Source organism: Primulina eburnea, chromosome 3, assembly GCF_022965805.1.
Source record: "Primulina eburnea isolate SZY01 chromosome 3, ASM2296580v1, whole genome shotgun sequence".
NCBI classification, from domain to species: domain Eukaryota; kingdom Viridiplantae; phylum Streptophyta; class Magnoliopsida; order Lamiales; family Gesneriaceae; genus Primulina; species Primulina eburnea.
Genome location: NC_133103.1, coordinates 25,389,968 through 25,462,056, shown reverse-complemented (window position 1 = coordinate 25,462,056; position 72,089 = coordinate 25,389,968). Strand labels below are relative to the sequence as shown.

General features: G+C 40.0%; 3 protein-coding genes across 3 annotated transcripts; all 3 read right to left on the bottom strand.

Moving 5' to 3' along the window:
• Positions 1-14,173: 14,173 nt before the first annotated feature.
• On the bottom strand, positions 14,174-15,194 carry LOC140827171 (uncharacterized). The gene is made up of 2 exons (XM_073189791.1): positions 14,886-15,194; positions 14,174-14,803 (listed from the first exon to the last, which is right to left on the bottom strand). Exons 1-2 carry the CDS (start codon positions 14,991-14,993, stop codon positions 14,174-14,176), a joined length of 738 nt encoding a protein of 245 aa, XP_073045892.1. The 5' UTR covers positions 14,994-15,194.
• An 8,472-nt stretch (positions 15,195-23,666) lies between these two features.
• LOC140828437 (uncharacterized) lies at positions 23,667-54,105 on the bottom strand. The gene is made up of 5 exons (XM_073191401.1): positions 54,003-54,105; positions 53,808-53,915; positions 24,296-24,580; positions 24,106-24,187; positions 23,667-24,019 (listed from the first exon to the last, which is right to left on the bottom strand). The coding sequence occupies exons 1-5, from the start codon at positions 54,039-54,041 to the stop codon at positions 23,979-23,981; spliced, it is 555 nt and encodes a 184-aa protein (XP_073047502.1). The 5' UTR covers positions 54,042-54,105; the 3' UTR covers positions 23,667-23,978.
• A 482-nt stretch (positions 54,106-54,587) lies between these two features.
• On the bottom strand, positions 54,588-55,688 carry LOC140828436 (uncharacterized). The gene is made up of 3 exons (XM_073191400.1): positions 55,271-55,688; positions 54,874-55,194; positions 54,588-54,791 (listed from the first exon to the last, which is right to left on the bottom strand). Exons 1-3 carry the CDS (start codon positions 55,319-55,321, stop codon positions 54,711-54,713), a joined length of 453 nt encoding a protein of 150 aa, XP_073047501.1. The 5' UTR covers positions 55,322-55,688; the 3' UTR covers positions 54,588-54,710.
• Between the last annotated feature and the right edge of the window lie 16,401 nt (positions 55,689-72,089).

Here is a 72,089-nt window from a genome sequence, read left to right as displayed (position 1 = left end):
AATATACCTTCCAAATCCATAACAATCTGATCAATCTGGATTTAATTCAAAATCAACGGCATAACGGTACAATTTCAATATCCCCGTCAATACAACATTACCAGATAATAGTTACAATCCATAACCCATATCCCATACATTCTATAATCAATCCATAATCCAAATCCGTCCCAAAATCAATCCAGATACTCCGAAAAATCATAACAATTCCATAATCAATCTGTTTCTTAATCTGACTTCGATTCTACGATGTCTAACATATCAAGAACATCATATATAAATCCTATTCAATTCTGACAATAGCATAATTTCAACACATGTCAAATCGTAGCAAAACTTACGTCAAGTTGTAGCCTACGTTGATAGGATTACAGTACTGAAGTCAGATTACAATTCGGACGGACGGATTGAAGTATAAAGGCGTAAGGATTTTCAACACATATACAGAAACCTTCCCTCGACTCTTTTCTTTTCTTTCTATTGAAGGAACCAACGTATATATGTATATATATATATCAAGTTGCTCGGTTAAAGAAACGTGGCTTGTTTTCATGTATTTCGGTCGGCGCTCGGGCGGTTATAATTTACCGCTCGGGCGTGACACTCTCTGTCCAAGCCCGTCGGATTACCCATTGGCTCTCGGGCGGTCACAAACTACCGCCCGGGCGCCACCTCTTCTGCCCGAAACATGTTCCAATCGAACATTGGCGCTCGGGCGGTCATTTTCTACCGCTCGGGCGCCACTAGTTCTGTCCAAAAATGCACCCTTCATATGATTTGGCTAATCTGGTCTTGAAGGAACCCGTCTATAATCATATCAATTCATACTCAATAAACTCCGATTAACATGATATAAAATCTTGGGTATTACAGAAAAGAGTCATAAAAGTGAATAAAAGAGGGCTGGAAATGGTCGGGAAGGGGCTGTGCATGTTGGAGAGTAGATCCAAGGTTTTCTGGGCTGGTGCATTAAGGCTCGGACAGGGCTGGTCAGGGGCTCGGTGAAGGCGGTAGGGATGTATTAGGGAGAGTCCTATGGTGGCTGGACACGGATGCATGCAGGAAGGAAGGAGACGCACGATCGGTTTGAGGGATCAAGCTCGTGTGCAGGGGGCAAGGCGAGGTTCAGAAAGGGCTATAGGGTGGTCTAGGGATGGCTAGGGCGTGCTGGACTCGGGGGCTGCCTATGTGGTAGAGTCATAGTAAGGCTAGGATACTAGGAATGCTTGAGAGAGTGGTGCACACAACTTGTTTTGATTGCAAGGCTTGCGGCATTGACTCGAAGGCTTGGGCTGGGTTTGAGTGACTCTGAGCAGGGTCCAAGGAATGGGAGGGTCTGAGGGGTTTGGTGGTTAAGTAGGAAGAGGGTCCTTACGTGGGATAGGAGTCCTAGTGAGCCAAGGAGACTCCAAGAGCTGCTCGGGTCTGGGGGCAGGAAGTTTCGTGCAAGAAACAAGGTTGGTTAATGGCTTGTGGTTGGTCAGTAGGGTACCTAGATGGGTTGGCTAGGGTCTGGCTCGAGGTAGGAGATGGCTCGGTGGTATTGATTAAGGGTCAAAATAAAAAATTAATGAACATAATTAGAACCATGGGGCCACGGGGTTGGTTAATGGCTCACAAGGGTAGTTTAGCTAATGAAAAGTCTATGTTTAAATTTTGGGAACAAAATATTAAAGTTTTCGGGGATTAAACTTCTCACGAGTTATTAATTAGAAAATTAAACGAAAAGCCTCAAATTAAGCTGAATAAAATTTTTGAAAATTAGATTTAAGCTTAAATAATTATTTCGGATGAGCCCATGTCATTTAAAGTAAGAAAAAATTAAAATCGAGAAATTTTACGTCTAGGGACAAAATGTTCATTTTAGACCTAGTTAATACGTATAATTTTGGCATCGTCCGAAGGATCATAACGCATGTTAAATGTTATTTTATGATGATTTATATGAAAATATGATATTTTATGATTTATGGTAAAGCTGTGTAAATTTTACTGCAAAATGATATTTTTGACAAGTCATGATATTGTATGATTTTTAGTATAAAAAAATGTTATTTTTCAAATGTGGAAAAAAAAAGATATTTTATGTTTTAAAAAGGAAAAATGAAAAATGGGTGTGGATTGACTGTGAAAAAGGGGATATGTGGGGGATCTGTTTTAAGAAGGAATGGTGAACTTACAATTTTATTTGTGAGGATGTCGTGAGGGAAAAGGCCCCAGAGGGAGCCCGTTTATTGGAAAATACCCCAGAGAGAGCTCGGCGATCATATTTCTACGGCGGAGCCTAGTGCCCGTCCCCATGGGCATGTGGAGCTGAAGACTGATCAGTCGACCAGAGGATAAAAGATAGTCACTTTCAAGGATCAAACTCCACCCAAAATGATAAGGGATTGAAAGCTTTACGATTTTACGATTTTATGTTATATGATTTATATAAGCCGAAAATTACTTTAAATGGTTTATTTATGTCAAAAATTATTTTCAATAAAAGTATGATTTTATTGCATGTGCTTGTATATGTATTACTTGTTATTCATGTTTAGAACATGTTGAATCATTAGACTCAAAAGATTTGAATGATGCAGGTGGTATTTATGAAGGCGCTGACGCTTGAGTGGATCGAGTCAAATAGTACAATCCCAAGGGACAATTACTTCCGCACTAGCTTGATAGTTAAAGGATTTTAATATTTTTTTTAGGTATTTTATGAGAGATTTTATGATTTATTTTGTTTATGTTAAAGGTAGAAGTTGAATATTGTTAGTTGATGAGTTACGGATTTTTACGCACTTGTAGTTTAAATTATTAAGTTATTTTGATCAATGAAAATGATAATTTAGTTTGAATGGTGATTTTCGAAGTTTATGTTTATAAAAAAAATAAAAAAATTAGTAGTGGACATTTCAGTTGGTATTAGAGCGAATGATCCCAAAGGGTTGTGTATTGTCACTCCGAGAAGCTCAAGAACTCACGCCTCAAGTATGTGAGTTTTTACTGCATTATATTTCATATGCTAAAATTCTTTAAAGTGTTTTTATGATAATGATATACGAGGTTAACTGCATGTTATATTTTTAAAATGTTAAATGCATGTTATTTTAAAATGTTAAATGCTTGTAGGTTACGTGGTTTGGACATTGTGTACAGTTATGCCCCCGAGAAGTGAGGAGAATGATGCGGTTATTTTTGAGAATTTACGAATAATCCGAGAACTTTTGGATTTAGGTTGCAATTTACTGAAAAATATATGGGTCTTTTTTAAGGTAGTCAGCAATTAAATTTAAAATCAAGGTTACATAAGGAATTGCGATTGAGGAAATTAGACATATATATAAGTATGAGGGTGTCCTAGGAGGAACGAGATATATGGATATCAATTTTGATGAGAAATTAATATTCGTCGAATTAATAATTTTTGGGTATCATAGTGGATTATAGAGAATTACAAATGTATTATAGGTGTTATAAGATTATGACGTGAGGAATAAAGGATATGAATATTAGAAATGAGATTTAATCGACAATATTATTATTTTTGATTTTATCGTAAAATACAAATACCGTTGGGTTCAACGACTATTATTGGATTGGAAAGTTAGTGGAGTTTGCACCTTGGGATTTAGAAATTGAATCATAACGTCAAGTAGTAACCCGATAGGATTGGATCGTAAAGTAATTGGAATGCTTGGGAATTAACAAGACGAATTGGTGATAGAGTGCAAAATTTAAGCTAAGAGGGTTAAGTATGAAGTGATTAGAAGAGTCAAGCTTTGCATTTATAGAGACAGTGAAAATTTCAAGGACGAAATTCTATTTAAGGGAGGGAGATTTGTAACGTACGAAAAACCAAACCTACGTAAACCACATGCAAGCAAATTACTTGAATTGCTTAATTGTATAATTTATTTGATTTTAAATACTTGCATGATATTTAGTAAATGATTAAAGGTATGATTGCATGATTAAATGATTATATGGCATGATTACATGAAATTGAAGGATTTTTACCCGAATATTCGATAATATGTTTAAAGGAAAACAGGGACGACCAAGACAACAATATTTATTTTACATTAAATATTTTCAAGGCTTCCTGATATGATTAAAAATGATTTGATTTTTCTAAAAATTTTGGAGTTCGAATTATTTTACGAGTCGATCTCGATTGTTCTCGGGAAGTCGGTTTTGGGCAAACGTAGAATTTTTAAAAGATTAAAAATATTATTTTTGGAAACTAAAATTTTATAAACATTTATGTTTTAATTAAATAATAGATTATTGGACCCAATTTAACCAAATTCAGTAGGCCCAATTGCTCCTATACTTTGAGCCCCAAAACCAAAGCCTATTAACATGGAAAAATTACAATCTATAAATATGTTACCTGTGCTTTTGCGAGCACCATATCAGACGAAAAATACACAAAATACACACACATAATTTCAAAAATCATCAAGGGAGAAAAGCTAGGAGTCTTCGTCGCTCGTTCATCTTTTTGCTCCGACGATCACGTATTCGAGCGTTTTAAACGCAAATGCACGTTTTCTAAACCCTTTGATGCATCATTGAAATCATAATATGCATGCTTTAATTGCTTTTGCATGAAAAATGTAGGTGTTTGATTATTTTTACGGTAGAACGATTATTTTCAAAAACATGATGATTTTACGCTTTTATGAAAAACTTTATGAATCCATCGGACACGCTGCCATTAATATATGTTTAAGGGACAGAAAAGAGTCATAAAAGTGAATAAAAGAGGGCTGGACATGGTTGGGAAGGGTTTGTGCATGTTGGAGAGTATAGCCAAGGGTTTGTGGGTTTTGCATCAATGTTAGGTGCTCGGATTTTTGGGCTGGTGCATTAGGGCTCAGCCAGGGTTGGTCAGGGACTCGGTGAAGGCGGTAGGGATGTATTAGGGAGAGTCCTAGGGCGGCTGGACACGGCTGCACGCAGGAAGGAAGGAGAGGCGCTGGACACGGGTGTTGAAAAGGAGACACACGGTTGGTTTCAGTGATCAGGCTGGTGCGCGGGGGGCCAGGTGAGGTTCATTAGGGGCTAGAGGGTTGTCTAGGGATTGCTAGGGTGTGCTGGACTCGGGGGCTGCCGATGTGGTAGAGTCCTAGTAAGGCTAAGACACTAGGAACGCTTGAGGGAGGGGTGCGCGCAGCTTGTTCTGATTCCAGGGCTCACGGCGTTCACTCGAAGGCTTAGGCTGGGTTCAGGTGACTCTAAGCAAGGTCCAAGGACGAAGAGAGTCTAAGGGCTTCGGTGGTTAAGTATCAAGAGGGTCCTTACGTGGGATAGGAGTCCAAGTGAGCCAAGGAGACTCCAAGCACAGCTCGGGACTAGGGGCAGGAACTTTTGTGCTAGAAAAAGGTCTGGTTAATGGCTTGTGGTTGGTCAAGGGGCAGGAAGTTTTGTACCAAGGTAGGTTGGCTAGGGTCTGTCTGGCTTGAGGTGGCTCGACCAAATTAGGAGATGACTTGGTGGTCTTGATTAAGGGTCAAAAATCAAAAATTAATGAACATAATTGGAACCATGGGTCCACGGGGGTGGTTCATGGCTCACAAGGGTAGTTTAGGTAATTAAAAGTCTATGTTTAAAGTTTGGGAAGAAAATATTAAAGTTTGAATTTATTCGGGAATTAAAAGACTCACGAGTTATTAATTAGGGAATAAAATTAAAGCCTCGAATTAAGTTGAATAAAATTTTTGAAAATTATATTTACGCTTAAATAATTATTTGGGATAAGCCCATGTCATTAAAAGTAAGAAAAAGTTAAAATCGAGAAATTTTACCTCTATGGACAAAACGGTCATTTTACACCTACGAATACGTATAAGCTTGGAAGCGTCCCGAAAGATCATAACGAATGTTAAATGATATTTTATGATGATTTTTATGAAAATCAGATATTTTTTTATTTAGGTAAAGTTGTACAATTTTTACTGCAAAATGATATTTTTGACAAGTAATGAAATGGAATGATTTTTAATATAAAAAAATGAGATTTTTCAAATGTGGAAAACAAATGATATTTTACGTTTCCCAAAGAAAAAGAGAAAAATATTTTGGAGGATGTGAGTTGACTGTAACAAAGAGGATATGTGGGGGATCCGTTTTAAGAAGTAACGGTGAACTTACAATTTTATTTGTGGGGAAGTCGTGAGGGAAAAGTCTCTGGAGGGAGCCCATTTACGATAAAAGGCCCTATAGGGAGCCCGACAATCGTATTTCTACAGCGGAGCCTAGTACCGATCCCCATGAGACATGTAGAGCTGAAGACTGATTAGTCGACCAAAGGATAAAAGCTATTCACTTTCAAAGATCAAACTTCACCCAAAATGATAAGGATTTAAATGTTTACTAATTTACGATTTTATGTTATATGATTTATATATGCCAAAAATTATTTTAAATGTTTTATTTATGTTCAAAAAATATTTTAAATAAAAGTATGATTTTATTGCATGTGCTTGTATACGTATTACTTATTATTCATATTTAGAACATGCTGAATCATTATACTCACTAGGTTTGAATGATGCAGGTGATATTTATGTAGGCGCTGACGTTTGAGTGGATCAAATCGAACAGTACAATCCAAAGGGACAGTTACTTCCGCACTAGCTTGATAGTTAAAGGATTTAAAGATTTTTGTTAGGTATTTTATTACAGATTTTATGATTTATTTTGTTTATGTTAAAGGTAGAAGTTGAATTTTGTTAGTTGATGAGTTACGGATTTTTACGCACTTGAAGTTTAAAATGTTAAGTTATTTTGATCAATGAAAATGATAATTTAGTTTGAATGGTTATTTTTGAAGTTTTGTTTATAAAAAATAAATAAATAAATTAGTAGTGGATGTTTAATGAAATGTTTCATCTTCTGGGCAGAATCTCTCGCAATAAAGGGCACAAAATGATAGCCCATGTCAATCTTTCTGATAAAATCGGCCACAAACGAGTCCTCTTTGCGGAGACTCGTGAACTCTCTCATCATGCGAACCTTACGTCTGCTGGGAAATATTTGTAGAGAAACTCATTTACCAGACTTCAGGTGAGAGTAGCCAAATCCACTCTATGAGCGGCTCCCTCCCACCTGAGCGATGCGTCATCTCTCAACATGTATGTGGCTTACCTAGCCTGATCTCTGTCCCCCATATCGAGGTCTGAAAGTGAAGCTCTAAGGATCAGATCCAACCCTCAGCCATATACGGATCTGTGGTACCACCGAATTCCTTAAGGTTGAGCCACCTAGACGGCTCATATATGTCTATTTGGGGTTGGGGAGCCTGCTGTGCCTGCTCGATAAGTCCAGCAATACACTCAAGTACACGAGTAGCTGTGTCTCCTAGCGATGGTTGTGGAGGTGGGTGGCCTCTATCGCCTCCAGTAGTATCATTCTAGCGATCAGTGCTAGGGGCGCGTCTGGGAGGCACGATATGTGAATATAGTCGAATTCTAAACGTAACCCATCAGGCAATTTGAATACATTCCAAATTCTAAACGTAACCTGATGCCCCCAAGGGAACCCGGGCCCGGGTAAAGCTCCTGACCCGGAGGGTTCTTGAACTCGGGCGAGTTGAGAGCAGGGAGGAGATCCCAAATTACGACTACATGCAGAGAGTCGGTATGAAGGAAGGATCCCGGATCTTCAGATACCAGGCGAGTTACGCACTCAAGTGTCAGAAGAATTCCCAATGAACTACTCGGCAAGCCATCACCCGGGAAATAACCCGTCAGTACTCGGGGTAAAAGCTTCCCGGTCCCAGAAACACCTCAGGGGCACCCGGGTGGAAAGCGCCCGGGAAAGAAGCTCAGTCTCTCCCTTATCGTCACGTCTTCCGAAAATCTCGGAACCCATCCTCCCACGTTCTATGACCAGGTCAACACTTAATACGTGGCCCACTATTTTACAACGTGGCCCACCATCCCGAATCGTGACCACCACCCGAACTTTGCGGGCAAGTCATCTACCTGATACCTCTATAAATACCCCCCGTAGGTATTCCAGGGAGGGATCTCTCTTCTTTTTCTTCTCACTAGCACTCAAAGCACATTTCTTATCTTTCTTTCCAAGTCTTTTCTTTGCGTGCATTTCTGACTTGAGCGTCGGAGTGGATACGCCGGAATAACTTCCGGCATCCCCTAACGTTCTGTGATTTCAGGATTATTGCCCAGATTATCCCGGGCGTTATCTCTCAGGGGATAGGGAACTCAATCGTCCCGGACTACTAGTAATTGGCAGTAAAAGGCACTCACCCGTGCTTATACCCGAATACCCGACTCGGCAAGTTGCCCACCCGGCTACTACCCAATTTGCCAGGTCGACATCATTGGCGCCGTCTGTGGGAAATTTCCAGATCTAATGCGTAGATATGGTTACCACCCGCAAAACTACAGGGAACCACTCTAGTCCTCCCAATCCTGAAGGAGGTAAAGAGAATCCATCGTCCAGTCACATCCCAGAAGGGTTGGCACAGTTGATTTCTGCTGCCGTCCAACAAGCCCTCGCTGAAAAGGCTCCACCTGAGACCAGCCAACCAAAGGAGAATGAGGCGATGGGAGAATCTCCTCCCGAAGAAGAGAAAGACAAGGAAGAAAGTTCCCAGGCGTTCTCCAAAGCTCTTACCCTCACTATGGCCCAGGAGTTGGAGGATTTGAAGAAGAAAGTGAAAGAGTTGGAGGCCAAGGCTGGGTCATCTCATATTGCAGCCCCGGTTGATTCCCAGGGATGCCCCTTCTCCCCGGAGATTGTAAGTGAGCCTCTCCATGCTCATTTCAAAGCCACCAAGATCCGGGAGTATGATGGAAACTCAGACCCCGACGAGCATCTCACCCGGTTTGAAAATATGGCAATGCTACATTGTTACCCTGACAAAATCAAGTGCAAGGTATTCCTTACCACCCTGGTGGACTCTGCCCAGAGGTGGTTCGAAAAGTTGGAGCCCCGGAGCATCCAATCTTTTAAAGATTTCAGGGACACCTTCTTGCACCACTTTAGCAGCAGCAAGAGATACAAGAAGACTGCCTTCAGCCTGTTCGAAGTAAAACAATCAGGCGATAAATCTCTCCGGGCGTACATTCGCCGGTTCAACAAATCCTCCCTGGAAGTGCCGGCTTGTGCCCCTGAGACCAAAACTACAGCGTTCACGCAGGGACTCAGGGAAGGAGATTTTTTCAGGTCCCTGGTGAAGAAGCAGCCCGGGAATTTTGAAGATCTGCTGTCCCGAGCAGAAAAGTACATAAACATGGAGGAAGCACAGCGACAGAAAAGGGAATCCACCCGCAGAGAAAGAAGTGACCAAGTTGGGAAAGTTGATGACAACGCCCGGGGAAATAATCTCGGGCGTTTCTCTCGATACAGCCCCCATGAAGCCGCACCGGGGGGAAGGAGTCCATCTTTGCGACGGTGATCGAGGAGCCAAACTATACCGGTCACCTCCAAGCCTGCCACACACTCCCAAGATGTGCTCCTATCATGGAGAGTGCGCTCACAGCACGAGTGAGTGCCGGAGATTGAAGCGGGCCCCTTCCCAGTCGGGCCTTGGTGAACAGGCACAGTCAGCGAAGAAGTCCCGGGGACCACTGTGGGTAAATAGAGAGGCGGGGCATAGGCCGGGGTATAAAGGCCCGGTCAGGAAAGAGAAGAAGGATAACACTGGTCAAACGTCTCAGAACCGGGAGAATAAAGATCGGGGAGGATCACTAACCGTTGGGGTGATGAAAATGATCTCGGGGGGATCAACAGATGGAGACTCCAACCGGGCTAGGAAAGCACATTCCCGGCATAAGAGTTTTGGAGTGGATGATGCAGTAAGGAGTGAAGGGCTGGTTATCAGCTTTGGCCCCCGTGATCTTCAGGGAGTCAGCCTCCCACACAATGATGCTTTGGTCATCCAGGCAAAAGTGGCGAATTACGATATTCGCCGGGTTTTCGTCGATTCTGGAAGCTCGGTGAACATTATTTTTCAGGAGGCCCTGGACCAGATGAATTTGGAGGACTATCAGTTGCAGCCAGTGGAAACAGCCTTATTCGGATTTGCTGGCCACACTGTCCATCTTTGCGACGGTGATGACGGTTTTCACTGTGGTAAATGCCCCTACCTCTTATAATATCATTTTGGGCAGGCCGGCTATGAACGCCCTTTGGGCCGTGGCCTCGGCTTACCACCAGAAGCTAAAGTTCCCGGTGGGGAACAGAATTGGAGAAGTAAGGGGGGACCAGCCATCCTCCCGCAAGTGCTATGCAGAAACTGTCAAGATCGAAAATAAAAGAGCCCGACGAGATGGAGAAAGCAAGAGGCCAGGGAAGGAGGAGGTGCATTCTATCCAACAGGTGCACATGGTGGAAGGTGATGAGCAGGAGGAAGTAGGCGTCTTACCCGGACAGCCCATGAAGACAACGAAAATAGCCCGGGATCTTGAGCCAGCCACCCGGGCCCAACTGCTACAATGCCTAGAGAAGAATGCGGACATCTTCGCATGGTCTTCATCAGAGTTGGTAGGGGTCTCCCCTCACGTGGCGGAACACCGGTTAAACATCATCCCGGGCTCCCGGGTAGTAAAGCAGAGAAAGAGACACTTTGGTCCCGAAAAGGACAAGGTGATTGCTGACCACGTGGAAGAACTATTGAAAGCCGGACAGATCAGAGAGGTACAGTTTCCCACCTGGTTATCCAACGTAGTCTTGGTTCCCAAGTCAGCCGGCAAGTGGCGGATGTGTGTTGACTTCAGGGATCTGAATAAAGCTTGCCCAAAGGACTGCTACCCCCTGCCCCGGATTGATCAGCTGGTGGACTCGACATCAGGGTATGAGCTGTTATGTTTCATGGATGCATACCAGGGGTATCATCAAATCCCCCTGGCCCGGGAGGACCAGGAGAAAGTTAGCTTCATTACCTCGGGGGGGGGGGGGGGACCTTCTGCTATGTGGTCATGCCCTTTGGTTTAAAGAATGCCGGGGCCACATACCAGAGGTTGATGGACCGGATATTCGCCAAGCAGGCTGGGCGGAATATCGAAGTCTACGTAGATTATATCTTGGTGAAATCCCGGGCGCACCCTGAGTTCATCCCAGACCTCGAAGAGACCTTCTCTACTCTTAGGGAGTATGGGGTGAAGCTAAACCCAGCCAAATGCACATTTGGGGTTAAGAGTGGAAAGTTCCTCGGGTTCATGGTCACCGAGAGAGGAATTGAAGTCAACCTGAAGAAAGTCAGGTCTATCACTGAAATGACATCCCCAAAGTCAATCAAGGATGTGCAGAGACTCACGGGAAAAATCGCAGCCTTGTCACGTTTCATTTCCCGATCTGCACACCGAAGCTACCCTTTCTTTCAGGCTCTGAGGAGGGCCCAAAAATTTGGCTGGGATGAAAAATGTGAAAGGGCTTTCGAGGAATTGAAGAATCATCTAGACGGGCTCCCTGTCCTTGAGAAGCCCGGACCCGGGGAGAAGCTTTGGGTATACCTTTCTGCCACCGAGTACGCTGTCAGCTCTGTACTGATTCGAGAAGAAGGTACTGATCAAAGGCCGGTCTATTATGTGAGTCATGCGTTCAAAGGGCCCGAGATCAGATATACAGAGGTAGAGAAGGTGGCCCTTGCCCTGGTGATTACAGCACGAAAACTTCGCCCATACTTCTTGTCCCATCCCATCACTGTGCTGACCAACACCCCTCTCGGGAGGATCATGACTCAGCCAGAGATCTCGGGAAGGTTGGTAAAGTGGACTGTGGAGTTGGGAGAGTATGACATTGAGTACCAGCCCCGGCGGGCCATTAAGGCCCAGGCCTTGTCAGATTTTGTCACCGAGATGGTTGTCCCCGATACCGGGGGGATTTGGAGGATATTTGCAGACGGGGCTTCCTGCAAAGATGGCAGTGGTGTGGGAGTATGGCTGATATCACCCACCGAGGAAAAAATACGGCTGGCAGTTAGGTTGGACTTCCGGGCTTCCAACAATGAAGCCGAGTATGAGGCAGTTATCATCGGGATAAAAGCAACCCGTAATGCTGGAGCTAACCAGGTCATTATTTATACGGATTCACAGCTGGTAGCCCAACAGGTAAAAGGAGTGTACGAGGTTCGGGAGGAGAAGTTTGTGAAATATCTAGCTATCATCAAAGAGTTATCCACACATTTCGTAAGTTGGAGCATAGAGCAAATTCCCCGAGAGAAAAATACTGAAGCAGATGCCCTGGCGAAGATGGCAGCTTCGCTTTCCGATTACCAGGATCCGGGCATATCTTATCACACTAACCTGGTATCTTCGGTGGATACCGGGCCTCCTCGCGCCCGGGAAGATAACTGGACCACCCCCATTCTCGACTACATCTCCCAATCCTATCTGCCCGAGGATATCAAGGCGGCCAGTCAGATCAGGAGGAGGGCAGCGCGGTTTGTTGTGATCGATGACCGTCTTTACCGGCGATCTTTCCAGGGCCCCCTTCTCAAGTGCATCGCCGGTGATGAATCCATTTATGTTCTAAGGGAGATCCATGAGGGTTGTTGCGGAGATCATATTGGAGCAACTTCCCTGGCTAGGAAGGCTTTGCTGGCCGGTTTCTGGTGGCCTACCATGCATCAAGACGCTGCCCGGGTAGTCCGTTCTTACGAGGGATGCCAAAGGCATAGCAACATTAACCACCACCCGGTTGCCCTGATGTAGCCTATCTGGGCATCTTGCCCTTTTGACCAGTGGGGCCTGGATATTGTGGGATCTTTCCCTATGGCCCGAGCTCAAAAAAAATTCCTGCTAGTAGGGATTGACTACTTCTCTAAGTGGGTAGAAGTCGAGCCCCTGGACAAGATTACAGAGGAAGAAGTTCTTAAATTTCTATGGAAAAATATTGTCTGCAGGTTTGGGATTCCCAGAAAGCTTATATCTGACAATGGCAGACAATTTCAGGGAGGTAAGGTCAGAGCTTGGTGCAGAGAGATGAAGATTACTCAGGCTTTTACTTCAGTTGCCTACCCGCAAGCCAATGGGCAGACTGAGGTGACCAACCGCACTATTTTCCAGGCTCTCAGAGCCCGGTTATTTGGGGTGGGAAAGGACTGGGTAGAGGAGCTGCCCAGTGTTCTTTGGGCATATCGAACTACACCTCGAACAGCTACCGGGGAAACACCATTCAGCCTGGTTTATGGCTCGGAAGCAGTTCTCCCCGCCGAAATCGGGCAAACTTCAGCCCGAGTGAGCACCTATCCGAAAGACAATGATAATTCCCGTGCCAGTGAACTTGATCACATCGAAGAAAGGAGAGAGAGAGCGGCCAACAGAATGGAGGCTTATCGGCGCCGGGTGATGAAAGCTTATAACCGGAGGGTTCAACACCGAGAGTTCCAGAATGGAGATATGGTCCTCAAGAAAGTAAACCCAGCCGGAGATGTTGGCAAGCTTGATGCCCGATGGGAAGGACCTTACAAAGTGGTGCGCAGAGTCAGCTCGGGCACCTATTATCTTGAAGATGGGCAAGGCCGTCCTCTCAAAAGACCCTGGAACGCTTTTCACCTCAAGAAATATTTTCCTTAGAAGCTCTTGTAAATCTTTTTACTATTATTTGGCAATAAAGATCAAGTTCCTGGGAAGATTATTCTTAAAGCCCGGTAGGTTCGAACCCCGGCACATATTAAGGGCCCGGGTGGTGTCATGCCCCGGCTTCCCTTCAAATTATTATTAAGGGCCCGGGTGGTATCATGCCCCGGCTTCCCTTCAAATTATTGTTAAGGGCCCGGGTGATATCATGCCCCGACTTCCCTTCAAATTATTGTTAAGTGCCCGGGTGGTATCATGCCCCGGCTTCCCTTCAAATTATTGTTAAGAGCCCAGGTGGTACCATGCCCCGGCTTCCCTTCGAATTATTGTTAGGGACCGGGTGGTACCATGCCCCGGTCTCCCTTCCATTTATTATTAAGTTGAAGGGTCCGAAGTCTCGGTTGCCTATAAACCCGGGTTGATTGACCCTCGGTACTTAACATTACTAAGTGATATTGTTTGGGGTTATTAAAGCCCGATTATCTTCCAACACTTAGCAAATTTCCCTCATTCACAAGTTAACACGAAGGCACAGGAATGGATAGAAAAAGTTTCTTTACATCAAGAAAAATTATTACAACTACGGCAAAAAAAAAAAAAAAAAATGGGAGTGAGGAAATGCAAGAGATCTAAGCGGCAGGCTCCGGCTCTGAGTCCTCGTCTACCTCGGACTCTTCTTCCTCTGGGATCTCAGCACCATTATCCGGCAAGGAGCTGACGGCCCGGGCCAAGTCCAGCAGGCTTTTCTTCTCCGGAGGTAGAAGGCCGGCTTTTTTCACCTTCCCTTTGCATTTGTTAAAACCCGCCTTGAAATAAGGAAAGGCTTTATTTGTCAGTATCTGCTGGAATTCTGCAGAAGCAAGGAAAGAAGCCCGCCACCCCTCCTCCAGGGTGACCTGAGCTGCAAGATCCGCCTCCCGGGCCACGTGAATAGCCTCCAGCTCGCCTGCTCTCTCGGTGGCCAGCCGAAAATCATCCAGGGCAGCCCGGGCATCTAAATCTAGCTTCTCGGCCCGGGTTTCTGTCTTCTCCAGTTGAGCCTTCAACGAAATGATCTCTGCCCGGGCCTCCTCGAGTTGGGCCTGCAAGCAATTTATTGTGGTTCCCTGGCCAAGGATGGCCTCCGCATGGAGATCTTTAATATGAGCCAGGTGTGACAGGGCATCGTCATGGAGAGCTTTGGCGGAGGCGGCCCAGGCCTCTGTGCTCTTTTGCAAGGCACCCATCTTCTCGAAGGCAGCTCTAGCCATCTGCCCGCCCTGCAAATAAACAAAAAATATATAAGGAAGAAAGTATACCGATGGAACAAAGAAACAGAAGTGGAGGAAGGAAAGTACTTACAGCCAGTAGGAGATTGAAACTCTCCATCAGGAGATCTCCTGCTTTCGAAGCCTGAAGGATGGTCTCCTCGGCAGGAGTTGCCATCCGCTTCAACATTTGGAAGCCCATCGTCGAGCTTCCGGCCGAGAATATGGTCTCAGGCACTGCAGGGGGGTGGAAGTAGTTGTAGCAGGGACCTGAGGGGATCCAGCAGGAGACGTTGGTGGGATAAGCCCGGACCCCTGAGCCACCTGGGTAACCACCCGGGGCTCAAGACGGACCAGCTCTTTTATAGCTTTCCTTTTTCTGGGGATCTTGAGGGACCGGTCCGAGGACTCGTCCTCCTCTTCAATTAGAATAACCCCGTGCTCCTTGGGCCCGGTGGCCTCAGTAGTCCGAACGCTCGGAGGGGTAGGGGCCTGCCTGGCCTCAGCAGTAGCCAGGGTCTTTTTATCAGCAGGCACTTGGGATGCCAGCTCCTCCTCAACCTGGCCTTCAGTGGCCACCCGGGATGAAGACCCCTGGTGCTCCCGGGCCTTTCTTTCAGCAGCCGCGGCCTTCCGGGCAACCTTCTTAGTTGCCCGTTCCTCAGCCAACTTTTGGGCAAAGGCTTCTTTCATCTCGGCATCTGCAGGAAATAAAACAACCCATTAGAAACAGATAAAGCAGAAAGTAAATAAAGGAGGTGCAACAGTGGCTAGCAGAGGAAACCTACCGGGGCGGGAGGCATCAAACTCCTCAATGAAGCGATCGGTAGGGTCCTCCACCCCGGGGCTCAGCCCATAGGCCACCAGTAGCTTTTCACCGAGGGGGGCAGAGGAGTTATATACTTTACCACCTACCACCTCCTCACTTTGGGTGTAAGAGCTAAGTGTGCGGTAATTTTCGGGAAGACCCGGCTGAGCAGGAAGGGCAGAAATAAACCCAACCGGGCATTCAAGGAGAGTGGCAGGGCGGATGTAAAAGAACCGGCGTTTCCAGTCCTTGACAGAGGAGGGAATATCTCCGAAAAGTTTCTGGTGAAACCGGGTTTTGAAGGAAAAGGCGTAATCGCCAATATAGCAAATAAAGAAAAAATTAAAGAGGGAAGGCTCGAGGGGGATCTCGGGATGCATGGACATTAGCGTGAAAAAGCAAGTCACATCCTAATAGCATTAGGATGAAACTGATTGAGAGGAATACCCAGAAGGGAAGATATCCCAATGAAGAAGGGGTGGAGGGGAAACCTGAGGCCATTGGCCACCTGGTCCCGGAAAAAGGTCAGGTACCCTTCTGGCGGCTGGTCCGCCCAGTTACTAGGGCCCGGGATGACAATATCGAAAGCGGTGGGGATGGAGCCAAGGAGATGGATCTCCTCGGCTGATTTGGCTCGAAGGGAGCTTGCCATGGTAGAAAACCATGGCAAGGGGCTAGGATCAGCAGCCCGGGCGGGAGAAGGAACAGCCCGGGCTGGGGGTTTTGAAGAAGTTGCCTTCTTCTTTTTCTTGTGGGTGCTTGAAGGCCCAGTCGCATGAGAAATTTTGAGTTTTTTGAGGGGAGGAGGAGAAGAAGTTGGATTTTGAGGGCGAAAAGCGGAAATGGGGGAGGCAGAAATCGGCGGACTATCGCGCAGGGCATCTAACTCGAATTCCGAGGAGCCCTGGTAGATCCTACCCGAGGTAGAGGAAGTGCGGGAGGAAGACATAATTTTGAAAAGAAGAACTTACACAAGTTTGGAAGAAAAATGGTGGTGTGAACGCCGGGGACTGATCGGAAGTATGGCAGAGTTGCAGACGCGGAGGCTTAGTGAAAATGGGCGAAAGTGGTGATGGGTTGAGGAAGGAGATATATATAGGAGTAGGAAAACGATCTAGGCCGTAGATCTAGCCGTGATCCGAAGGTCCACATTGGTTCGGAAAAATGCACCCGGATCGTGGATCTCCACCGTTGATCTGGATCAATATGAACGAGCGGGATGTACCTTGTAAGTTGTGCAGGGCACAGGAAAGGACATGTAATCATGAAGGTGTCAGACTGATCGGATCCTCGGAAGACGGAACGTTACCGACCGTTGGATCGAAAAAGAGGGGCACATGTCGTCATGGCATCGTGCGCACTATTCAAAAAGGACCCGACGTGTTATGTTAAGCCCGGGAGGTTTAAGGCCCCGACATGTTTTATTAAGTCCAGGAGGGTTTAAGGCCCCGGCATGTTTTATTAAGTCCGGGAGGTTTAGGGACCCGGCATGTAATGTTAAGCCCATGAGGTTTAAGGCTCCGGCATGTTTTATTAAGTCCGGAAGGTTTAGGGACCCGGCATGTTATGTTGTGCCCGGGAGGTTTAAGGCCCCGGCATGTTTTATTAAATCCGGGAGGTTGAAGGACCCGGCGTGTTATTTTAAACCTGGGAGGTTTTTGACCCCGGTATTTTATCTCAAACCAATAAACTCGAGAAAAGCAAAGAAGCAAAATACGCAAAATAAAGTATTATTAATGAAATCGGTGCCATATTACAGCTGCCATCCTAGAGCCTACACGATCTTGCCACTCTGACATCCAGTTATGCAGTTCAGGGAGTGGGAGATTGGCCAAGGACTCGGTAGCAGCGAGCTTGTTCAGCTGATTCCACTCCTTCTGCAGCATTGCCTGCAGCAGAACTTGATTAGTGGCCAGCTCTGCCACGTGCGTCACGTGAAATTCCCGCTTGTATCGCCTCACCAGTGCTCTCTGTGGCCTGGTGAAAGCCAGGCCCTCCTGGTGGGAGCGCATAAGATCATTAATCTTACGCCAAGTGGACAGGACCTTCAGATGAATAAATTCCTCGATGGTCCTCTTCAACGACTCTAGACGAGCACGCGTTGAGGGAGGCAAATGGCCATATGGGCTTCTGCAGACAGTGGATTCACTTGAACTCGGCATATTGAAGTGTTGTTTTCACTTCACCTTCATCTGCTTATTTATAGGCAAGTGGTACTGGATACGGAGGAAGCCGAAGAGTTCCCGACCATACAAAACGACTGCACATTTATGCAGTAAAAAATTTAATCGCAGCCATTGGTTTAAGCATACGTGTATGATCAGGAACCACCTGGTAAATTGTTCCGGGTAATCAAAGGGACCTGAACAACTATCAATGCCACAGTGTCATCATTGCCTCGTGAAATGAAACGGCCCCCGGTGGGATTTTAGTGTCGAAAGTCAAGGTTGTGTGTGGTTGCGATACTATAACATAAGTCGGGAAATCGGCATTTTGTGAAGCCCGGGCAGCAGGAAGCCCCGGCATTTCGTAAAGCCAGGGAAGCTCGGGCCCCGGCGTGTCGTTCACAGCCCGGGAAGCTGGAGACCCTGGCATTTTGTGTTAATTTCCAGGGAGGTATTAAGCTCAGGAGTTCTAGTAAATTATTTCATCAGATAATTCTACGCAATCCGTGATATGTGTGTCAATTAATGGACCTAAAGTGTTATATCCGAGCAGTGACAGAAAAGGGGAACCGAGATAAATTTTTATTCAACCATATACATTGGCCCGTACTACATCGTTGTATTTCTCTCCTATGACAATTATTCGTATCTTCAACCAGGCAGACAGAGGGGCGGTGGAACCTTGCATGAAGCTGGGAGAACCGACAATACGCTTCAGGAGCTTCAGTTCCTTTCGGAGCATCAGCTGATAGACATGGCCATCTGTGAAGATGTCCACCCACTCAGCTATGTGTAGTTGTTTGCGCACTTTCTTCAGTTTGGATACCAGGGTAGGGGTGGTGGCTTCCCCAGAATCGTAAATAAGTTTCAGCCCTTGGAGCTCTTCCCAGTAGCCGAGAACTTTATTAAGCACTTCATCTTCTATAATGGATTTTTGAACTTCCAGATTGGGCTCCGTAAGGGCTTCGGTCATGCCTGGAGTTCTTGAACTACTTGCACCGGCCATGATAGCTGTTGAACTAATCGGCGAGGGATAATGGAAAGGTCGGGAGAATACCATATATATATAAAGGAGGAGTGTATAACGATCATTGATTCTCGAATATCTAAACGGTTGGGATAAATATTGGAAGTTGTACAAAACAGGCAAAAAGACAGGCGTAAATATCGAGATGCCATAACAGTCCTCGAAACGCAAAACCTTGCGGATAAGTTGGAATTCTAGGGCTTACGTCAGTGTTGACAATGGTGTCCACATCTTTAAAAAATTCTAGAAGGCTCCGCTGTCATTGGAAGTGGACTATTTTTTACTAATCGGGACAGCGAGATAGACTCTAGCCCGACTTTTTTAGGAGGGAGTGGTGATGCCCCCAAGGGAACCCGGGCCCAGGTAAAGCTCCTGACCCGGAGGGTTCTTGAACTCGGGCGAGTTGAGAGCAGGGAGGAGATCCCAAATTACGACTACATGCAGAGAGCCGGTATGAAGGAAGAATCCCGGATCTTCAGATACCAGGCGAGTTACGCACTCAAGTGTCAGAAGAATTCCCAATGAACTACTCGGCAAGCCATCACCCGGGAAATAACCCGTCAGTACCCGGGGTAAAAGCTTCCCGGTCCCAGAAACACCTCAGGGGCACCCAGGTGGAAAGCGTCCGGGAAAGAAGCTCAGTCTCTCCCTTATCATCACGTCTTCCGAAAATCTCGGCACCCATCCTCCCACGTTCTATGACCAGGTCAACACTTAATACGTGGCCCACTATTTTACAACGTGGCCCACCATCCCGAATCGTGACCACCACCCGAACTTTGCGGGCAAGTCATCTACCTGATACCTCTATAAATACCCCCCGTAGGTATTCCAGGGAGGGATCTCTCTTCTTTTTCTTCTCACTAGCACTCAAAGCACATTTCTTATCTTTCTTTCCAAGTCTTTCCTTTGCGTGCATTTCTGACTTGAGCGTCGGAGTGGATACGCCGGAATAACTTCCGGCGTCCCCTAACGTTCTGTGATTTCAGGATTATTGCCCAGATCATCCCGGACGTTATCTCTCAGGGGACAGGGAACTCAATCGTCCTGGACTACTAGTAACTGCCAGTAAAAGGCACTCACCCGTGCTTATACCCGAATACCCGACTCGGCAAGTTGCCCACCCGGCTACTACCCAATTTGCCCGGTCGACATCATAACCCATCATGCACTTTAATCTAGTTTTCCAAAACATTTAACATGCACTGTAAATCGCTATAAAACATGTATCGTGTAATCATGCAGGTGATAGCATTGAAAAATTTAAACGTTTAAATCATACAAAACATAAAGACTTTAGGCTTGAAGACTGAGTTGCAGAAGCTTGCGGTGACACAACCCTACACAGGACCCTTGCTATTATACAAACTGAAACATTTACTACTTAAAATGCCACAATAAAAAAAATTTTAAGCTAAATTTCGACAATTCATAACTTATGCATGCATGCAATATTGCTGAACATTTTCCTTTTAATATTAAATCTAATCCAATGACCGATAAAAATACTGCAGTTTAAAATATTCACCGACAACACTAGACTTACGTTAAAAATAAAATACCAGGAAGCAAGTAAAAATCATTACGACTGTCAACATGTCAAAACAAAAGCGTATAAAATAATCATGTCCACTCCTATATCAAATCATGATGTGCAGAAAATATATGGTCCTCGAGTTCACGTGCGCACATCCAGCCCCGCCTACTCAGACTTCGGCACCTCCAGCCTCCTCGTCAACATACTCACCTGCATCATTCACACCTAGTGAGTCTATAGACTCAATGAACCTGTAACGTTATAACAAATGCATATACATTGCAAGCAACAGTGAAAAGTATTGTAATCAAAATACGTTTCAAGATCTTAATAACGTAAACGTACACATATTGTAAAAGCATAACATGTCAAAACATCTCATCATATCATCATATATTTGTTCATTTTCTTTAATCGAATTCAGTTCATTAGTTGTGACTTTCGTATCAGCTATATCTTATCAGCTCTATTCGATGGATCCATCTACATATAACTGTGTTACCTAGTGGCAGGGAAATCAACGACAATTTTACCCATCCGCTGAGCCTTGACCTTACAGCTCATCGTATACATATATCGTCAGTCACAACAACCTCCCATCTTTCAAAAACATCATCATTTTCATCATTTTTTAAAATCATGTATATACGAAATTTTCCTTAAAATCAAGCATGCAACGTATGTTTCCTAATTTCATAAAAACTCATATACATGATAACGTAAACATTTAAAAACATGAAAACTCGTGCTCAAAGTGCTGCCAGGATGTATAACTCGACCCCGATGCAAAATGACCATTTTGCCCCTAGAAATCCTAATTGACCATTTTATCCTTGGACCTCAAACTTCGACCCAAAGCCTACTAAACCCCTTAAAACACCTCAAAACATAATAATAAGAATTTCTTAGACATAAGCTTGAGCCCGTTTTAAAACTTATACGATTCGTTTTAAAACTTGGACCAGGGTCCCGGTTTTAACCCGAATCGACTTGAAACTTAACCAAATTATTTCCAATTCGAACCATGGCTTAATCATACAAGACCAGCCTCAAAACCAATCGTTCCGGACCACTTATGACCCATGAACCACGCCCAAAGGTTGATGTAAATTTCCAGCGTCTCACGAGCTTCAACCCTAGTCCACCAAACGTGGAACACTTCGACCCTAGGCCCTACCAGCTCGTTCAAGCCTTGCATCAACCCTTCCTAGCACACCTTAGGACCCTCATGGACTGACCTAACCCAAGCTCATAGCCCCATGCAAGCCGCACGACACAAACGCTCGCTAGTCACCGAAGAAGACTCCCCACCGAGCCAACCTCTACACTCTGTGCAAGATCGGTCTCCACGCTAATTTCAGCCATGTTCGTGCCATCTTGTTCCACGACTCAGACCCACCAAGGTCTGGTCCAAGATAGGGGATGGTCCTTGCACAGCTAACGCAGCACGAACCAAAGAACTAGCCATACTGAACCCAAACAACCACTAGCACCGAATGACCCTCATACATTATCACCTAAACCGCCCAAGTTTCGACTCCAGCCTTTAACCCTCTTCCTTCTCGACATTATCAGCTTCCTAGCTACACAATACGCCATCCCCCTTGCACGTAAATCACAAAAACATGAATAAGAAACCATAAAGTGCATGATTCATGTGAAAACTTTGCAAAAATGGTACCATATGACAAATCAAAGGAGTTCTCATGCATATAACTATATATCAGCATACATAGCATGAATGATGAGAAAACGAGTAATACAAGGAATGCCTTAACGTTTTGTGCTCAAAAACTCGAAGGTACGCGCGTAGGACTAGAACCGGATTAGCGGGAAAGAAGATTTCTTTGAAAATCCTTGAAGAACTCGAGACTAGCTACTGGTTTTATTTTCAAAATAGGCTGCTGATGGATGGGAGGGGCCTCTGCTAGGGTGATATTAAGTTTAGGGTTATTTAGGTGGAGTTTAAATAGAAATTACATGCATAAATGGGCCCTAATTAAAAATTAAAAAGGGTTAAAAGGGTTTTGAGCTCATTAAGCATTAAAACAAACACAACGAGCCCAATAACACTCCCGAAAAATATTCGTTTAGGTATGTTTTAGAAAATTTTCCTGAACCCTCGAAAACTCCCTCGATTCACTAAATTTTGCGTAACGGTTAATAATATGCTCTGGCGAGTAAAAATACCCACGAAAGCCCATTTTTCAAAAAATACACTAAAAAAAACCTCATATTAAATAATTAAATTTAATTATTCAATAAAAATTCTGGTCTGGTGGATGAATCAACTGAGAAGTCATCTAAGTTCTAGTTGTTCAACACCAAAAATGTTCAACCACCGAAGACAAAGTTGGACATCTCACCTGAGAAGTTCATCAAAATAAAACAGGAAGATTGGGATGATGGCAGCTCCCAAATCCATGAATAAGGCCAGAACCGAATAATGGGTGAAGAAACTGACAATCAAGAGGAAACTGATTGTCAGTGATAGTGAATTGCAGAAAACATCATCTCCAAAAATTGTGAAGAAGTCGAGGTCTCAGAAGACCAAATCAGTTGTTGTTGAAGTAATCTAGCTGAAAGGCTGATGCAAACTACAGCTGAACCAACCTTAACTGATATACCTATTAGAGCAGTTCCAGTTGCACAAACAACTGATGAAAAGACTTAGTAGAAGAAGCAATGGAGCCTCCATTGAAGATAGTCACCGAATCTGGTGAAAAGTTGAAACTTTTTGGAGTTTGCGCACCATCTATCACTGTCACCAGACCAACTGTATTGCCAATCGCTCGACCAAAAGATGTGGTGATACGTGACAAGGTGGATGTGGCTATCACCGTGCTGAGTATCCACTACAACAAAAATGGGTTTTTACAGCACGCAAATTCCCTTTTCGTTGCGCACATTGCACGCTGCACAACTGCAAGCTGTTGAAAGTTCAAGATTATCCGCGGCATGCGCATGCGCTCCGCAGATGCTGTTATCCGTTGTGTACATGCGCACTCCGCTAATACAATTATCCGCGGCGCGTACATGTACGCCGCGGATACTATTATCGATAGCGCGCGCACGCACGTTGCGGATAATATTATCTGCAGCGTGTAATGTACGCCGTTAATATTCATATCTGCAACATGCAAACAAATTATACATCGTTCTTTTGCAAGCCGATAAAATCAAATTCATTAAAAAAAAAAATCAATCGAATGGACAAAAAAGATAAACCAAAATTTTACAAAACAATTAGTGCAACTTTAAGTTTAATTAACACATAATTGATAAAAGTCATTGTTTTTCAGTATATCAAAACAGAAAGTATATGGAATCTGTAACAACTAGTTGGTACATATATAACAATGATTAAACTTTCAATACACACAAATCAGTAGAATATTTATCAATCACACAACATTATAAATTTAGATAACCATGTTATCGTGCTTCCTATCGCGTCCTCGAGAAACTACATTTCACCATTTGGTCGAATTAGGTCCACCTTCTCCACCAAAACCTTATCAACACAAACTTTCCAACAAGATCTACCAAGAACAACGTGATGCACTTTTGTGTTTGGATCTGTAGATGCAATTCGACCTTCTGCAACAACTAATTCATCAGCCCACCAATGAAGCAGCTTACATTTAGTATTAGCACGGATATCTCCAAAACTCACATTCCTCAAATTTGACTGTAAATAAACAATGAAAAATTATTGATTCAACGATGTTTGTTTTTGTAACAATTTTGCGGTTTAAAAATACATAATTAAATTACCATTTTTATTGACACCAATATCGATATCACCATTACTACCAACTTCATTCCTAATACCGCTACCAATGCCACCACTAGCAACCTAATTTTATAATCAAATCGTGTCAAGCGATGTAATCATGATAATTAAAAAGAATTTAATTGTGTATATATACCAAACATATTTTTTATATGTTATTTATTTACTAACCTGTTCTTGCTGATTTTTTTGATTCATACTTTGTAAAAACATGGACCTCATTTCTTGCATTTCTAGCTGGAATTTTTGCATTTGTTGTTGAAGGCTTTGTACCATAGTTTGAAGTTGTTGAACAATTCCATTTTGTTTCACAGAAGCTCCAACTTTCGATGGGGTAACTCCGAAGCCCATTCCGCGCACTATACCCCGAGCTTCCTTGCCAAACACAAGGCTAATTGCATCATCAACAATGTTAGTTGTGTTTTGAGATTCTGGTGGACATTTTTGTATTTGTTTCTGCAAAAAAAAATTATGAGTAAATGCGATAAAACCGAGAAGGGATTTCAAATAACAGAGTATTTACATTATCAAAAGTAGAAGCAGCTCTAAGTATTTCACTTGAACTAAATTATAATGGTTTTACATGAACTAAAATCCATTTGCTTAATTGGATTTCCCCTCTTTGCAAAGTGCATCGATCAACACATTAAATGTAACAACATCAGGACGGTTACCTCGATCCAACATCTCAATAAACGAACTCTTTGCCGATCCCACTCACGCATCATACAGAAACTTTGAATTAACATGGAATATGCATCCACATCAACTGAAATTCCTCGTCCCTCCATTTCTAGAAATAACGTTTACCTTTTTCCACCAATCCCTCTTTACAAAGGCCATCAATAAGACAACGATAATAAATCACATTGGGCTTGAACATTGTTCCATTCCGAAGTTCCTCATGCAAGCTTACAGAAATCTGTGTGTTTCTACTCTTACATAGCCCATTAATTAAAGTACCGCACGTCTTAACATTATGATGAAAACCCATTTGAACAATTTTCTTCAACAACTGGACTGCATGACCAATCTTATCTCCCATACACAACCTTTTAATCAATGAAGTAAAAGTAACAATATTTGGATTATAACCCCTTTTCAAAAGTCTACCCATAATAGAAAAACCAAGGGGAATCATTTTCAGTTCACAATAACAATTAAGCAAAATATTCATCCCAATAAAATCAGGTGATAAATTAGCTTCGACTATTCAATTATACTTGCAAATCAAATCTTGATACATCTTGCCTTTAGCAACATTTCCCAATAGCCCGTTGAATGAAGCAAATGGGTTTTAGTTCATCCGTGAAAATGATATTAATTTACCTCAAATAACATAATATATCAGCTATCCAATCATAATAATGCAATTATGTGTAATAAAACAATGAATTAATATAGATTGAGAGGAAGAAAGTATACAATAAAGTTATGATGGAAACAAGTGTCTAGACATGAAGTTGTTGTTGTATCTGGGTTTTCTACGTGCCCAAACGCAGCGGAAGTTTAAAATTTTTATTTTATTTTGAAAAACAAAATAAATTTTGGACACTCGTATGGTTTTCATGAATAAACATTCATAGGGTGTTAGAATCGTTATACCTTTGTGAATTAATCACGTGGCTCCAACTAATCCGGTATAAACAGATTAGCTCTTGATGAATCCCTACGAACTTTATTCGAAAGACTTCTTTCTTCTCTTCTAATTAGGTCCACGACTGGATTGTTTGATCCTCTTCCAAATTGCAATAGAAATATTGGAAGAGATTTTGCATAGGAGAGAAAATAATGGAGAGACGGCTCAAAAAAAAAAACTTTTCAAAGGAGGTGGCCGATTTTTCCTTTTCTTTGAGTGGAGGCTCACGTAAGTCTCTTTTTTTGTGTGGTGGGCTAGGTTTTTTTTCTTTTTATGTATTATTTATAATTAAATAATAGCATAATTACATAATTAACATTAATGGGCTTGATTTAATTAATTGGGCTAGTCCAACTAGTTTAATTAATTTAATCAAAGCCCATTAAAACTTTAATTATTTATTATGTTGGATTTGTACTCCTACAAGCCCATTAAACATACTACCCACCATTTTTAATTTATTAATTAATAAACTCAACTTTTGAGCTTAATAAATTAAATACATTATAAATTCAACACTTGAATTTATTATTTATATTATAAATTCAACTCGTTGAATATAAATCACCTCCAAAATTTAATATTTAATAAACCCAACATTTGAGTTTAATAAATTAAATTCTCAAATTTTATTAATTCAACTCATTGAATTTATCTCTCAAAATTTAATTATCATAAATTCAACTCCTTCAATTTACTATATAATATAAATTATTCTCTCAACGGGAACAAACGATAAAGTGCTTGTGTGACCCTCAATGGTTCAGGGATACAGCTAGCCGTGGGTTCACAACTCTTTGTGATTCAGGATATAATCCTTTATTCGGGCTTACCCTAGTTAGCCCCATTCTTTTCATCAATACCTTGATCAAGAATGTCAGAACTCATTTCTGATTGCACCCATCGGATCATGGTAAGAGCGACTAGTTGCATCGCCCCATGATCCCCTAGGTATCACTGATAGTGCCCGCAAGAACCAATCGATTATGATTAGCGTACAGTACGGTCCATTCAGCTCATATATCTTGATCGAATCTGCAACCATTGGTTCATCGAGGGTTGCATAATAATTCGATAACTATGTGATACATATAAATAGTGGCATCGCATGTACCATTGGAGAACTCCTTCTCCAATGTACATCTCATACTCTGGCCAGAGATTCCACGCACTATAATTTCATCAGATCACATAGGATATCCACACCCACAGGTGGGCGGTGAATCTCCGACTTCAATGAACTGGCTCCTATATCTGTCGCAACTGTACTCAACCTCGCCACCTGATGACTCTCCTGGAGCCGGTAAACGAGTCAAAGCACAGCCCTAGCATATAGAGCCTCAGTGTTGTCCCGGGTCGTAAGAATTAATGGTGTACAATCATAACCATGGAATTATCCTCTCGATGAATGATAACCACTTGGAAAGTCCGAGGGAGGGTTGTTCGGTATAATCATCATATGACTACCCATCTGCATGTCTGGACATCTCTATGCCCTTACCAAGAAACGCAGTACACAACATCACAGATGCTAGTCTCGAGCTCAAGCGGCCTTTATCCCTGTTTTAGGCGGTTGAATCGACTAGGAACGAATTTAGAATATGCAGTGTTTACAAATGAGTTTCAACATCGAATTACGATTCATTTGTATTAAAGCATAATCAAGGACTTTATCTATGTTGTATGCATGGGTATACAGATAAAGTATAACAAGACCATAAAAAGTTAAATTATATTAAAATAAAGATTGTTTATTTCACTTGAGTCAATAAATTCCCTAGCCAACCGTTGGCTTGCAGGGCATCTACTCTAACAATCTCCCACTTGCCCTAGAGCCAACTACCCTTAACTTTAATCACATTGCTTCGCGATGCTTCTGAAACAATGGTCCTGACAAGGGCTATGTAAGTGGATCAGCAACATTATCTGCAGAGGGGACTCTTTCAACTGATATGTCTCCTCTTCCCACTATCTCCCGTATGATGTGGAACTTTCTCAGTACATGTTTGGATCGCTGATGAGACCTTGGTTCCTTTGCTTGCGCAATGGCACCAGTGTTGTCACAGTACGACGGGACTGGATCAACTATATTAAGAATAACGCCGAACTCTTGGACAAAATTCCTCATCCAAACTACCTCTTTGGCTGCATCCGATGCAACAATGTATTCAGCTTCAGTGGTGGAATCCGAAATGGTGTCTTGCTTGGAACCTTTACAAAAGACAGCCGCACCATATAGCATGAATACAAAGCCAGAGATCGATTTCGAATCATCTACGTCACATTGGAAGCTAGAATCAGTGTAGCCTTCCAATTTTAATTCTCCACCCCCTTAGACCATGAACAAGTTCTTAGTTCTTCTCAAGTACTTAAGAATATCTTTCACGGTCTTCCAATGCATTGGACCAGGGTTCGCCTGATATCTGCTGGTAACACTCAAAGCGTAAGCAACATCAGGACGTGTTGATATCATACCATACATGATACTACCAATAGCTGACGCATATGGAATACGTGTCATCATCTCTATCTCTTCATCAGTTTTGGTATACATAGCTTTAGATAGAGTAATACCATGACACATTGGTAAGTATCTTCTCTTTGACTCTTCCATAGAGAATCGTTTTATAATGGTATCGATATAGGTGGCTTGGGTGAGTCCGAGCATCCTCTTTGATCTATCTCTATAGATTTGTATTCCCAATACGTAGGATGTTTCACCCATGTCTTTCATGGAGAATTTACTGGCTAACCATAATTTAGTTAATTGCAGTAATCCTACATCATTCCCAATGAGCAGGATATCATCAACATAAGTACTAGGAATGTCACTGCACTCCCACTAACTTTCTTGTACACACACGGTTCCTCAGGATTCTTATCAAAACCAAACTCTTTGATAGTGCTATCAAATCTGAGGTTCCAACTCCTTGATGCCTGCTTGAGACCATATATTGATCTCTGAAGTTTGCATACCTTATGGTCACTTCCTACTGATGTGTATCCCTCGGGTTGAGACATATAAATTTCTTCTTTGATGTCTCTATTGAGGAAAGCAGTCTTTACATCCATTTGTCATATCTCATAGTCATACCATGCTGCTATGGCTAGTAGTATTCTAATGGATTTAAACATAGCAACTGGTGAAAAAGTTTCCTCATAGTCAACTCCTTGCCTTTGAGTATAACCTTTTGCAACCAGTCTTGCTTTGAAGGTCACTACCTTCCCATCCGCCCCAAGCTTTCTTTTGTAGATCCATTTGCATCCTATGGGAACGATTCCCTCAGGTGGATCCACTAATGTCCAGACTTGGTTTGAATACATAGAGTCCATTTCTGACTGCATGGATTCAAGCCATTTGGTTGAATCAGTATCAGATAATGGTTCTTTGAAATTCATTGGATCACATCCAACACAAGACTCATCATGGCCTTGTTCATGAAGAAGCGTATATCTTGCAGGTGGTCTAATAACCCTATCAGACCTTCTAGAAGCTTGTACTTCAACTACTAGTTCTTGGGAAATGGGTTCAACTTCTATAGTTGATAGAGTATCTTGAATTTCTTCAAGTTCTATCATCTTGCCTTTTCTATCTAATAGAAATTTCTTTTCCAAAAAAGTGGCATTTCTTCAAACAAACACTTTTGCTTCATTTGGATGATAGAAATAATATCCAACAGAATTCTTTGGATATCCTACAAAGTAGCACAAAGTGGATCTACTATCCAATTTTTCTCTCACTGTCTGCTTCACATAAGCAGGACATCCTCATATTCTCATGTAAGAATATTTGGAAGTTTTTCCCATCCATATCTCATATGAGGTTTTATCCACTTCCTTAGTATAGACATTATTCAACAACATTGCCGCAGTTTCAAGCGCAAAGCCCCAAAACGATGTAGGCAATTCTGTGAAGCTCATCATTAATCGAACCATGTCCAACAAGGTTTTCTTACAATGTTCAGAAACACCATTCAATTGTGGTGTTGCTGGTGGAGTCACTGTGAGAGAATCTCATTCTCTTTTAGATAACCCAAAAATTCAGCACTTAAGTATTCTCCACCTCGATCAGATCGAAGTGCCTTAATACTTCTTTCTTGCTGATTTTCTACTTCAGATCTGAATTCTTTGAACTTTTCAAATGCTTCATATTTGTGTTTTATCAAAAAAACACACCCATACCTCGAATGGTCATCAGTAAAGGTAATGAAGTAGGATTGCCCATATTTTTGTGCTAACAATTAGCGGGCCACAAACGTCTGTGTGGATCAAATCCAGTAGACCATGTGCACGTTCCACGAATCCATTGAATGGAGTCTTAGTCATTTTTCCTTTTAGACAGGACTTACAAGCATGTAGAGAATTTATGTCTGACAAGTCAAACATGTCTTCTCCCACTAGCTTGTGCATTCTTTGGGAAATATGACCTAGTATAGCGTGCCATATTTGTGTGGGATTTGGATCATCTAACTTTCTTTCGTTTGTTGTTGAAATCATGTTTACTCGGGCATTCACTTATTATTTCCAGAACATTTCTGGTGCATATAATTTCTTATGTCCGGACTTCTTGCAGTGAAATAAATATGTTCTGACTTATCGGGCTTTGTAGGTCTTTTAAGTGTCTTTCAGAGTTTGCCTCTTATTGAGATTGTTTTTCTTGTGAGGGGCAGAACATTTCTTTCCCTTACCTTGTGGGCCATTTACGTCTGACGAGATGCCCATTAGAAAAAAAACAACAATTTTCTCTTTTATGCTGATCTCATAAGTTATAATCATATTGACTAGCTCTTCAAGGCTATAATCTATCTTATTCAAATTTAAGTTCACCATAACTCCGTCAAATGAGGAAGAGAAAGACAACAAATTGATGTTATCTAGTAACTCGTTAGGAATCACATATTCTAGGCCCACCACATTCTTCATAATCTCAATCATACGTACACCACGCTCATGGGCCAAAGCCCTATCTTGCATACGTGTAGTCATGATTTCCTTGAAAGTGGTGTGCATCATCGTATGAGTTTCATGCACCATGCAACTCTTGCATGTATATTAGAATGTCAGCAGCATTCAACATTTTCTCAGACTGTCCCTACAGTTCATTTGACAAAAAGCGAGCATGTTCACTTTAGCTTGCATACTATGGTCCTACCATCTTGCATGCTTTGTGTAATGCACGAGATTTTATATCGTGTTAAATTACGATTATTGATTTTTAATCAAGACGATTATTAAAGGGCTAACCGAGACACGAATTGACATTTTGCATGTTAGATTATTGGTGCGAGAGCCGAAGGTCTCGCACATATGCGCGAAGAGTAGGCGCACATATGCGCGAGCTGTGCGGAAGCCAAGGAGTTAGGATCGAACCTTGTGCGCACATGCGCGACCTGTATACGCGCACATGCGCGAGAGGTCCAGAGAGGGTGGCGCATATGCGCCGAGTAAATCGCGAATTTGCGCGAAGGTACCCGAGAGTTGCGAAGAATTCTTCGCGCATATGCACGAGCTGCCGAGAGCCTCAACGCGGAGACCCGAAGGTCTCGCGCATATGCGCCGAATATATATATATATATATATATATATATATATATATATATATATATATATATATATATATATATAGATATATATATATATGTGTGTGTGTGTGTGTGTGTGTGTGTGTGTTTATATATATATATATATATATACAACTCATTGTTCAGCAAACAAAAAGAAGAAGAAATCGAGAGCTTCGGGGAAGGATTTCTTTTGAATTTCAGAATTTGATTTACGATCAATCCGGCCGTCTGATTTTGAATCCGACTTCGGTACTGTGTTCTTATCGACACAGGCTACAACTGGACGTAAGTTTTGTTACGTTTTGTTAAGACTTGAAATTATGCTATGTCCAGAATCAGATACGATTCATATATGGTGTTCTTGACGTAGTAGACATCATAGAATCAAAATCAGATAAAGAAACATATTGATTATGGAATTGTTATGAATTTCAGAGTTAAATTGACTGAGATGTGATGTCAGATTTGTACGGTGCTTGATTGTGAAGTATTGGAATTAGTGGATACTGGTTTCGTATCACCGATATCGCAGGATTGTAATGTTGTACGTCAGAATTTGATAAAACAGAGATGTCGTGATTTGATTAGAATATTGATACATAATATTGATATTGTCATTGCCAGATTGAACAGTGACAGACTTTGAATCAAGACTTTGATTGTATCAGAACGACAGCAAGAAATGTATAAATAAATGTTGATTCGAGATTGCACAACTCGAGTTAGGTTTGACTTGAGTCTCCCAAAATTACATACTTTATTTTATTGCATTGATATTTGCAGATTATCAGATTTGATATGTTTAGTCTATTGAATGATAGCAGAGCCAGAGTTTGAGTCTAGGGCAGATCAGCCTAGCTAGGGCAGAACCGCCGAGTCTTTGTCAGAACCGCTGAGACTCTAGACTTACGGTGTATCGATGAGCTTAGATGTAGATCGACGTCTATTGTAGACTGTTGGAATATTTCATGTTCGCAATATTGATTTTGATGTTAACAAAACTTTTTATTGTGTTTCTAACATATTTACTCTAGTGTGAAGTTGCAAACACAAGAAGCAAGCTGAAACTGAATTTTGCACAAACTGAATTTCTGGCAAGCTTCGGTGTTTTGAAAATATCTCTCAACTAGATGAATCCAAATGACAATCCGCTAAGTAGAATGATCAGAAAACTCAATTTGGAACAAGTTGTATTTCACGTTAGTTGGGCAAAATCGGATGTTATCATGGTCTAACTGATCGCTCAATTATTGAACTGATCACACGAAAACAGCAATCAGTTGTGTTTGAGCAGCTGCCGTATTTTGGTCATATCTCTCAGCTCGGTTATTGAAACGAAGCGATTCAGTATGCGTTGGAAAGATAAGACAAAGATCTACAAATCATTATTATAAGTCAAAGTCTGAATCGAAGCTTACGATGCTGATAAATGACGATGAAGCTACTGGTTCTGCACAAACTGAAATCAGCTAGATTGATTTCAGCACACCTGCTGAAACTGAACCAACTGAACCAGCTGCTGACCAGCTGACCAACCAACTGAACTGAACCAGTTGCTGACCAACTGAAACTGAACCAGTCCAACTGAATGACCAGTTGAGTTGACCAGAGTTGACCAGTTGACTAAAGTTGACCAGTCGGGAAAATGTCCAGCAAGTTGAATTTGACCGTTGCAATCTCGAAAACAGTACAGAAACCTTTCAAACGGTCATATTCTTGTGTCTAACGTATATATCAGTGTTGAAGCCTATAAATACAACATATTGAAGATCAAACAACAGCTTTTAAAGTGGATTCAAAGCATGGGCAGTTAGCATGAAGAAATCAGCTAGTTGAGAGCACAAACCCTTGTGTGAGGATACATTTGAGATGTACACTGTAACTGATAAATTCCTCACACACGATCACTCACACATAAACAAGAGAATTGAAGTTCAAAGATTAGTTGAGTGAGTCTTTACACAAAGACGTGAAACATTGTGTTTGTAGTCTTTGCATATGAGACATTAAACAATATACTGATTGTGAGGTGCTGCCTACAATCTTGAGTGCTAGGAGTTCTAGTTGGGTGCTGCCGTTCCGGATCGGGTTTGTACAAAGTGTTGTATGAATCAAAGTCTTCTAGTGAATCCTTCCCAAGGGGAAGAAGGGGTGACGTAGGAGTGTTTGAAATCTCCGAACATCCATAAACAAATTCGTGTCTATTTGTTTATTGCATTTACTTATCATTTCCATAGTTTTAAAGATGCATTGCTGAAGCATTTTATGTCTTCTTCAAATACCAAAATATTGTATACCAAATGTTTGATAAAATGCTTCAACTGAATATTTTAACTCATTCAACTTGCATATATTTTAAATGGTTTACAAAATATTTATTCGGTTTCTACGAAGGATTATTTCGAGTGTTTTCCGCTTGGTTTGAACACCAAACTCGATTTAATTCATCGGTGTTCAATATTTCAAGAACCGAGCTATTGTAGCTCAACGGTGCTCCCCCTAACCGATCCTATCAAGTGACATTCGATACAGCATACCAAAGTCTAAATTAGATTGGGATCCCTAGGTTATAAATAAGATAAAATAAGATAACAAGTCATTGACTTAAATACAGATTCGTATTTGTTCATGTAGTCAGATTGGATACATGTTTTAATAATTGTTTATGCTTTTATATATGTTTTATATGATTGCATTAATACATTGTTTATACTGGGATATTTATATCTCATCGGAGTTATCCGGCTGTTGTCTTGTCTGTATGTGTCCATGGCAACAGGTGGGACAGGTTCAGGGTCACAGAGGTGAAGAAAGATCGAGTTAGAGTGGAGACTACGGACTTGGACTAGAGATAGGGTTTAAACACTTAATAGTTAGTTGTTGAACCTGAGATGTGTATGATTGTATATTTTATCAGATTTATACTTTTATACTGATATGTATAGGAGTCTGATTCCATTACCTTCCGCATTTTAAAAAAAAAATTTAGACCATGTTTATTATAATCGATTAATTAGTCCCAATCATGATTAAAAAGATGATTAGCGTCCGGGTCCCCACAACAAGTGGTATCAGAGCGATAGATCCTTTAGATTGAGATAGAAGAGGCTAGTGAGCGGGGTAGATTGAGGTTTTCTTTCCTGCTTTTGAATGCTATCATGTCTTACTGCTTTAATACATGTTACTTCTTTATCTGATTTGATATAGTAATATGTTTTATTGAGACGGGATCATCACCAATTCTAGATCAGCAGTAAGATGATCAGAGGAGGATTGAAACAGAATTGTGGTATTTGTTACTAATCTATTTGATTATCAGATATGCCTCCGAGACGAGTACCAGAACAGGGAAGTACATCAAATCCTCCAATGGATGTCACCCCGACTCCAATGGAAACATTAATGAAAAGATTTCAATCATTTCATCCGCCAACCTTGAAAGGAACAGAGAATGCTGTGGAATGCGAGAGTTGGCTTGATGATATAGAGATGCTGTTCGAATCCCTGGAGTATACAGATGAGAGGAGAGTGAAATTAATTGGACATCAGTTACACGATGTTGCAAAGGACTGGTGGATTACGAGAAAGAGAGCCATGGAGCATAGAGGAACGATTATTACCTGGTGTATATTTAGAACTGAATTTTATCAACGATTCTTTCCAGTGTCGTATCGAAAGGACAAGGGGAGGAGTTTGCCAATCTAAGGCAGGGACAGATGAACATAGAAGAGTACGTGTCAAAGTTCTTCTCCTTGCTGAAATTTGCTCCACATGTGACTGACAGCGAGGAAGCTACTGCCGACCAGTTCATCAATGGCCTGAACCCCGACATTTTTACATTGGTGAACACATGGCGACCGAATAATTTTACTGACGCCCTGAACAGAGCTAAGGGAGCAGAAGCCGGTCTGATGAGACAAAAAAGGGGCTTCATTTGTGCCTCCAGCACCGAGACCACAGCAACCACCTCCCAGATTTGAGGGTGGCAGCAGTAGTGGAGGAAAGAAAGAATTTTTGAAAGCCAGGGGAAAGCAATTCAAGAAATCTGGCAGTAGTTCTTCCAGCTCCGGTGGTTCCAGACAGAGCCAGAGTTATACTGGAGTTTATTGTAGGACTTGCGGAGGAAGACATGCAACTGAGCAATGCCAAGGAGTGACTGGTAGTTGCAACATCTGGAAACAGCCGGGACACTTTGCTAAAGTGTGTCCACAGAGAGGTTCGCGGAGAACTCAGGGGGCTGAGTCATCGGGATCAGCAGCACAGACTGAGAGACGATCAGCTGTGGTTCACACATTCCAGCCAGTGCCAGCTCAATCACAGCAGAGGCCAGGAGGAAGCCAGACGGGTAGCCAGCCTCCTAGACAGCAGGCCAGAGTATTTGCTTTGACAGAGGAGCAGGCCCAGGAAGCACCAGATGACGTGGTGGCATGTAACTATTCTTTATGTGGTTACTCTCCTTACGTGTTGATTGATACCGGTGCTTCACATACGTTTATTTCTGAATGATTTGCATTGAGTCATGCATTGCATGTAGAGTCTTTAGCTACTGTAGTGTCTGTCTCTTCGCCTTTGGGGATAGGTTTGATATCTGTAAATTCTGTTAAGCATTGTGTACTACAGTATGACGGGCATGAGATTGAATTAGATTGCATCGTACTTGGGTTGTCTGATTTCGATTGTATTATCGGTATTGATATGTTGACCAAGTACAGAGCGACAGTTGTTTGTTTCCACAAGATAGTGAGATTCAGAACAGATATGGCTGAAGAGTGGAAATTTTACGGTAAGGGTTCTAGATCGAGAATTCCTTTAATATCTGTATTATCTATGACTCGATTGTTACAGAAAGGAGCAGAGGGGTTCCTTGTATATTCAATAGATTTACTGAAGTCGAGTCCAGCATTGGCAGATCTGCCAGTGGTACGTGAGTTTGCTGATGTCTTTCCATATGAGATCCCGGGATTACCTCCTGTTAGAGAGATAGACTTCATCATTGAATTGATTTCGGGTACAGTGCCGATCTTTAGAGCTCCGTACAGAATGGCACCAGTTGAATTGAAAGAATTAAAAGATCAACTGGAAGATTTACTGTCCAAGGGGTACATCAGACCGAGTGTTTCTCCTTGGGGCGCTCCAGTATTGTTTGTAAGAAAGAAAGACGATTCAATGAGACTCTGCATCGACTATCGGCAAATAAACAAGGCAACGATAAAGAATAAATATCCTTTGCCTCGTATTGATTATTTATTCGATCAGTTGCAGGGTTCTTCAATATATTCCAAGATTGATTTAAGATCTGGATATCATCAGCTGAGAGTTAGAGATTCTGATATCTCAAAGACAGCATTCAGAACTAGGTATGGCCATTATAAATTTATTGTCATTCCCTTTGGTTTGACGAATGCTCCAGCTGTATTTATGGGATTGATGAACCGTATATTCCAGAAATATCTCGATGATTTTGTGATTATTTTCATCGATGATATTTTGATTTATTCAAAGAATATGAGTGAGCATGCTGAGCATCTAAGAACTGTGTTGCGAATTCTAAGGGCTGAGAAGTTATATGCTAAACTGTCAAAATGTTAGTTTTGGTTAAGACGGGTAGTATTTCTGTGTCATATTATATCCGGAGATGGGATATCAGTGGATCCCAGTAAAGTGAAAGCCGTGATTTCTTGGCCAAGACCGACCTCAGTACCCGAAATTCGCAGTTTCATGGGTTTAGCGGGATATTATCGTCGTTTCATTAAAGATTTCTCGAGTATAGCTAAACTAATTACTCAGCTGACTCAGAAAAATGCTGCATTTGTTTGGTCTGAAGAATGTGAGACCAGTTTTCTGGAGTTGAAGAAGAGACTGACCAGTGCCCCGGTGTTGACTATTCCCTCCGGTACTGGTGATTTTGTGGTTTATTGCGACGCTTCTCACAGAGGGTTGGGATGTGTGCTGATGCAACGAGGGCATGTTATCGCTTATGCCTCAAGACAGCTTAAACCACATGAGACCCGTTACCCAATTCATGACCTAGAATTGGCAGCCATTGTCTTTGCATTAAATATATGGCGACATTACCTTTACGGGGAGAAGTTTGAGATATATTCTGATCATAAGAGTTTAAAATATCTGTTTTCACAATCTGAATTGAATATGAGACAGCGAAGATGGCTGGATTTACTTAAAGACTTTGATTGTGAAATCAAATACTATCCAGGAAAGTATAATGCAGCAGCTGATTCAATGAGTCGAAAGGTATGTTCTTTATCCTTGTCGACGATCGGTGTTTCAAATTTGATAGAAGACTGTTGTTTGTCTGGGTTAGCATTTGAAACAGATTATAGACCGTTGAGACTTTATACGGTGCAAGTAGAACCAGAGCTGATTTTAAGAATTAAGGCAGCTCAGAAAGTTTATCAGAATGTACAGAAATCGGTATCAATGGTCAGAACAGGACATCGATCGGAGTATCAGGTATGTGATAACGTCTTGTATGTGAATAATCACCTGGTTGTGCCAAATGTTCCAGATCTGAGACGACAGATACTATCAGAAGCGCACAACAGTCGATTCAGTATTCATCCTGGTGGCAGAAAGATGTACAATGATTTGAAAAGACAGTTCTGGTGGAAACAAATGAAGACTGACATTGCCGAATTTGTTTCCAAATGTCTGAATTTCCAGCAGGTGAAAGCAGAAAGAAAGAAACCAGGAGGATTATTACAGAGTTTATCCATTCCTGAGTGGAAATGGGATCACATTTCCATTGATTTTGTGACACAATTGCCGCGTTCCTCCAGAGGTTGTGATGCGATTTGGGTTGTGATTGATAGATTGACCAAATCCGCATGTTTTATTCCGTACAAGATGATGTACAGATTTGACTAGATGGAAGAGATCTATGTCAGAAAAGTGGTCAGATTGCACGGAGTGCCGAAGTCAATTGTATCAGACCGTAATCCTCGATTTACTTCGCACTTCTGGCAGAGTTTGCAGCAGGCACTCGGTACAAAGTTACATCTGAGTACCGCATATCATCCACAGACCGACGGACAGTCAGAACGGACTATCCAGATACTGGAGGATATGCTGAGAGCAGTAGTGCTTGATTTTAGCACTAATTGGCAAGATGCATTGCCTCTTTGTGAATTTTCGTACAACAACAGCTATCAGACGAGTATTGAGATGGCACCATTCGAAGCATTGTACGGAAAGAAGTGCAGATCCCCTCTCTATTGGGATGATATCTCTGAAGTGTCTGGGATTGGACCAGATATGATAAGAGATATGACAGAAAAAATGAAACTAATTCGAAAGAAAATGAAGGCAGCGCAAGACAGACAGGCCAAATATGCTAATGTTCGCTGTAGGCCATTGGTATTTGAAGTAGGAGACCGAGTATTCTTGAAGATTTCACCTTTCAGAGGAATTGTCAGATTTGGCAAGAAAGGGAAATTGTCTCCATGCTACATTGGGCCATATGAGATTCTCGAGAAGATAGGAGATCGTGCCTATCGAATCGCCTTACCGCCTTCATTATCCGGGATACATGATGTCTTTCATGTATCGTTATTAAGGAAATACCTTCCTGATGCTTCACATGCTATTCAACCAGACGAGGCCGAACTGGATGAGACGTTGAGCTATGTTGAAAAACCGATTCAGATTATTGATCGTAAAGAAAAACTGCTCAGAACGAAGACTATTCCACTTGTAAAAGTTCAATGGACTCATCATGGTACTGAAGAGGCAACCTGGGAGACTGAATCAGATATGAGACAAGAGTTCCCAGAGTTATTTCGATAATGTAAATTTATTATACAGTTTTGTATATATACTCCTTGTTGATACGATTAATTATTTGTGATTTCGAGGACGAAATCGTATCTTAGGGGGGGGGAGGGGAGAAATGTAATGCCCGAGATTTAATATCGTGTTAAATTACGATTATTGATTTTTAATCAAGACGATTATTAAAGGGCTAACCGAGACACGAATTGACATTTTGCATGTTAGATTAGCGCATATACGCGAAGAGTAGGCGCGCATCTGCGCGAGCTGTGCGGAAGCCAAGGAGTTAGGATCGAACCTTTCGCGCACATGCGCGACCTATATACGCGCACATGCGCGAGAGGTCCAGAGAGGGTGGCGCATTTGCGCGGAGTAAGGCGCGCATCTGCGCGAGGGTACCCGAGAGTTGCGAAGAATGCTTCGTGCATATGCGCGAAAGATTGGCGCGCATATGCGCGAGCTGCCGAGAGCCTCAGCGCGGAGACCCGAAGGTCTCGCGCATATGCGCCGAGGAAGTCGCGCATATGCGCGAGACGTGTTTCGTGAAGGGATGTGCCACTTGCCTTCATGCATGTAACGTATATATATATATATATATATATATATATATATATATATATATATATATATATATAATATATATATATATATATATATATATATATATATATATATATATGTACAACTCATTGTTCAGCAAACAAAAAGAAGAAGAAATCGAGAGCTTCGGGGAAGGATTGCTTTTGAATTTCAGAATTTGATTTACGATCAATCCGGCCGTCTGATTTTGAATCCGACTTTGGTACTGTGTTCCTAACGACACAGGCTACAACTGGACGTAAGTTTTGTTACGTTTTGTTAAGACTTGAAATTATGCTATGTCCAGAATCAGATATGAATTATATATGGTGTTCTTGACGTAGTAGACATCATAGAATCGAAGTCAGATTAAAAAACAGATTGAATATGGAATTGTTATGAATTTCAGAGTTAAATTGACTGATATGTGATGTCAGATTTGTACGGTGCTTGATTGTAAAGTATTGGAATTAGTGGATACTGGTTTAGTATCACCGATATCGCAGGATTGTAATGTTGTACGTCAGAATTTGATAAAACAGAGATGTCGTGATTTGATTAAAATATTGATACAGAATATTGATATTGTCATTGCCAGATTGATCAGTGACAGACTTTGAATCAAGACTTCGATTGTATCAGAACGACAACAAGAAATGTATAAATAAATGTTGATTCGGGATTGCACAACTCGAGTTAGGTTGGACTGGAGTCTCCCAAAATTACATACTTTATTTTATTGCATTGATATTTGCAGATTATCAGATTTGATATGTTTAGTCTATTGAATGATAGCAGAGCCAGATTTTGAGTCTAGGGCAGATCAGCCTAGCTAGTGCAGAACCGCCGAGTCTTTGTCAGAACCGCTGAGACTCTAGACTTACGGTGTATCGATGAGCTTAGATGTAGATCAACGTCTATTGTAGACATTCGATACAGCATACCAAAGTCTAAATTAGATTGTAATCCCTAGGTTAGAAATAAGATAAGATAAGATAACAAGTCATTGACTTAAATACAAATTCGTATTTGTTCATGTGGTCAGTTTGGATACATGTTTTAATAATTGTTTATGCTTTTATATATGTTTTATATGATTGCATTAATACATTGTTTATACTGGGATATTTATATCTCACCGGAGTTATCCGGCTGTTGTCTTGTCTGTATGTGTTCATGGCAACAGGTGGGACAGATTCAGGGTCACAGAGGTGAAGAAAGATCGAGTTAGAGTGGAGACTACGGACTTGGACTAGAGATAGGGTTTAAACACTTGATAGTTAGTTGTTGAAACTGAGATGTGTATGATTGTATATTTTATCAGATTTATACTTTTATAATGATATGTATAGGAGTCTGATTCTATTACCTTCCGCATTTTAAAAAAAAATTTAGATTCTGTTTATTATAATCGATTAATTCGTCCCAATCATGATTAAAAAGATGATTAGCGTCCGGGTCCCCACACTTTGTCAGTTCAACAAGACTGACATTAGTGCGTATGCTATTTTCTCTGAATTCAGAACAATTTTCTCAACCAGTCTTGAAAATTAGATTTGATTAGCTTGTTAATAAACAATTGATTACGTGACGAAATCGAAAATATACTGATACGGAAACAGAATAATGGTTGTTGATTATTTAAAAATAATTTTAAGATATAAAATATGGATTTCATTTTATAAATTACCCTCCTACTATTTTGACATTTCCACCACCCTCTGATGAAAAAGGGAAATTGTATTTCCTTAGTAGGCACGTAGAGTCCATGTAAGGCTCGAGAATTATCCGTTGTCATCGATGTGAGACTTGAAGAGGAGAATGCGTGACATGAAAAATGAGAGTTTGAGCAAGCATGGCCGAAGCCACTCCGCCCCTGCGGTGCTAGGACTACCGCCCCCGCGGTGTAGGTGATAGAAAATTGAGGGAAATGTGCGAAGCAACACCGCACCCGCGGTGCGTGCAAGACCACACCCGCGGTGGTGAGACCGCACCCGCGGTGATGCAAGCGCCGCACCCGCGGTGATCGAGATTCAGAAAATAGACGGGCTGCCGAAAGCACAGCGCACCCGCGCTGCTAGTGTACCGCACCCGCGGTCTTGCATGTCAAGTGAAAAATAAACCACTTGTTTCTTGTCATGCATATATGATTATGTGTCTTCACCTCCTCCATTTCAGAATGCTGAGGCCGAGGGAACTTCAAGGAGAGTGCTTCCATTTCTTTTGATCTTGGAGTGGTGATTGTGCGAGATTTAGCTATTCGATTTGTGTTCCGAGGTAAGATTTGTACTCCTTACATCGACGGATACAAGGTGAAGTAAGTTTTATGCAATTCCAACATGTTTCGAATTATAGATGTTGGAAAAATTGTAATATGTTAGTTATATTGTGTTCTTGAGGTATTGAGCATGGTATATTCGTAACCGCATCAAGAAACGGATGTTATTTGCTACGATTGTTAGTTTCCAGCATGTATTACGCTAAGATGGTACAGATTTCAGCTTATGTATTGAGGTTGATGAGTTTATGAGTTGATTATGATTGAGCATGTTATGGTGGTGTTACCGGTATCGAAGAACTACGTCATTACGCCGTCAAATTGTTTTGAAACCGATTTCAGCTTTGTATATTGAGTTGCTTGAGATATATATTGATAGAGTACATATCGATTATGCTATTTCAGATTGTATTGGCTATTGTGAACTCAAGCCTTCGACTACGACACAGACAGTGCGACAAGAAAGGTATAATTCATGTGGTCACGAGATTGCACAACTCGATTCAGATTTGATACGAGTTTCCCTAAATCACATACTAGATTGTTATTACATTGATTATGTAATGTCTTGTTTATTGATTTATATTCGAGTCTTGAGATAGGAGATATTGGCAAATTTGCCAAAACTAGACGTTTCGGTGTATCGACGCATAGGAGCAGATTTGCTATATGTGTAGACCCTCGATACAGAGTTGACCGAAGTCTAGGAATAAGACGTACCGTTGCCCCGAGTGGTTGGGTAGGTGACAGACCGTCTTATTCACACTGGGATCCCTAGATTAGAAATGAATCGAGTCGAGAATTAGAGGTTGAATACAGATTTGTATTCATTTACATGTTTTAGATTTTCATTCATGTTACTTGATATATGCTATGCTTTTGTACATGATTATGACATTGCATGCATCCATGTTTTATACTGGGATATGTTCTCACCGGAGTTATCCGGCTGTTGTCGTGTCTGTATGTGTGCATGGCAACAGGTGGGGCAGGATCTGGGTCTCGAGCTAGATGAGAGATTGACGATAGCGTGGAGATCACGGGCGTTGCAGATTTCTAGTGTTTTCCTTTTGACTTGTACTACTTATGTTGTAGTTGGGATTTGAACACTAGCGTATGATTTTACCAAACAGACATGTATGTATATTATGTTGTTTATTTAATATCAAGACATGATATGCCTTAGTTATACATTTAAATTAAGGTTAAAAGCAAAATTTTGACCCACATTTTCGAACAAAGATCCAATTAAATCCCAAAAGAATAGAGTTAGAGCCCGTGTCCCCACAACAGGTGGTATCAGAGCAGTAGGTTCTGTAGACTGAGATAGAATAGAATGAGCGGGGTAGATCGAGTCATCTTCCTTGCTTTTGAGATGCTAGCATGATTATTGCTTTCCCTATTATATGTTGTGTTGTATTATCTGAATTGTTTTACAGCATTTCAAGCCTGAATCAGAACCGATTCTCGATCAGAGTATATGATCAGAGGAGGGCTGAGACAGATGATATTGATTGTGTACTAATCAGTTTGGTAATCAGATCTATGCCGCCTAGACGTATACCACAGCCAGAGCAGGGTAGTACATCAGGTGCACAAATGGATGTCACCGCTACGCCGATGGAGACCTTATTGAAGAGATTTCAGTCTTTCCATCCGCCTACCCTGAAGGGCACAGAGAGTGCAGTAGAGTGCGAGAGCTGGCTTGATGATATCGAGATGTTGTTTGAGTCTTTGGCATATACTGATGAGCGACGTGTGAAACTGATAGGGCATCAGATGCAAGAGGTTGCCAAGAGCTGGTGGTTGACTACGAAGAGAGCCTTGGAGCACCGAGGCATTGACATCACGTGGAAAGTCTTTAAAGATGAGTTCTATCAGCGCTTCTTCCCCGTCTCCTACCGGAAAGATAAGGGAGCTGAATTTGCGAATCTGAGACAGAGGCAGTGGAACATCGAGGAGTATGTTGCTAAATTCTCTGCATTGCTACGATTTGCACCGCATGTTGCCGGGAACGACGAGGCAGTGGCCGATCAGTTCATCAACGGGCTGAACCCCGATGTCTTTACTTTGGTGAACACGGGCCGGCCTAGTACTTTTTCAGAGGCACTGAACCGAGCGAAGGGAGCCGAGGCTGGCTTGATCAGGCAGCAAGGGGCTTCCTACGGTGTTCAGGGGCAGAGACCGCCACAGCCTACTACCGTACAGTTTCCACCACCTCCTCCTCGTTTTGACAGCGGAGCTAGTGGCAGTGGTAAGAAGGAATTTCTGAAGGCTAAAGGCAAACAGTTTAAGAAATCTGGGAGTAGTTCATCGAGTTCGAGTGGATCTCGACAGAGAGGTCAGGGGTCAGATTATAGTGGCACATACTGTGGTTCGTGCGGAGGGCGACATGCGACGGAGCAGTGTCAAGGAGTTATGGGACGCTGAAACATCTGTAGGCAACAAGGACACTTTGCTAGAGTTTGTCCCCAGAGAGGTGCACAACGATTCCAGAGCACCGGATCATCAGCACCAGCGCCACAGATGGAGAGACAGGCATCTTCTGTACACTCCTTTCAGACACCCTCTACACAGACCCAGCAGAGACCAGGAGGTAGTCAGACGGTGAGTCAGCCTCCCAGACAGCAGGCACGTGTTTTTGCCCTGACAGAGGAGCAGGCGCAGGAGGCGCCAGATGACGTCATTGCAGGTAGCTGTTTTCTTTGCGGTTATCCTGCATATGTGTTGATTGACACAGGGGCATCTCATACATTCATATCTGAACATTTTGCATTGAGACATTCATTGTCTGTTGAGTCGATGTCTACGGTAGTGTCTATAGCTTCTCCGTTGGGAAGTGGTTTGATATCTGTGACTACTGTTAGACACTGTATGCTTCAGTTTGAGGGGCATGAGATTGATCTTGATTGTGTAGTACTTGGTTTAGCTGATTTTGACTGTATAGTTGGCATAGACATGTTGACCAAGTACATGGCCACTGTAGATTGTTTCCACAAGATTGTCAGATTCAGACCCGACATGACAGATGAGTGGAAATTCTACGGCAAGGGTTCCAGATCTCGGATTCCCTTAGTATCTGCTCTGACTATGAGTAGATTGCTTCAGAGAGGAGCAGAGGGCTTGCTCGTATATTCAGTAGATCTACTGAAGTCGAGCCCAGCATTGGCAGATTTGCCAGTGGTTTGCGAGTTTGCAGATGTTTTTCCTGATGAAATTCCAGGGTTGCCTCCAGTTCGAGAGGTTGATTTCAGCATTGATCTTGTGCCAGGCAGTGTTCCTATCTCGAGAGCTCCATATAGGATGGCACCGATAGAGCTGAAAGAGTTGAAAGCACAGTTGGAGGATCTTTTGTCCAAGGGATATATCAGACCTAGTGTATCTCCTTGGGGTGCTCCGGTGCTTTTCGTTCGAAAGAAAGATGGTTCGATGCGACTGTGCATTGATTGTAGACAGTTGAACAAGGCGACAGTGAAGAACAAGTATCCGTTTCCTCGCATCGATGATTTGTTTGATCAGTTACAGGGATCTTCTGTTTATTCGAAGATTGATTTGAGATCGGGGTATCATCAACTCCGAGTTAGAGATATTGATATACCGAAGACTGCATTCCGAACCAGGTATGGACATTACGAGTTTGTTGTTATGCCTTTCGGTTTGACGAATGCACCAGCGGTTTTTATGAGTTTGATGAACCGCATTTTTCAGAGATATTTAGATGATTTTGTGATTGTGTTCATTGATGATATTTTGGTATATTCAAAGAGTTTGACTGAGCATGCAGATCATCTGAGGATGGTATTGAAGACTTTAAGAAAAGAGCAGTTGTATGCCAAACTGTCCAAGTGTGAATTCTGGTTGCGACAGGTTGTCTTCTTGGGGCATATTATATCTGGAGATGGTATTGCGGTAGATCCGAGTAAAGTTGAGGCTGTTATCAGTTGGCCGAGACCGAATCTGTGCCTGAGATACGCAGTTTCATGGGTCTAGCCGGGTATTATCGTCGTTTTATCCGAGATTTCTCCAGTATAGCGAAGCCTATCACCCAGTTGACACAGAAGAATATGCCATTTGTGTGGTCCGAAGATTGTGAAGCCAGTTTTGTAGAGCTGAAGAATAGGCTGACTAGTGCGCCTGTCTTGACGATTCCTGCAGGTACAGGTGAGTTCGTTGTATACTGTGACGCATCTCACAGAGGGTTAGGATGTGTTCTTATGCAGCGAGGGCACGTGATAGCATACGCCTCTAGACAGCTGAAGCCACACGAGACTCGTTACCCGATTCATGATCTTGAATTGGCGGCGATTGTTTTTGCACTTAAGATCTGGCGTCATTATCTGTATGGCGAGAAATTTGAGATCTATTCCGATCATAAGAGCCTGAAGTATCTCTTTTCTCAGTCAGAGTTAAATATGAGGCAGCGACGATGGCTTGATCTGCTGAAAGATTTTGATTGCGAGATCAAATACCATCCAGGAAAGTCGAATGCAGCGGCAGACGCCTTAAGTCGAAAGGTATGTTCTTTGTCCTTGTCGACTATAGGTGTATCGAGTTTAGTAGAAGATTGTTGCTTGTCTGGATTGACATTTGATACAGAGAGTAGACCGCTGCGACTTGCTGCGATTCAGATTGAGCCAGATCTGATTTCGAGGATCAAAGAAGCACAGAGAACTGATCCGAGCGTGCAGAGATCGATTGATATGGTCAGAGCTGGTCATAAATCAGAGTATCAGGTTAGAGATTTGGTTCTGTATGTGAATAACCGCTTAGTAGTGCCAGAGATTTCAGATTTGAGACGACAGATCATGTCAGAGGCACACTGTAGTCGGTTCAGCATTCATCCTGGAGGCAGGAAGATGTACAATGACTTGAAGACACAATTCTGGTGGAAACAGATGAAGACAGATATTGCAGAATTTGTGTCTAGATGTCTGAATTGCCAGCAAGTGAAGGCAGAAAGAAAGAAGCCCGGGGGTTTACTTCAAAGTTTGTCTATTCCTAAATGGAAAAGGGACCACATTTCCATGGATTTCGTGACGAAGTTACCTCGATCTTCGAAGGGCTGTGATTCGATTTGGGTCATAATTGACAGATTTACCAAATCTGCCTATTTTATTCCGTACAGGATGACCTATCGACACGATCAGATGGCAGAGTTATATGTCAGAGAGGTCGTCAGATTGCACGGTGTGCCGAAGTCGATCGTATCAGATCGTGATCCACGATTTACTTCTCACTTCTGGCACAGCTTGCAGCAGGCTATGGGTACGACTTTACACCTGAGCACTGCTTATCATCCTCAGACGGACGGACAGTCAGAGCGGACTATCCAGACTTTAGAGGACATGCTGAGAGCTGTAGTACTAGACTTTGGTACTAATTGGCAAGATTCATTGCCGTTGTGTGAGTTTTCATACAACAACAGCTATCAGACTAGCATTGAGATGGCACCATTCGAAGCTTTATACGGAAAGAAGTGCAGATCTCCGTTGTACTGGGATGATATCTCTGAGGTACCAGAGTTAGGGCCTGATATGATTCGTGAGATGACCGAGAAAGTGAAGATCATTCAGAAGCGAATGAAGACGGCACAAGATAGGCAAGCGAAATACGCCAATATCAGACGCAGACCGTTAGTATTTGAACAGGGAGACAGAGTATTTCTGAAGATTTCACCTTTCAGAGGCGTTGTGAGATTTGGCAAACGTGGGAAGTTGTCTCCTAGATACGTTGGTCCGTACGAGATCCTTGAGAAGATTGGCGATCGAGCTTTCAAACTTGCTCTTCCTCCTTCACTGTCCGGTATACATGATGTTTTTCATGTATCGATGTTGCGCAAATATATGCCGGATGATTCTCACGTCATTCACACTGACGAAGCCGAGTTAGACCATACTCTGAGCTATGTGGAAAGACCGATACAGATTCTTGATCGGAAGGAGAAACAACTTAGAACCAAGACTATTCCGCTTGTGAAGGTTCAATGGAGTCGTCATGGCATCGAGGAAGCAACTTGGGAGACGGAGTCTGAGATGAGACAGAGGCATCCCGAGCTATTCTTATGATGTGAGTCTTTCTTCCCGCTTTGACTTTACTGTTTTGTGTATATTGATGTGATTACTGGTTTACGAGTTCGAGGACGAACTCCTGTCTAAGAGGGGGAGAAATGTAAGGCTCGAGAATTATCCGTTGTCATCGATGTGAGACTTGAAGAGGAGAATGCGTGACATGAAAAATGAGAGTTTGAGCAAGCATGGCCGAAGCCAAACCGCCCCTGCGGTGCTAGGACTACCGCCCCCGCGGTGTAGGTGATAGAAAATTGAGGGAAATGTGCGAAGCAACACCGCACCCGCGGTGCGTGCAAGACCGCACCCGCGGTGGTGAGACCGCACCCGCGGTGATGCAAGTGCCGGACCCGCGGTGATCGAGATTCAGAAAATAGACGGGCTGCCGAAAGCACAGCGCACCCGCGCTGCTAGTGTACCGCACCCGCGGTGATCGAGATTCAGAAAATAGACGGGCTGCCGAAAGCACAGCGCACCCGCGCTGCTAGTGTACCGCACCCGCGGTCTTGCGTGTCAAGTGAAAAATAAACCACTTGTTTCTTGTCATGCATATATGATTATGTGTCTTCACCTCCTCCATTTCAGAATGCTGAGGCCGAGGGAACATCAAGGAGAGAGCTTCCATTTCTTTTGATCTTGGAGTGGTGATTGTGCGAGATTTAGCTATTCGATTTGTGTTCCGAGGTAAGATTTGTACTCCTTACATCGACGGATACAAGGTGAAGTAAGTTTTATGCAATTCCAACATGTTTCGAATTATAGATGTTGGAAAAATTGTAATATGTTAGTTATATTGTGTTCTTGACGTATTGAGCATGGTATATTCGTAACCGCATCAAGAAACGGATGTTATTTGCTACGATTGTTAGTTTCCAGCATGTATTACGCTAAGATGGTACAGATTTCAGCTTATGTATTGAGGTTGATGAGTTTATGAGTTGATTATGATTGAGCATGTTATGGTGGTGTTACCGGTATCGAAGAACTACGTCATTACGCCGTCAAATTGTTTTGAAACCGATTTCAGCTTTGTATATTGAGTTGCTTGAGATATATATTGATAGAGTACATATCGATTATGCTATTTCAGATTGTATTGGCTATTGTGAACTCAAGCCTTCGACTACGACACAGACAGTGCGACAAGAAAGGTATAATTCATGTGGTCACGGGATTGCACAACTCGATTCAGATTTGATACGAGTTTCCCTAAATCACATACTAGATTGTTATTACATTGATTATGTAATATCTTGTTTATTGATTTATATTCGAGTCCTGAGATAGGAGATATTAGCAGATTTGCCAAAAATAGACGTTTCGGTGTATCGACGCATAGGAGCAGATTTGCTATATGTGTAGACTCTCGATACAGAGTTGACCGAAGTCTAGGAATAAGACGTACCGTTGCCCCGAGTGGTTGGGTAGGTGACAGACCGTCTTATTCACACCGGGATCCCTAGATTAGAAATGAATCGAGTCGAGAATTAGAGGTTGAATACAGATTTGTATTCATTTACATGTTTTAGATTTTCATTCATGTTACTTGATATATGCTATGCTTTTGTACATGATTATGACATTGCATGCATCCATGTTTTATACTGGGATATGTTCTCACCGGAGTTATCCGGCTGTTGTCGTGTCTGTATGTGTGCATGGCAACAGGTGGGGCAGGATCTGGGTCTCGAGCTGGATGAGAGATTGACGATAGCGTGGAGATCACGGGCGTTGCAGATTTCCTGTGTTTTCCTTTTGACTTGTACTACTTATGTTGTAGTTGGGATTTGAACACTAGCGTATGATTTTACCAAACAGACATGTATGTATATTATGTTGTTTATTTAATATCAAGACATGATATGCCTTAGTTATACATTTAAATTAAGGTTAAAAGCAAAATTTTGACCCACATTTTCGAACAAAGATCCAATTAAATCCCAAAAGAATAGAGTTAGAGCCCGGGTCCCCACAGTCCAATTAGCCAATTATAATCCCGAATAATATCAGCCAATTATAATTTCTAAAAGGTAGAATCTAATTGCATCCCTATGCAACCTCCGCGTGTTTTGCCTCACGTTTAATAAGGACCCAATAATATGACGTCGTTTATTTTCGCGTGTCAAACCAACCCATCAATGTTGAATTGTAGTAGACGGTCACCATGAGTTCCCCCAATAATATGAGCCGAAGTCATGGGAGTTCCACTCAATTCACATCATATGTCTGGTGGAAGTCACAGCTTTCCGGCGTCCAGGCCTCCCCAATAATATGAGCCAGACACTGTCCGCGGGTAGCGATCAACATGCAACCACCGTTGATGGAAGGCAAGGAAAAATTAAACTCTTTTAATTTTTACTTATTCGGTTTGATATAAATTTTGAATCATATTCAAAATGAGTGAATTTAATTTTAAAATTGTCTCATCATTTTATTTTAAAAATCGTGTGCCATGAGTTTGTATGTTTGTCGGATTCATGCAACTATATTATCTAATAATATACATACATGCATACTACTATATATCGCATATATATCATAATATAACATTCAACAATAAATAAGGATGATCGATCGCCAAAACTATTAGATCCATGTGAGCCATACATGGATCCAGGTCCAACTAGGTAAATGCAGGGATGCAAATACAACTATTACAAGAGCTTCCAATATTTTACATGTCTTCATCTCGTTCATTGGGCCCATCATCTTCCAGTCTTGATCTCCAACTATTCCTAATAATTACATTTAAATAGCCATGGCACATAAGGGATACATCTCATGGGGAGGGAACGGGCCATAAACTAGGCCCACTTTAATAATATCAAATATAAAAAACGAATAAAACAGTAAAATATCCTAACATACACCTAACACATTGGTCCAAGCTCTCGATCATCCTTCATACATTTAAAATCGAATATTAACATCAATTTAATTAAACAATTTAATTAATTAATAAATCATATATCTAATAATTTCATCACTAACCACCACAATTATTAAAAGATTTAATAAATTAAATAAACTCCTTTATTTAATTTCCAATTAAATCAATAATAATTGATTTCTTTTAAAAACTCATTTTTACCATAAATAATTAAAATCATATTCTAATTATTTATTTCACAAGAAAATTATTAATTTTCCAAAATAAAAATTGAACCAATTTTAAAAAATATCAATTTTACCCAAAAATTTGAAAAATTAGAAAATCGCACCCTAGACCCAAACAATTCAAGCTCATTATTCAGCGCGCTTCTCGGGACGCTCCCGGGTAGCCGCCCGCCCACTGCTCGCCCGCTGCCCGAACGTTTCAGGCAGCGGCTGCGGCCATGTGCGCGCAGAACGCGCACAGGCGCGCCGACGCCGCGCGCAGGCGTCCGACGCCTGCGCTAGCTCGGGGCGCGCAGGCGTCAGGCGCCTGCGCGCGAGCGGTTCGCGCAGGCGTCCGGCACCTGCGCGCTGCCGTGCGCGGCCCTGCGCGCAGGGAGTGCCCAGAACAGTTCCGGGCAGATTTAATTTTTAATTTTTTTTTCCTTTCGAAAATCTGGAAAAAATAAATTTTCGTGGTGCTAAATTTTCTGAAAAATTTTCTTGTGTGGTTAGAAATAAATTATTCAATATCAAAACCATACGATTTAAAAAAAACCTGGCTCTGATACCACTGTCGTATCTGGGTTTTCTACGTGCCCAAACGCAGCGGAAGTTTAAAATTTTTGTTTTATTTTGACAAACAAAATAACTTTTGGACACTCGTATGGTTTTCATGAATAAACATTCATAGGGTGTTAGAATCGTTATACCTTTGTGAATTAATCACGTGGCTCCAACTAATCTATTATAAAAGTATTAGCTCTTGATTAATCCCTACGAAATTTATTCGAAAGACTTCTTTCTTTTCTTCTAATCAGGTCCACGACTGGATTGTTTGATCCTCTTCCAAATTGCACTAGAAATATTGGAAGAGATTTTGCGTAGGAGAGAAAATAATTGAGAGACGTCTCAAAAAAAAAACTTTTCAAAGGAGGTGGCCGATTTTCCCTTTTCTTTTAGTGGAGGCACGTAAGTCTCTTTTTTTCTGTGTGGTGGGCTAGGTTTTTTTTTCTTTTTATGTATTATTTATAATTAAATAATAGCATAATTACATAATTAACATTAATGGGCTTGATTAAATTAATTGGGCTAGTCCAACTAGTTTAATTAATTTAATCAAAGCCCATTAAAACTTTAATTATTTATTATGTTGGACTTGTACTCCTACAAGCCCATTAAACATACTACCCACCATTTTTAATTTATTAATTAATAAACTCAACTTTTGAGCTTAATAAATTAAATACATTATAAATTCAACAATTGAATTTATTATTTAAATTATAAATTCAACTCCTTGAATATAAATCACCTCCAAAATTTAATATTTAATAAACCCAACATTGGAGTTTAATAAATTAAATTCTTAAATTTTATAAGTTCAACTCCTTGAATTTATTCTCTAAAAATTTAATTATCATAAATTCAACTCTTTGAATTTACTATATAATATAAATTCAACTTCCTGAATTTATTCTCTCAACGGGAACAAACGATCCAGTGCTTGTGTGACCCTCAATGGTTCAGGGATACAGCTAGCCGTGGGTTCACAACTCTTTGTGATTCAGGATATAATCCTTTATTCGGGCTTACCCTAGTTAGCCCCATTCTTTTCATCAATACCTTGATCAAGAATGTCAGAACTCATTTCTGATTGCACCCATCGGATCATGGTAAGAGCGTCTAGTAGCATCGCCCCATGATCCCCTAGGTATCACTGATAGTGCTTGCAAGAACCAGTCGATTATGATTAACGTACAGTACGGTCCCTTCATCTCATATATCCCGATCGAATCTGCAACCATTGGTTCATCGAGGGTTGCATATTAATTCGATAACTATGTGATAACTATAAATAGTGGCATCGCATGTACCATTGGAGAACTCCTTCTCTAATGTACATCTCATACTCTGGCCAGAGATTCCACGCACTATAATTTCATTAGATCACATAGGATATCCACACCCGTAGGTGAGCGGTGAATCCCCGACTACAATGCACTAGCTCCTATATGTGTCGCAACTGTACCCAACCTCGCCACCTGATGACTCTCCTGGAGCCGGTAAACGAGTCAAAGCACAACCCTAGCATTTAGAGCCTCAGTTTTGTCCCGGGTCGTAAGGACTAATGGTGTACAATCATAATCACAGACTTATCCTCTCGATGAATGATAACCACTTGGAAACTCCGAGGGAGGGTTGTTCGGTATAATCATCATATGACTACCCATCTGTATGTTTGGACATCTCTATGCCCTTACCTAGAAACGCTGTACACAACATCACAGATGCTAGTCTCGAGCTCAAGCGGCCTTTATCCCTATTTTAGGCGGCTGAATCGACTAGGAACGAATTTAGAATATGCAGTGTTTACAAATGAGTTTCAACATCGAATTACGATTCATTTGTATTAAAGCATAATCAAGGACTTTATCTATGCTGTATGCATGGGTATACAGATAAAGTATAACAAGACCATAAAAAGTTAAATTATATTAAAATAAAGATTGTTTATTTCACTTGAGTCAATAAATTCCCTAGCCAACCGTTGGCTTGCAGGGCATCTACTTTAACTGTTGTGTCTAACTCCATCCAATAATATTTTACAAATTTCCTGGAAATTTTTTTGGAAAATTGTGTTTAATATTTTAAAAATAAATATTTATTTTATTACCATTTTCTCTCCAACAGCTTGAGTACTAGGCTCCCCATTTTTTTTCTTGTGACCTTCAATCCAAACTTGTGATCTCGTAATTTTTGTATCTGTCGGTATTCTCTTTTCCTTTAATATAGAAATATATACAAAACCGTTAGAACGTAATTCAAGATGTATATCATTACAAATTACATAAATTATAAAAAAAATTACCATAATGTGAGTCAAACGAGCATAACCTCTCCGGCTCATTGTGTGAATGTGATTTTGTTTTTTCCTTATCGCTCTAAATCTTTCACTATTTTCCTATGATTAGTTAAAATCGGAAATCAAACTGATCAAAAGATTAAAATTTAATAGTCTCTTGCCCAACCAAAGCAACAAACCAAAATATGAGGATTCAAGGAAATTCAATACATTATAGCTCATTTGTATCAAGATTTTAAGTTTACGATGAAAGTCTCGATCAAAATACAAAATTGAATAATAATTTAAATTGAAAAGCATAACTATATAATTAAATCTCAAGATCAAAATGCACTTACTAAATAATCAATAAAATCATCAAATCATTATACAAAACTGAAAAGAAAGAAAATGGTGCCTAAAGAATAGAGAGAAACCGAGAGAAGGTCAGATGTTATGTGTGTGGAATATAATGTATGTGACAAACAGTCTCGTCGGGGCAACATCACAATACATTAACCACAAAGATCTAAATAGCGCCAAAAAATTGAAAGGTAAAGAAAATGTACTAAGTGACCATAAAAGAGTCCAGAAAAATTCTTACTTGAAAGTTAGGTGTAATGTCCTATGTACAAACAAGTCCCACTGATTTTGTTCCATAAATTCAGGTTTCAAAAGATTGAAATCTCGTGAAGCCAGTCGACTTGTATTAGCTTCTCGTACAAGTATTTTCAATTAGTATTTAATATCTCGCCACAATTTAGCCAACTTTCGAAAAATTGATTTCTTTTCACAATCCTCAACTTTGCAAGTCAGCTGTACATTAAACAACAAGCAAATATGTCTACATTTTTGTTATGAAAATGTAAATGAAAAATTAAGTAACTAAATATATTACCTGAAGACAGCAACACATCCTATTTTTCACTTCTTCGCTTATGTCATTCCATCCATCTAATATATAAGGCACAAATTCTTTTATCATGCAACCTAGGCAAGAAGCGTACTTCACTGAATTATCTCCAATCGGCTGTCCAAACTCATTACGCTCCAGCTCTTTACACTTGTCTTGGCCACTAACCATTTTCAACTTAGATGCACCCCCTCCTTTTTTATTATCTGTTTTCTCATCATCAATTGGTTCTTTACCATGCAAATCATGTGATAAATTAGCTGAATTGTTAGAAACCATTCTCGATAACCTATTAGATATATTTTCCTGTAAAATGGAGAAAAGATTCATTGAAATATACTTAGTCTGCTTTAGTAAAATAAAACAAGATTTAATGTCTCACCTGAATTTCCTCTACAGATCCTTTGCTACGTTTTTTGACCATTTTGCTCATCTTTTAAATGTTATTTAATGACTTGATAAACATGTAATATGACATGATGCATCACTGAAAATAAACAAACAAACAAATATATTTAAACACTAAATAAATAGTTAAGTAACTTTAGAAAAACATGTATCAGTCAAAATAAATAACTATAAATCTATTGCTAAAAATTACAGTCATGTCTCAGTCACGTCGATTCCCTCACACTCATTCCTTGAGTACGGTTCCTTCTCGGTAATGTTAATCTCAAGTAGGGACACATCAAGAGGTGTTGATGACATATATGCATCTTCTTCAAGCACATTCATGTTATGAATACCCCGAGACGGCGCTTTTAGCAAGACATACCAATTTGTTTCATCATTTTCCCTGGAATACAATACTTGCTTTGCTTGTGATGCTAAAATGAAAGTTTCATTTTCAAAATGTTTAGCCCTTGGTGTAAGTTGACCAGTGTAAAGCCATCTTCAATTTTGATACCAGTTCCAAGATTGGCCCATCATACCTAAAAACATGCACTTTGAAAGTCTAGCAAAACAATATCTCGTATGACCCCATAGTATGATAGTCTTCCTACTGTATGTGAATTGTCATTAGCATTAGATTGACAAACAATATTGGCTTCAATTGAAACACCACTATTTTGTGTCAACCTTCCAACATCAATTGTGTGGAACCGGTGTCCATTTACAATATATCCCATATAAGATGTAACGTGATTTCTTGGACCATGTGATAGCCATTGAATCGGTCTGAAGAGTTAACATGATCCTGTTTTGATAACCATTCAGCAAATGTTTCCATATGTTGTTTTTTAACAACGTTTCATTACTTAAGAAAAGCTGATCTGTTTGTTTAAGCTCGTCAATGTGCATCCTAATTAAAATAATTGAATGAAGGTGTTAGAATAAACAAGATATGTAATAAATCAAGACTAACAGTATGAAACTAACTAACTCACTGCAAGTAAGGTTCAACTTCTGCAGTATTGAACAATACATCGATGTGCAGCTTGTAACACGTGATTCTTTAAAAAAATTTCTTTCCCTTTAGAAATTGGGTGACCTTCTAATAATCCATCTTCCAAATCATCGTTCCTATCAGAAAGAACAACAATACTAGAAGCATTTTTTATATAAGCACTACAAATGCCATTCGTTCTTCTGCAAGGTAACACTCAGCTATACAACCTTCTGTTCTTGCCAGGTTCTTCACATACCCTTTTAGTATTTTCATAAATCTAAATCACAGAGCAAAATTCACAAGAAAGACGTGTTGATAGAAAAATCTAAATCTTTTTATAATATAAAATTTGTCAAAAAGATTAATAATTACTTAATACCTTTCAAATGGATACATCCAATGGAATTGGACTGGCCCACACAAGCGAGCATCTTTTGCTAAATGAATTTTCAAGTGATCCGAGATGATAAAGAAAGCAGGTGGAAAATACCTTTCTAACATGCATAGAATTTCAGCAATATTCTCCTCGAGTTGTTCTAAACGGTTCATGTCAAATACTCTTTGACATAGTTCATTGTAAAATGCACCCAACAGAACATAGCATTGTGTGGACCTTTCGGTAGAAGATCTCTCTGTAGAACCCAAAAAATCAGATTACGTATAAGTCATGCATAATTTCTATTATTTTTAAATTAAAAATGAATTTTTATGAATATATGAAGTGTTTTATTTATTTTAAAAGTAGATGTTTAGTTTTATCTTTTCAGGATAAATACGCGAGGTCGGATCGAAGTTTGGAGATTGAGATAAGATTAATAATAAGAAAATATTACTAAATTTAATTTAAGGCAAGAAATAATTTAATTTAAAGAAATAGAATGTTTTAGAATTTATTTAATTAATTAGAGCTAAGTTGGTAATAAGTTCTTTAGGTTAATATTTAATTAAAGCTTAAAGTAAAATGTGTAAACAATGGAGGATGAATCAATCTAAGTATAATATATTCAAGAAATTAATCATAGCATTTGAATATTTAAATTTGAGGTCATGAATGCCATGCAAGATTCTAAGCAAGATTCTAAACTAAATTTATTTGTTAATGCATTAAAATATATATAATGGAGGTTTAAAATCTTAAACAATTAAAATTCAAGATTTAAACCATATCATACCATGAAAAATTAAGAAGGAATCGGCCAATTTTTTTTAAACAAATTCAAATATGGAGTAAACCCATTCAAGTCACCCCTCAATGACCATTAAGGTGAATTTATTCCCTCATTGTTAATTCTCTAATTAGTAGTAAATTCAAATGCAATAACACACCTCATTTCTACTCAACATATTAGTCTAGAAATCGTTGATAGTGCAGCAAAAAAAAAAAATTAAAGAACAAAGTATCGGCCAGCAAGGAAATCAAAAGCATTTCAAATCCATTCAACTTCTTGACTTGTAACCTCCAACTAAATGAACTTCAAGACTCCTTTATCACCCCTTGTAACCTTCATCCTCATTACCTAGCAGCCCTTCATCCATAATTTCAAAATTTACAGAAGAGAACAGCAGCTAAAAATCGAGAATAGCAGCAGAAAACAAAGAGAGAAATTCCACTCCGACTCCGACTCCGTCGCTCGTATTTGTAGTATTGATTTGTTTTTGTCAAAACAAATTCCAGGCATGTATATATTGTTTCTTTGCTCTTCAATCAGGTCCTATAAATATTTTAAACATTATATGTTCATGGTTCATGAGGTAAAAACGAATTTGACAGCAAAAATCTAAAAGGTTGCACAGATTTTTCTCGGCCTTGGCTTGAGCTTCACGGTTGCTGCATTTTTGTTGATTTCAGGATGTTGTTCGGTTCCAGGCACCCATGGCTTCTTCTAGGTATGTTTTAGAGTGTGTTAGGGTGTTGTTGGTTCGTTGATTTAGGTCCATACACTCAGGAGAAAGAATTGACAGCAACATTTCCATGAGTAAAGTTTTTGTGTCAAGGTTCTGTCATTGAGTTGTTTAAGGGTGTGTTCTAATCCTGGCTGTCCTAGGGACTGTAGCCATGGTTATAACCCTCCCTTAACATGTCTAGGACGTGACCAAGGTGTCCTTTCCAAGCTTGGATCATGGATCCATCAGAACTTCACAACAACAAAACAAGTGCATTTCGGTTCTTCATTTTCTGGGTGAGTGAGTTTCGGGTTTTTAGTGTTTGTGTGGATTGTGGTTGACTCCTAGCCCATATCCATGGTTCATACAACACTCCATCATTTCTAGATCGAGACATGGTCGATCAAATGGCCAATGGAACAACCTAAGACAGTAAAACAAGTCAATACATCACACTACACAGAAAATGGCATTCTCGGTTTGGAGCTGTGATTGTCCTAGGTGTTTGCTTGGGTTGTGGTTGGCTTTTAGCCCTTAGCCATGGTCCAAGCCATGCCTTAGGATGTTGGTAAGAGTCTCTGGTTGGGGGTTCAAGCCACAATGGCAATTAATTTCATAAATTGATCAAAACAAGCACTATAGTTGCTGCTGCCATTTCTATTCTTGACAGCAGATTTGAGTTGCGGTTCAGGAGGTGGTTTGAGTTCTTGGTTAGCTTTTAGCCCATGGACTTGAACTGGACAGTAACTCAATGAGTTAGGAAAGTCGTGTTTCTGGCCGTCCATGATTTGGTTGAGTTTAGAGGTCGTACGAGAATTTACGGTGCAATGTGCCAAAATGACTCTCGAAAGAGTGTTTTATATTTTTGGATTCCATTCACCAATTTTCGTGAACAGCTATCCTCATGGTTATTTTTCAGTATGTTAGGGGTATTTTTAATCATGTTTAAACGTCAGATTAATGTTGGTTCGGTTTGGTACGAAGCCGTGATTGAAAAATTAAGTTGTTGGTCCTAATCGTCTCGTTTTTGGTTCGATTGTTAAAATTTTGTCAAGTTAAGATTAATTGCATGTGTCACATATTAGAATTAGGTTGCAGCAAGCCTAGGAGCGATCAACTCATCCGGTAAAAACAATGTTATAGTTATATTACGTGCACAAAAATATAAAATGTTTATTTTTGAGATATATGTGATATGTCTTGTGGCCACCTTACGTTTATGGGTTTGGAAGTCGGTAGGCGCAACCGAGGACCCCTCCACCCGGTGACTTACGACCGGTTTATGATTATGTATGGGTTTAGATATCCAGTCCAAGGGCTGTGGTGATCTCTACCGCCTAGTATACTGTGGTTTAGTCTGATCAGGCACTCACGTTATGTTATGGGCCACTTGCTTAGAAACATTATCTCTACCAGAAAATTATGATATGATATGACAGAGCTCTATTGAGAAAAGCTTTTACGTATGATTTTCAGATATGCACGTAGTTATAATTATTCATGATACGATTTTCACCATGCGCTTTACGATACCATATTTTTACGTTTCAGCCGATTTTATGATATATTTACTTGCTATTCACGATATATACATATTGAGTCTTTAGACTCACTAGACTTGATTGTTGTAGGTATTGATGAGGTCGAGACTGCAGGCGGAGACCCGTGAGCTATTTTGGGACAACAGTAGTAAACCCGAGGACCTCATGTTTTAGTTTATGCACCTTTTAGTGTTCAAACTAAATTTTATTATGTTGGATTATTTTAAGTTGTTGGAAATACAATGTTGACTTCTGCTATTATTTTAAAGTTAAAATTATTTACATGTTTATTTTATAAATGAAGCAAGATAATTATTTATTTAGAAAAATTTTAATAATTCCGCTAAAATATGAATACGAAATACGGTCCTTTACACTCTCAATGCTACTGGTAGCAATTGTTGCATTAGAACATGAAAATCATGAGATTTCAGCCCAATAAGCATACGCTCTTCTACAGAAACACAGTTACCAATATTTGAGCTATATTCATCGGGTAACTTTATTTTCTTCAACCTAGAGCTAAATACATCCATTTCTTTTTTAGACAATGTGTACGGGGCAGCACGTAAATGATATTTATTTTCTCCTTTTTTTGAGGATGTAATTCTTGTCTAATTTTTAAGTGTACCAATCTTTGCGAGCATTCAAACCATCTTTGGATTTTTTCTTCAGGTTTAACGATGTGCCTATGATATCCTCGCAGACATTGTTTTCAACATGCATCACATCGAAGTTATGACGTAGCAGGATGCCCTAAAGATAACCATCAAAAAGTTTCATAGTGTTAGTTCAGAATATTTCTAACACTTTAGGAAGAAAAAATAAAAAAAATTGCAAAAGCTAATGAATAGAATGCAAAATAACTTACACTTCAATATGGCAAATCGAAAAAAATTGACTTTTTCTTTTACCATTGAACTGGTTTTTGTATCTCTTTTGAACTATCTTGCTTCTTCCTCTTTTTCCTCAAAGTGTTGACAGTCTCACCTTTTTGCTTTTTACCCCAATCATTTTCAATATCTTTCAATGCATTTGTAATTTCTAACACATTCAAAGGTCTAGTTTTCCCTTTAATCTCTTTTTTTCCCATTAAACCACTTTTTTTCTGACGAAATGGATGATTAAGAGCAAGAAATATCATGTGGCCTAAGTATGCAAACTTTATACTCTACTTAAGAAACATATAACATATGTCTTCACCACATATTGGGCAACCGAGTTTTCCTTTTGTGGCAGATCCAGCTAGGTTTCCATAAGCTAAAAAATCATTGGTTGTCCACATCAAAATAGCCTTCAGATTGAACATTGACTTGCTAAATGCATCATACGCCTCCACACCGGTGTCCCACAGCTCTTTCAAATTCTCCACAAGGGGTTACAAGTATACATCTATATTATTTCCCGGTTGCTTCGGACCTGGAATCAGGAATGTCAGCATAAGATTTTAATTTGTCATGCACAACAATGGAGGAAGGTCGTAATTGACCAAAATAACTGGCCAGCAACTATATCTGGAACTAAGGTCACCAAAAGGGTTTAATCCATCTGTTGCAAGACAAGGCGGAGATTTCTAGGATCTGATGCAAAATCATGCCACTTATGATCTATTGTATCCCAAGCTGCTAAATCAACTAGATGACACATCATATGATCTTTACTTTTGTGTGTGGAGTGCCAAATCAACTCTTCAGCCTTTTCTTTTGATTAAAAACATCCTTTTCAGTCTTGGTATCACTGGAAAATACCGTAGGATCTTTTCAGGAACTCCTTTACAAACTTTGGTGATGACTTTGTCTATCTTCCATCTTGAGGATCCACACTTTGGACACGAGTCCAGATCTTGAAGCTCCTTTCTAAATAAATAACAATCATTTGGGCATGCATGAAGCTTCTCATATCCTAAATCAAATGGTTTCGACAACTTTATCATCGTGTAAACAGTTTCTGAAAGTGAGTTGTTTTCTTGAAGCATGTCCCCTAAAATCTTAATGAGCTCATTGAAACTAGTGTAACCATTAGTAGACTTGTAATTGTATAGAGTGATGACTGCCGACAACTTTGTGTAAGATGTACAATCAGGGAAGAGAGGAGTTTACGCATCTTTTAATAAATCATCAAACTCATAATCCTTTGCCTCAGATAAAGTGTGTCCAACCTCTTCTTTTGGCAAAAAAACATCCTTATATAAGTGATATGTCTATCTACTTTCATCCTCTTTCTGAACTCCTCCTGAACTACCTTCAACTTGAGATTGTGAGATAAGTTTCACCATGGAATACCCAAATAGTGTAAGAAAGATCGAACCCCTTAATAATTAAGTGGTCGTAAACTTTGTCAAATTTCATATACTTCTTATTTTTACAACGCTTGCAAGTACATATGATTACTTCACGTGTTTTTGCATAGTTCCTAGCTTGTGCTATAAATTTTTTTATCCCTTCTTCATACTCGGGTACAAGCCTAGAAGGCAGATGCATCCATTCCTTATCCATCTCGTGAACAAACCTTTTTCATTTGTATGAAATAATTATGAGATTTTATCAATACACACACATACACTATAATAATTTAATTTATATGATATAATTACTTAGGAGTTATATGTTATCTCAAATTTTCTTTCCCAAAATATTCCCAACATTTATATAAGAGAACACCACATAATAATAATAAAAAAAAAAACTTAAATACAAAAAAATTATTCAATCATCATTATATTTTAAACAAATAAAAATCACGTATCAAAGTTGTATTTATCATCCATGTAAAATAATAAATACAATTAATATTTATACATGCACACAGATTGAGTACACTTGTTAGCTAGTCAAAGCAATACCCTCTGTATAAGTATGTGTTCATATTATTATATCTTTGTTCATTTATATAAACTAATTATACTACTACTATATCATGTCATAATTATAGCATAATAAATTCACAACAAAGGGTCTACAAAGAAATGGTGATAAAAGACATTAACTCGTATGATCAATTACAATTTATGGACAACTTGTAATTTATATCAAAGTTTTGTGAACTAAATAAATTCACAACAAATTTTCCACAAGAAAATAAAAACCATTCCATAAAGTGAGTAATCATAACAATGATCAAAGAAGAAAATGATCCTTACTAACCAGTACAAAGATCTTTCAAGGACATGACAAAATGGAAGTTTTATACAACACTTTTTAGACGTAATAATCTTCCCAGCTAGGTATGGCACCAGAATTTTAGTTTAGGGTGTGGAGAATGTCTAAATTTCAGGGTAACATGCACGTAAACTTTTTCTTTCCACCAAGTATGACTTTGGTAATGAGCACAAGAAATTGGTAATTCAAGTAATGAACATTAAAATGGACGCTCACAGAGTTATAGTAAAATATATTGATTATGGATTCAAAAGTTGAAAATAGAAGATTACACAAAAAGTAACTTTCAAGACAAGCAAAGCTTACCCCATCCCAAAAACCTGAGAAATATTAAAGAGATCTATCAAGTAATCTTGAATTAAAATTGTAGCAGAGTACATCATCCGAGTATAAAGAAACACCACCACCAAAATCAAATTACATTATTCTCATTGATATGGCGCACTGAAAATTGTACAGAACACAAGCTCACCAGCACATAGCCGTCCGATTATTCTAGTGCCTGCAATGGAGGTCTTAACCATCAGAATGACATCAGCCAATTTGGCTTCAAAAATGATGCCACCAAACAAGAACCACATATAAATTGAAATGCCACACAAGAAAAAACCCAAAAATTAAAAGTTTGGGTGCAATGGAAACAAATACCTGTAGAAGTTCTCAGAACCACCAATAGCGACAAGAGAGTATGAATTGGTCAGTCTGACGACGGCTCGGAACGGCAGAGATGCGTCAACACTGGAAATAGCAGAATTGCAGAGATGCGTCAACACTGGAAATTTTCGTTCAATGGATTCCTACATAAATAGGATTGAGCAAATACAATGTCACTTACATCTAATGGTTAAATTTCAAATTTAAGTTAAACGAAGAGATACCATCAGCTTACCCATCTGTTGGAACGTTGGTGATATTCAACTTGGTAGGATAAAGAGATGTGAAACTGTCACCCCGAAGCTGCATATGTGAAACTGTTGGATCTCGGTTTTCTCGTACCACAAACACAGCGGAAGTTTTAATTTTTTTTTTATTTTGACAATCAAAATATATTTGTTTTGGGCACTCGTATGGTTTTAAGATTAAACATTCATAGGGCGTAAAAATTTATACCTTTGGTGAATTAATCACACAACTCTAACTATTCCGAGTTTAGCGGATATAGCTCTTGATGAAATCCCTACGAACTTTCTTCAAGAACTCTTTTCTTTATTCTTCTAATTAGGCCCACGATTAGATGATTTGTTCCTCTTCTAATTTGCACTAGAAAATTAGAAGAAGTTTTACGTTTGGAGATCAAAGTTTGAGAGACGTCTCAAACTTTTCCCAAAGAGAACTGGCCGAAATTTGGAGAGGAGGAGGAGAATGATTTTTCGAAAATCACTATGATGGAGGCTAGGGTTATGGCTTGATTATTACTTTTTATAATTAAGTCATGACCTAATTCACATAATTAATATTAATGAGTTTGATTAATTAATTAGGCTAGTCCAACTAGTTTAATTAATTAATCAAAGTCCATTAAGAACTTTAATTATTTAGCATATTGGACTTGTACTTCTACAAGCCCATTAAACATACTTCCCACCAATTTTAATTAATATTTAATAAACTCAACTTTTGAGCTTAATAAATTAAATCGATTATAAATTCAACATTTGAATTTATTATTTAAATTATAAATTCAACTCCTTGAATTTTATCACCTCCAAAATTTAATATTTAATAAACCCAACTTTTGAGTTTAATAAATTAAATTATCAGATTTTATAAATTCATCTCCTTGAATTTATTCTTCCAAATTTTATAAATTCATAAATTCAACTTCTTGAATTTACTATCTCATAAATTTAACTCCTTGAATTTTTTTTCTCAAAATTTAATTATCATAAATTAAACTCGTTGAATTTATTTTCTCGAAATTTAATTATCATAAATTCAACTCATTGAATTTACAATATCATAATATAAATTCCACTCCTTGAATTTATTCTCTCAACGGGAACAAACGATCCAGTTCTTGTGTGACCCTCAATGGTTCAGGGATACAACTAGCCGTGTGTTCACAACTCCTTGTGATTCAGGACATAATCTTTTATTCGGGCTTACCCTAATTTGTCTCATTCTATGCATCAACAATTGATCATGAGAATGTCAGAAATCATATTTCTGATTAAATCGATCGAACCATGGTAAGAGCGTCTAGTAGCATCGCCCCATAATTCCCTAGGTATCACTGATAGTGCCCGCAAGAACCAGTCAATTAAGATTAGCGTACAATACGGTCCATTCAGCTCATATATCCTGATCGAATATGCAACCATTGGTTCATCGAGGGTTGCATAATAATTCGATAACTATGTGATACATATAAATAGTGGCATCGCATGTACCATTGGAGAACTCCTTCTTCAATGTACATCACATACTCTGGCCAGAGATTCCACGCACTATAATTTCATCAGATCACATAGGATATTCACACCCACAGGTGGGCGGTGAATCTCCGACTTCAATGAACTGGCTCCTATATCTGTCGCAACTGTACCCAACCTCGCCACCTGATGACTCTCATGGAGCCGGTAAACGAGTCAAAGCACAGCCCTAGCATATAGAGCCTCAGTGTTGTCTCGGGTCGTAAGAATTAATGGTGTACAATCATAACCATGGAATTATCCTCTCGATGAATGATAACCACTTGGAAAGTCCGAGGGAGGGTTGTTCGGTATAATCATCATATGACTACCCATCTGCATGTTTGGACATCTCTATGCCCTTACCAAGAATCGCAATACACAACATCACAAATGCTAGTCTCGAGCTGAAGCGACCTTTACCAATGTTTTAGGCGGTTGAATCGACAAGGAATGAATTTAGATCATAAAGTGTTCACAAACGAGTTTCAACATCGAATCACGATTCATTTTTGTATTAAAGTATAATCAAGGTCTTTATCTATGTTGTTCGCAATGGTATAAAGATAAATAAATAACAAACCATGAAATAATGAATCATATTAAAATAAAGATTATTGATTACAACTGAGTCAATAAATTCCCTAGCCAACAGATTGCAGGGCATCTACTCTAACAATCTCCCACTTGTTCTAGAGCCAATTACCCATAAACTTTAATCTCATTGCTTTGGGATGCTTCTCAAACAATGGTCTTGCCAAGGGCTTTTAAGTGGATCAGCAACATTATCTGTAGAGGGGACTCTTCGACTGATATATCTCCTCTTCCCACAATCTCCCGGATGATGTGGAATTTCCTCAATATATGTTTGGATCGCTGATGAGACCTTGGTTCATTTGCTTGCGCAATGGCACCAGTGTTGTCGCAGTACACCGAGACTGGATCAACTCCATTAGGATTAACGCCCAACACTTGGACTAAATTCCTCATCCAAACTGCCTCTTTGGTTGCAGCAGATGTAGCAATGTACTCCGCTTCAGTGGTGGAATCTGCAACGGTGTCTTGCTTGAAACTTTTCCAAGAGACAGCCACACCATTAAGCATATATACAAAGCCAGATATCGATTTCGAATCATTTACGTCACATTGGAAGCTAGAATCAGAGTAGCCTTCCAATTTCAATTCTCCACCCCCATAGACCATGAACAAGTTCTTAGTCTTTCTCAAGTACTTAAGAATATCTTTCACGGCCTTCCAATGCACTGGATCAGGGTCCCCCTGATATCTGCTTGTAACACTTAGAGCGTAAGGAACATCATGATGTGTCGATATCATATCATACATGACACTACCAATGGCTGACACTTATGGAATACGTGTCATCCTCTCTATCTCTTCATCAGTTTTGGGACATATAGCTTTGGGAGTTTTTCTTATCCATATCTCATATGATGTTTTATCCACTGCTTTAGTATGGACATTATTCAACAACATTGCCGCAGTGTCAAGCGCAAAACCCCAAAACGATGTAGGCAATTCAGTGAATCCCATCATGGATCGAACCATGTCCATCAAGGTTCGATTTCGACGTTCAGAAACACCATTCAATTGTGGTGTTGCTGGTGGAGTCCACTGTGAGAGAATCCCATTCTCTTTTAGATAACCCAAAAATTCAGCACTCAAATATTCTCCACCTCGATCAGATCGAATGTGCCTTAATACTTATTTCAGGCTGGTTTTCTACTTCAGATCTGAATTCTTTGAACCTTTCAAATACTTCAGATTTGTTTTTCATCAAATGAACATACACATACCTCGAATGGTCATCAGTAAGGATAATGAAGTAGGATTGCCCTTATTTTGTGCTAACACTTAGCGGGGCACAAACGTCTGTGTGGATCGAATCCAGTAGACCATGCGCACGTTCCACGTTTCAATTGAATGGAGACTTTGTCATTTTTCCTTTTAGACAAGATTTACAAGTAGGTAGAAAATTTATGTCTGACAAGTCAAACATGTCTTTTCCCACTAGTTTGTGCATCCTTCTTTGGGAAATTTGACATAGTCTAGTGTGCCATATTTGTGTGGATTTAGATCATCTAACTTTCTTTTGTTTGTTGTTGAAATCATGTGAAACGTCTACTAATTGTTTTCTTAAAAAGTATTAGAATTTTTTTTTCAAACCTCACTTAGCATCGGCCGAACTACTAAAAATTACATAAAAGATTTTTGACATTATTTTAAAATAAATCAACCAAATGTATATTTGAGAAATACAACTCATACTATAATTCCTCAAAAACCTCTCAAAAGCATAAATAAAAAGTCGTAAAATATTTTTAACATAACTTGAAATCATAAATCATAACTAGTGCAGAAAACTAGCGTCGGTCCTCGGGTTATGTGCACCTTCAGTCCAGTCAGATCAACCATCAAGACCTCCATAAACATAATCATCATAATCTCCTGCATCAATCACACCTAGTGAGTCTAAAGACTCAACACGTCATATCCTTGATAACGAGTAATACGTAATACATTTAACATATAACAGTGAAAAATGCTTGTATTTAAAATATCGTTTTCATGAAGATGCATAAACTTTAAACATAACCATTTTCATAAACGTTTTCATGATTCATAAACTTTAAAAACATTTTCATAAACATATTCATGTCATCCTCAACATATTCATATACATATCATCATCTACATATACGTATTCATTTTTCCTTTCGTTGAATTCAGATCATTAATTGTGACTTTCGTGTTTATCTACGTCTACGTCTACGTGTTGGGCGATGGATCCATCTACATGTAACCACAGTACTGGGCGGCATGGGACACCAGCAACACTCTCACCGGTCAACTGGGCCTTGGCCTTACGTATTAACATATCATCGTATACATATACATATACATATACATATTCATATTCGTATCCAAGGAAACACGATCGTCAGGCTCCCATTGGACCATAACCCTCACGAAATTTTCAACATGTCATCGTATTAGTCACAATTACTTCACTTCCTTAAACGTTGCATATTATCATCACTTTATAAAATTTAAACATGCATGTAACATTTTTTTTTAAAAATCAAGCATGCAACATGTCTTTTAAATGTCGATAATTAAACTATAAAATCCATAAACGTTTTAAAAATAACATTTTAACATATACATATCCATGAACATTTAAAATAAAATTGAACATATAAAAATTCATAAACATTCCAAATAGTCATATTAGCATATAAAACAGCATTCAGGACACTGCCATGACGTTTACTACTTTTTAGGTGTAAAATTACCGTTTTACCCCTAAACGTAAAATTTCCTGTTTTTGACATTATCTTAATTTCATTGACTCTAACATGTCCCAAATAATTATTCAAGCTTACATGAATTTTCTCATTTTTTTATTTAGGATAAATCGAGAAATTTTACTTTACTCTTTAAATAAGACGTATTAATGCGTTTTAATCCCGAATTAAACCAAAACTTAATATAAAATTCCCAAATTAAAAAACTAGGCTTTTAATAACTATTTAAGCTTAAATATAATTTTTCATAATTTTATAAATCTTAAAACTAGGTGTTTCAATTAACTCGTTAATTAGCATTTCGTGAAGCGATAAAATCCCGATTAAATCTAAGACTCATTATTTTGATCCCAAATTTTAAAAATAACCTTTTTATGATTTATTCTACCCTTCCAAGTCATGAGACACTCCCGTGGACCCATGGATTAAATTTTAGTTATTAAAATCTCGTTTTTGACACATCGACGAACACACCGAGCCTTCTTCGAATTTACTCGAGCCACGCCCGAGCCACCTTGAGCCAAAACCTATCCAACCCATCTAAGGACCCTACTGACCAAGCCCAGCCCAAAAACATGACCCTAACCCGCTAAAAAATCCTGCTGAACTACAGACCAGATTGCATGTGCATGTGCGTGAGTGCTTTCTAGTTTATCTAGGACTCCTAGTTGCATTAGGACTCTACGAGCCCTTAACCACCGACAACTTATGACCCTAACCTCCCTTTGACCACGTCCAGACCATGCCCAGACCATCCCAAAGCCTGGAACCCAGCAGTGAAGCTTCTGAATCCAAGGAACAACCTGCTCGTCTTCTATGCCCACTTACGGCTCCATTTTTTTTTCTTACGCCTGCAGCGACCCAGCCGCACATCCCTTGGCCCAGCCCTTAAGCACCCTCCTAGGACCCTAAAGAGTCGACCTAGCCCAGCCCGTAGCCCACTGTCCGAGCCTCTTCTTCCCTCACAAGCTGGAACCCTGCGCTACCTCATAGAAGCTCTCGGGTGGAGTCCTTCTTGATAAGGACTCCCCCCCAACCCATGGTCTCGAGTCCTAGCATGGCAAGGACTCTTCCCCTGACCCAAACCGAGACCCAGGTGTGACCCAAGCTAGGCCATGCAACACCTAACCCATAAACCAATCCATGAAAGCCCAAATCGTGAGAAGTATTTCCAGCTTAACGTTTCTGTTTTTGTGCAGCGATTTGTTGCTTTTGTGTGCTATTCTAGACCTTTAAAATTATTGAAATACATGCTTATTCATATCCTAATTCATGGCAGCTCCTTAAACATCATATAAACATGATTTTGAATCCACAAACAAGAGTTAAACACATGCATATGAATAGTTGCGAAAATTGTGAATTGTGTGACTTATTTTCATGCAATTTCATAAACAATTATGTAATATGGTGTGATGATGAGTAAAAGGAGAATATGGCGTGCCTAAAACGTACGAAAAAACGTTGACGATTGCGAAAAACGGCGACAAGACATTGGCTTTGAACTTTTTCTTAAGCTTCCACAGAAAATTTCTACTACTTTGTTGTGTTTGTGTGTTCGTGCCTTGAAGAATTATGGTGTGTGCAAAAGGCCACAAGTGGCGTGTGATTTGTGGTGTAGGGTTAGGTGTTTTAACATATTATATAGCTAATTATATACTAACAAGGCTTTAGGCCTATTAAGCTCATAATCTAGGTCCATTAGTCTTAATTAAGATTTAATTAGAATATTAAAATAGTTTTGGTAAAATAGTTTGTAAATTAAATAGCCGGATTGCTAAAAATAGTTCATATTTTTGTTGAAAAATCAACACCGATAAAGTTTACGTCTCGACGTATAAAATCACCTCAAAACCCCTTATTTTCAAAAATCATAAAAACCCACAATCATATTTTAAATAATTAAAAACATTTATTGAATAAAAACATTTTCTATTTTTTTTCAGCCCTCGGTCTTCGTTCTTCGATAGCAACTTGAATAACCTTTACAATATATTTTAATGCAACCATGTATAAAATATAATTTAAACATACAAATATGCACAGCATAATTAATTTAATGCAATTAAAACAATTAATTAAAATACAAGAGAATTTAATAAATTGTATGCATGTGATTGTGGACCTTTAAATTTTCAGGGTTTTACATCATGTTACTTGGACATTCACTTATCATTTCCAGAACATTTCTGGCACATATAATTTCTTATGTCCGGACTTCTTGTAGTGAAATAAATATGTTCTGACTTATCGGGGTTTGTAGGCCTTTTAAGTGTCCTTCAAAGTTTGCCTCTTATTGGGTTTGTTTTTCTTGTGAAGGGCAGAACATTTCTTTCCCTTACCTTGTGGGCCATTTTTCGTCTGACGAGAGGCCCATTAGAAAAACAACAATTCCCTGTTTTATGGTGATCTCATAAAATATAAACATATTAACTAGCTTTTCGGGGCTATCATCTATCTTATTTAAATTGAATATCACCATAACCCCATCAAATGAGGAAAACAAATTGATTTTATCTAGTAACTTGTTAGGAATCACATATTCCAGGCACACCAAATTCTCAATAAGCCCAGTCATACGTAGACTACGCTCATGAGCCAAAAGACCATCTTGCATACGTGTAGTCATGAGCTCCTTGAAAGTAATGTGCATCATTGTATGAGTTTCATGCACCATGCAACTCTTGCACGTGCATTCGAATGTCAACAGCATTCAACATTTCCTCAAACTGTCCCTATAGTTCATTTGACATAAATGCGATCATGTTACACTTTAGTTTGCATACTATGGTCCTACCATCTTGCATGCTTTGTCAGTTCAGCAGGACTGACAATAGTGTGTATGTCATTCTCCAATTTCAGAACAATTTTTCCAACTAGTTTTGAAAATTAGAGTCGATTAGCTTTTTGATAATAAAAATGGAGTACATGACGAAATTGAAAATATACTGATACGAAAACATGTTGCTGATAATTTTAAAATAATTCTAAGATTTAAAATATGGATTTCATTTCATAAATTTTCCTCCCACTATTTTGACATTTCCACCACCCTCTGATGAAAAGAGAAATCGTATTTCCTTAGTGGTCACGTAGAGTCCAATTAGCAAATTATAATCCCGAATAATATCAGCCAACTATAATTTCTAAAAGGTAGAATCCAATTGCATCCCTATGCAACCTCTGCGTGTTTTTCCTAACGTTTAATAAGGACCCAACAATATGACGTCGTTTATTTTCGCGTGTCAAACTGGCCCATCTATGTTGAATTGAAGTAGACGGTCGCCATGTATTCCCCCAATAATATGAGCCGAAGTCATGGGAGTTCCACTCAATTCACATCATATGTCCAGTGGAAATTACAGCTTTCCAGCGTCCAGGCCTCCCCAATAATATGAGCTAGACACTGTCCGCGGGTAGCGATCAACATGCAAACGTGGTTGATGGAAGGCAAGAATAAATTAAACTCTTTTAATTTTTACTTTTACGGT

What these genes read in the sequence shown, in the direction of transcription:
- LOC140827171 (XM_073189791.1), bottom strand. Translation starts at nt 14,993, where the DNA reads ATGGGCTTCCAAATGTTGAAGCGGATGGCAACTCCTGCCGAGGAGACC. An exon ending in GTTTCAATCTCCTACTGGCT is followed by an intron (nt 14,804 to 14,885) that starts GTAAGTACTTTC and finishes GTTTATTTGCAG; the next exon opens with GGCGGGCAGATGGCTAGAGC.
- LOC140828436 (XM_073191400.1), bottom strand. Translation starts at nt 55,321, where the DNA reads ATGAGCAAAATGGTCAAAAAACGTAGCAAAGGATCTGTAGAGGAAATT. An exon ending in GATCTGTAGAGGAAATTCAG is followed by an intron (nt 55,195 to 55,270) that starts GTGAGACATTAA and finishes TCCATTTTACAG; the next exon opens with GAAAATATATCTAATAGGTT. An exon ending in GGATGTGTTGCTGTCTTCAG is followed by an intron (nt 54,792 to 54,873) that starts GTAATATATTTA and finishes TTTAATGTACAG; the next exon opens with CTGACTTGCAAAGTTGAGGA.
- LOC140828437 (XM_073191401.1), bottom strand. Translation starts at nt 54,041, where the DNA reads ATGAGCCGGAGAGGTTATGCTCGTTTGACTCACATTATG. An exon ending in CTCGTTTGACTCACATTATG is followed by an intron (nt 53,916 to 54,002) that starts GTAATTTTTTTT and finishes TCTATATTAAAG; the next exon opens with GAAAAGAGAATACCGACAGA. An exon ending in AAGCTGTTGGAGAGAAAATG is followed by an intron (nt 24,581 to 53,807) that starts GTAATAAAATAA and finishes TTTTTTTTGCAG; the next exon opens with AAACAAATACAAAAATGTCC.